The following is a 72,089-nucleotide window of genomic DNA, read 5'->3' on the forward strand; positions in this document are numbered from 1 at the left end:
TAATATGTTGCAGACTATTGGATTTTCGTCTTTGAGGTGATCATGTATTCTAATAATTGTGACGTTATGAACTGTAAAGTCTTCATATAGTATTTTGTTCCGTTCGCTAGATAAACGGGGACACAGCAATAGTGGGCTATGTGTAGCCTATCTCCAGACTCGGCCACATATACACTGTACTAATATCAAATGCAGGATCAAGAAGGAATGCAGGATTGTTTTTAAACAAATATTCATCTATTTTCTTTTCACAAGCGTTCATTTATAAACAAATTATGACCTGTAAATAAAGTTATATGTGAATCATAACTAAACAATTCGTTTTTCGTCATTGGTGCTGCCTGATGCACAGGATTCATTTGTGTTCCTGGAGCTGCTACTACTACAGCTGGCGGTTTGCACTTCTTCCTGTGAAGTAAATGCAAGTAGAATCATACATTTATAGCGTTTGAGGCATGTTTCCTTTCTTGTGATTAAGTGGTATGTTCAGAATACTTACGAAATTGTGATGGATCAATAAGAGATCATCCACCTTGTCTGATTCCAAGCACGATCTTTTGCTGGACAGCAGGTGACCGGCCTGGCTAACATTTCTCTCGCTGGCAGCACTAGTGGCAGGAATGCAGAGCACTCTTCTGGCTACTACCGACAGCCTTGGAAATAACTCCGCATGCGTTTTCCACCATTACAATTTTTTTTTTCAGTCAATCAATCAATCAGTCAATCAGTACTGATCTGCATTTAGGGCAGTCGTCCAGGTGGCAGATTCCCTATTTGTTGTTTTCCTAGCCTTTTCCTAAATGATTTCAAAGAAATTGGAAATTTATTGAACATCCCTCTTGGTAAGTTATTCCAATCCCTAACTCCCCTTCCTATAAATGAATATTTGCCCCAGTTTGTCCTCTTGAATTCCAACTTTATCTTCATATTGTGATCTTTCCTATTTTTATAAACGCCATTCAAACTCATTCGTCTACTAATGCCATTCCACGCCATCTCTCCGCTGACAGCCCGGAACATACCACTTAGTCGAGCAGCTCTTCTTCTTTCTCTCAATTCTTCCCAACCCAAACATTGCAACATTTTTGTAACGCTACTCTTTTGTCGGAAATCGCCCAGAACAAATCGAGCTGCTTTTCTTTGGATTTTTTCCAGTTCTTGAATCAGGTAATCCTGGTGAGGGTCCCATACACTGGAACCATACTCTAGTTGGGGTCTTACCAGAGACTTATATGCCCTCTCCTTTACATCCTTACTACAACCCCTAAACACCCTCATAACCATGTGCAGAGATCTGTACCCTTTATTTACAATCCCATTTATGTGATTACCCCAATGAAGATCTTTCCTTATATTAACACCTAGATACTTACAATGATCCCCAAAAGGAACTTTCACCCCATCAACGCAGTAATTAAAACTGAGAGGACTTTTCCTACTTGTAAAACTCACAACCTGACTTTTAACCCCGTTTATCAACATACCATTGCCTGCTGTCCATCTCACAACATTTTCGAGGTCACGTTGCAGTAGCTCACAATCTTGTAACTTATTTATCACTCTATAGAGAATAACATCATCCGCAAAAAGCCTTACCTCCGATTCCACTCCTTTACTCATATCATTTATATATATAAGAAAACATAAAGGTCCGATAATACTGCCTTGAGGAATTCCCCTCTTAATTATTACAGGGTCAGATAAAGCTTCACCTACTCTAATTCTCTGAGATCTATTTTCTAGAAATATAGCAACCCATTCAGTCACTCTTTTGTCTAGTCCAATTGCACTCATTTTTGCCAGTAGTCTCCCATGATCCACCCTATCAAATGCTTTAGACAGGTCAATCGCGATACAGTCCATTTGACCTCCTGAATCCAAGATATCTGCTATATCTTGCTGGAATCCTACAAGTTGAGCTTCAGTGGAATAACCTTTCCTAAAACCGAATTGCCTTCTATCGAACCAATTATTAATTTCACAAACATGTCTAATATAATCAGAAAGAATGCCTTCCCAAAGCTTACATACAATGCATGTCAAACTTACTGGCCTGTAATTTTCAGCTTTATGTCTATCACCCTTTCCTTTATACACAGGGGCAACTATAGCAACTCTCCATTCATCTGGTATAGCTCCTCCGACCAAACAACAATCAAATAAGTACTTCAGATATGGTACTATATCCCAACCCATTGTCTTTAGTATATCCCCAGAAATCTGATCAATTCCAGTCGCTTTTCTAGTTTTTAACTTTTGTATCTTATTGTAAATGTCATTGTTATCATATGTAAATTTTATTTCTTCTTTGGCCTTAGTCTCCTCCTCTATCTCGACATTATCCTTGTAACCAACAATCTTTACATACTGCTGACTGAATACTTCTGCCTTTTGAAGATCCTCACATACACACTCCCCTTGTTCATTAATTATTCCTGGAATGTCCTTCTTGGAACCTGTTTCTGCCTTAAAATACCTATACATACCCTTCCATTTTTCACTAAAATTCGTATGACTGCCAATTATGCTTGCCATCATATTATCCTTAGCTGCCTTCTTTGCTTGATTCAATTTTCTAGTAAGTTCCTTCAATTTCTCCTTACTTCCACAGCCATTTCTAACTCTATTTCTTTCCAGTCTGCACCTCCTTCTTAGTCTCTTTACTTCTCTATTATAATAAGGTGGGTCTTTACGATTCCTTACCACCCTTAATGGTACAAACCTGTTTTCGCATTCCTCAACAATTTCTTTAAACCCATCCCAGAGTCTGTTTACATTTATATTTACCGTTTTCCACCGATCATATCTACTTTTTAGAAACTGCCTCATGCCTGCTTTATCAGCCATGTGGTACTGCCTAACAGTCCTACTTTTAAGACCTTCCTTTCTATCACATTTATTTTTAACTACCACAAAAACAGCTTCATGATCATTAATACCATCTATTACTTCAGTTTCCCTATAGAGCTCATCTGGTTTTATCAGCACGACGTCCAGGATATTTTTCCCTCTGGTTGGTTCCATCACTTTCTGAATCAGCTGTCCTTCCCATATTAACTTATTTGCCATTTGTTGGTCATGCTTTCTGTCGTGCGCATTTTCTTCCCAATTGACATCTGGCAAATTCAGATCTCCCGCTACAATCACATTTCTTTCCATGTCGTTTCCCACATAGCTGACTATCCTATCAAATAATTCTGAATCCGCGTCAGTGCTACCCTTTCCCGATCTGTACACTCCAAATATATCAAGTTGCCTATTATCTTTAGAAATGAGCCTTACACCTAGAATTTCATGTGTCACATCTTTAACTTTTTCGTAGCTTACAAATTCTTCTTTCATCAGAATGAACACTCCGCCTCCCACCCTTCCTATCCTATCTCTACGATACACACTCCAGTGCCGTGGGAAAATTTCTGCATCCATTATATCATTTCTCAGCCATGATTCAACACCTATTACAATATCTGGTGAATATATATCTATTAAATTACTTAATTCTATTCCTTTCCTTACAATACTTCTACAGTTCAACACTAACAATTTTATGTCATCCCTACTTGATTTCCAGTTCCCTGTTCCCTTATCACCGCTCCCTAGGCCATCCCGTTTCCCTGAATGTACCTCCCTATTACCCTTCCAAACAAATTTCCTAACTTATACGTACCACTGCGGTTTAAATGAAGGCCATCTGAGCGCAGATCCCTATCTCCTACCCACCCATTTGGATCTAGAAATTTCACTAGTTGCTAGTTGCTTTACGTCGCACCGACACAGATAGGTCTTATGGCGACGATGGGATAGGAAAGGGCTAGGAGTGGGAAGGAAGTGGCCCTGGCCTTAATTAAGGTACAGTCCCAGCATTTGCCTGGTGTGAAAGTACAAAATGTGTCCTTCGCCACAGCTACAGTTGGATTTGGAGAGCAAAAAGTACCAGTCGAGATCATTAGTAGTATTTGTGTGTCCATCTTCGTCGTCCTCATCCCAACTCCAGTCCACCTTGGACTTTTTCATGGGAAGAACTTGGTCACTGTTTGCTTGAATGGGCTCTAAAAATGAACAAAACATCCGCAATGCATTCCTGTCATCTTTAAATATGTATAAAACTTAGGATTACTGGTTATTAAAAAGCTATATTTCCAGTGAATTCCTATATATATCGCAAAAATTACATTAAAACGCATTGTGGAATTGTTAGGCTGCGAAACCCTTCCCTAATATTGTACATTTTAGACGGCATAATTGTTAATCTAACGAAAGGTGGAAGATTAGACAAACAAACATTCGTTTTGTTGTCATTAATGTTTTCCCGGCCCGTACTTAAAGACATGATACTGTAGCCTATAGGCTTTTGGGCTTATGCCTTATTTTCTTGACACGGCATAAGCCCAAAGTGATTCGACCTTACCATTTACAGGCAGTTCCGAGCACAATCGTCGAACTTCAGCATACGCGACCTGTTTTTCTTCTGCTGTGACTTTCTTCAAGTGACGTCGTGATGGCCATAGAACGGTGGTAACGTAATGGACAGCCTCCAATTTGCACTTCTCTCTGATGAAGTATGCTGCTCTCGTTTTTATTTTCGTCGTGCACTGAAAAGGATAAACGATATATACATAATTAAATTCCGATAATTCAGCAGGTTTATATACGATCGTAACTTATAAAAGTATTTCTTACTTCGTTGTCACTCTCTTCTGATTCACAATGATGTAACAGACGCGTGTACCAAGGCAGCACACGTTCCAGCCTTGTTACACTTTCCAAATACAAACTCGCTTCTTTAAAGGGGGTTAGAAAAGCGATAACTTCTCGTACGCACTCTTCATGGAAAGTTTCTAAGAGTTTCGATTGCCCGCGGGACTCTAGTAGATCTCGAATATCGTCAATTTGACTTATGATGGAATTGAGCATTAAGAGTATACTGTTCCACCGCGTTACAGCTTCTTGCTTCACAGAGTGCTGCAGACGCCCCGAGTGACCTTCAAATAGCCTACTATATCTCTTGCTGATAGCAGACACGACAGGATTTCAGGAGCTTCGTTTTCTAAAAACGCCTCTTAAAATGTGTGACGAAGCGCAGTCATCAGGCAGTGATCAAAGCAAGGCAAACGCTCGTAAGATTCAAGTGCTTTCTTCATATTAGCTCCTTGGTCGGTGACAAAGTAAATTTTGTAAGATCATTCTTGTTAATTGCTAACTCAAGCAACCGCTCTTCGATTTCGTTCCGAATGTTCTTTCCTGTCTTAGGAATGTCCGGAAACTCAGTTGTTGGCAAAACAAGCGTTTCTAGTTGCCACTCATTGTTAACATAATGTGATGTGACAGTCAAAAAATTTCTCTTCTTGTAGTTATCAGACCACAGATCAGCGTCTAAAGTGCACATTTTGTTCTTTATGGCACATATTAGCTTGGGCATCATTGTCGCCCGTATTTTGTCGGCCTTTTCTTTAACATGCCGTGATACAGTGGTAGGGTGCGAAAGAACATCTTCTATATTGACTTTGCCATAATTGGCGCCAACATTGATGAGCTCCTGCGAATAAATCTTGAAGCCAATCTTACTACAAGTGTTTAACGGTAGCAAATCTATTCCACTCATATCGACCAACTTATCAACACCAACTTTCTTTATGCTGCTTGTTACTGCACGTGTTCGGTGGAATTCTGATCCTCTGTTACTTTTGCAGCGCCAAATCATACCTGTTTTGCTTGGCTGGTAAGAAAGTACAGTATCATTATGTGGCACACTGCACGAACCCAAAAGAAGCCTGCGTGACAGGATCCACTACAAGTGCAAACGATTTCCAAGCTTCACTCTTCGCCTCCTCTTCCGACATATCTTTCTTCTTCAGGACTAACGAGCCGCTCCTAATTCTCTCCAGAATACTTCTCTTCGTTTCTTGAATGCAGCGTTTATGACCTATACTTGGTTGATCCATAACGCTGTCTGCACTGCTCAAAGCCCAATCACCAACTGATTTTACACACGATGTCTAATGCATTCCGCACTGTAGAGCGCGCGGCGGTTTTACCGTCACCGACCGGGATTACGATTACGCTCGAGCGCCCGGCAGTGCTCGACAGTTCCACTGATCACCGAGAGGTGAAGGACGGCCGGTCACACGGCCCATTAGACGGCCACAGCCTTATCGCAGCGTGGGCTTTTCCCAGCCGTCGAGCAGCGGCACGAAGTGGGCAATGCTCGAGCGGTTGTTTCCTTCCAAATGCAGAGCTCTACTCCTGAGTTCGTGCCTTCATTCCTCTCGAGTTTCAACTTACTGGCAACTTAAAATTTAACTTCATGTCCAATTCTCTCTCTCTTAATTAACAGCATCTAAATATACACACACATTTATTTTCCTTTTAATACATCCCAAATGATTTTACACGATCACAACTTAAAATTTTTTTACACATAATTTTTAACAGCACTTAAATACAGATTCAAAATCCCTCCCCTATTCCATTCTTTAATCACCCACCCAATAACTTTTTGCTCATCACACTGTTTTAAAACTCCTGCTGACTTACACTCAGAAGCTTCACTCTCACATTTTCTCTTTCTTTGCATTGGCCTACCAAGTGCAGGTCGTTGTTCACTTTTCCACATAATATACACAATGAATAATGTTTATTTTTGATCCACCCCTTATTTTTATACAAGCCTAAGAACTACCACAAAAACTCCGCTCACCATTCTATTAATCCTTGAAGCTTAAATTACCTTGTTAAATAAAGTAAGGGATGCTCTCCCTCTGCATTCCTCCAACTGTCGTTGCCTTTCTATGTCCTTAACCCACATTATAAACGATCTCTGACTTCTACTGCCCCTGCTACTCCAGACCTCCTGCCATATGTAACACATACCCACCCATTCCACATACATTTTAATCTTCGACAGCCAACTCCCAGCTTACATACTTTTCAGTTGTTGCTGGTAAGCCGCTTGCAGCACTATACCCCCTCCCCTCTCTTTAAACGCATCTAATAGTTAATTACCGTCCTTACACATTCCACTTCTATGTACTCCCCACACACGACTATCGCTCCGGCATTTGCTGTACATTGTGGGAGTCGCATTACCGTCTTACTAAATTTACAAATAATTTGATTTAACATATCTCTTTTACCCTCTTAGACCCCATAATTCAGTCCCACACAGAACTCTACTTAACGCTATTGCCTTTAACACCAACCTTTGAATTCTATAATTTATACCCGGGAACTCTGTAGAATTATTACCCCTGAGAGAGTCGCCGCCCCCTTTCATTTCACGGTCTTATTTCGATCCTCCCATCCACCTCTTCTATTTATAAGCACTCCTAGATATTCCAACTCTTCTACTTCTTCAATCCTCTCTCCCTGGACAACCCATTTCCTTTCCTTCCTTCTCCCCCCTCTTCTTACGCACTACCATCACTTTCGATTTATTACCGTTAATTTTTAGGGACCACTTCCTAGCATATTCCGAAAAGGCATCCAAATTTCTCTGCAGACCCCACTGTTAAGGTCAATAAAATCACATCATCAGCAGAAATAAATCCTGGGATCTCTAAATCGTTTACTACCGGTGCCGCCCAGTTATTTTATCTGTGACCTTGCAGTATGTCGTTTATGAATACTAAAATAAAATCGGCGTTAACTTGCGGCCCTGTTTTAATCCCATCTTACAGTCTATCAGACTGCTTACTAAAATTTCTTCCAGTTTAATACCACAATAGACATTCTCGTATATCGCCTCAATCGCTCGGATAATCTTTTCTGACACCCCTACCGTTCCTAATTTTTCTATTAACACTCTTCGACTCGCTGTATCGAACGCTTTTTCAAAATCTATGGCCGCTAGATATACTTTACCTCCTTCCCTATTGATATATTTTTCTAGGACCATCTTCGCTGTCATTACATTATCTGTCGTTCTTCTGCCCTTTCTAAAACCACCCTGAAAAATTGACAGTATCACCTGCTCTTCAGTCTATTCGTTAGTACCCCTGTGTAAATCTTACTCAGGGAGTCTAGTAAGGTTATACCTCTAGAATTACTCGGGAGATTCTTGTCACCTTTCCTCTTATAAATCGGGCATAAAATCCCTATTTCCACTCTTTTGGAAACCTACCGCCATCAAAGATCCTGTTGAATAATTTTACTATGCCCTCTATCTTCTGTCTGTGTTTACCTATTTCTTTTCAAAGCAAGTTGTTGATACCATTGCTTCAACCCGCCGACCTGCCCTTAAGTTTACCTATCACACCTAGTACTTCCTCTTTAGAAATTTCTTTTACAAGCTCATGTATTTGTACCTCTATAACTCCCCACAAGAGCTTTTCCCCCCTGTATAATTCCATTTATCCGTTCCTCCTAATAATTCTCGGAAGTAGTCCACCCATTGGTCGTAATCAATACTCGGTTTATCAAACCTCTTACCCTCTTATTAATTATATTTATTCTGTCCCATACTCTCTCGGGATGATTCATACTGCATTCCCTATTTATTGATTCTGTTTGTTCCATCATCCAAAATTTCTTACTCTCAGCAATTTTAAGTTTGTATTCTTTCCTTAGCTCACAGAAAACTTCTCTTTCTGCCCTCCGTCCGTTTTTCCATATTCTTTTATCGACTTCATGAGTATTTTCCTTAATTCCATGCACTCCTTGTTGTACCATCCTTCTTCTCTCCCGTCTTCTTTCTCGTACCTCTGTCAATCTGTGCTAGCTTTTTAATTGGGTATTCAATTAATTCCAACGATCTGTCAATATTGTCTCCCCTCAGCGCTTCTCCCATCCATACCTAATTCATTGCTGTTCATTTTCAATACAGGCATTTAATTCCTGTTTTACATTATTTGACCATTTATATTTAATGTAACTTCAACCCTCCTGAACACTCCCCCTTTTCTCTCTATCTTTTACCTCTCCCTCGCTTCTTTCTATCATTATCCAGACTGGTGCATTATGGGATTCAACCCAATCTCCTATTTCAATCCTCCTAATTCTCTTTAAAATATTTATTTATTTTATTTATTTGTCTTTAATAGTGGCGAAGTTAGGACTTATGGTCCTCTCTTACACTTAACCACGTCATTGTACAGAAAAACAGTGGAGAATATTAAATATTTGAAAAGAAACTAATTTGTATCATAAATTCAAAATACATGAAACATCATAATTATACCAATATGCACATATAAATGGTCAAACTACTAAATGAAATTTAATAATAAATAAGTTTAAATTAATTTAAAAAATAACTAAATTGCACACACATACATACAACTGCATTCACTCATGAAGATTCACACCGTGGGCTTATGCATCTAAGAGGTACCTTCTGTAGCAAGAACTGAAAGACTAGTGAGTTACTACTTCGGATGTTATTTGGAACAGAGTTCCATAATCTACTTCCCGTCGCAATAAATGAGCGATTATAGGCAGCTGACCTGCTAAAGGCAATGGCAGGTGTAGTAACAGAGCGTGTATTATGCTGGTGAAAAGAGAAAAGGTATGTAAAGTTTGATGACAGGTATTGGGAGTTCTCTCAATCAGTGATCTAAACACCAACAGGGCTACATGAAGATTTCAGAGTTCTTCAAATTTCAGGAGGAAAAATTGCTTGTAATAAGGTGTGACATGTGTTTCGTAGCGTAACGACGTGTGACGTGTTCGTTCCTATTAAGTTTTTCATTTATAACAACACCTAGATTATTTACCGAACTTTCATACGGAATTTTGGTACCAGATAGAGTGAGTGAAGGGATGTCTGAAGTCTTTGTCATGTTTATTAATTTCAGTTGTCCAACTTTGATAGCTTTTGTCTGGGAGGGATATAATAATATAGAGTTCTCACAAGCATATAATGACATATTTTGTAAGTCAGCATTCATTCTATCAGTTGCTAGATTAATATCTCCCAAATTTGTGTGATAATATGTTTGGAGGTCATCCGCATATATATGATAATTACAATATTTCAGTCGAGATGCTATGCCGTATATGCATAAAGTATAAAGCAATGGTCCAAGTACAGAACCTTGGGGTACTCCTGCGTGTTTCATTGCTCATTGCTCTAAGTTAACAGTGTCAAATGCACTGCTAAAATCAAGAAGAGTAAGTAATGTGACCATCTGTTCACTTATTTCATGTCTAATGTCATTTGCAACCTTCAATAGGGCAGTGGTCGTGCTGTGTCCCGTTTTAAAGCCTGACTGTAATGGGTCAAACAAGGAATTTTGTTCAGATACCCCGTTAGTTGCCGATTGATTATCCGTTCGAAGGGTTTGGGGAGAGATGAAAGTATACACACAGGTTGATAGTCTGATAGGGAAACAGCTGGAGACTTTTTGGTACCGGTTTTATGATTGAATCTTTCCACATCCTTGGATATGTTCCAGAACTGAGGCAGAAATTATATATGTGGGTAATTACTGGGCAAATAATATCTAGAATGCGTTTAATGATGGTGATGGGGAGATCATCAACTCCGATGGCATTTGACTTGACCGAAAGCAGTTCACGCTTCACCTCAGTTTCATTAACAGTAAGGAATTTGAACATTCGTCTATTTGGTGACGGTTTAGTCAGTAGTGTATTAATTGTATGAGTTATAATCTGTGGTTGGTGCTTAATTTTAACGTCGGAGAAGTGTTTATTTAAGTCGTCAAGTGATATATCTGGGTTACAATGGTCAGTTTCAAGTTTTCCTATTCCCAGGGAGCGAAGCTCTCGCCATGTGCTCCGTGCAGTCATATTATTATTGGCTAGCCGTTGGTAGTGAGAGATTTTCTTATTGCGGATCAACACTTTAATTTTTTTGCGTAGAGACATCAGGAGTGCTGGTTCGTCTATATAGCCGATGTAATGAATCTCGATGGGACATCATGCGTTTAACATCATCAGTTAGCCATGGTGAGGGAGGTCCAGATACTTTAACTCTACGTTTTGGAGCATGCTTATTGAACAGACCAAGCAAGAGGGAATTGAATTTTTTAGTTTCATATCAATATCATCTATGTTAATTATGTCCTCCCAAGGAGAATTAGAAGTGTCCAGTCTAAAGTCATGCATATTTATATGTTTAATGTCCCTATAAGTGATATATTTCGTTTTATATTTTGGTACTTTAAGAGAATATGACTGGCATATCAAGTCATGCTTAGAAATGCATGGGACAGGAATTTGACCATGAAGCAAAATTTTATGAGGGTATGAGATGAGGAGGTGGTTCCGATAGTGTGGTTAATCGGTCGTAGTGGTAATACTGTCATGTTACACGACTTGAATATGTTTAGCAGTTGCTTCGTTTCACTTGTCTGCTGTAATACGTCAGTATTGAAGTCTCCGAATAATAATACGTGTTCATGAGTTGGTAATAGTCGATGTAATATGTCTTCAAAGTCAGTCATATGCCCTACTCTGGGGGCTTGTAGACAACACCAATTAATACCTTTACTGGGGAAATAATTGCCTCCGCGAACATGAACTCAGGTCTCGGCTCAGCAGAGAGGCCAGATGTGTAAACTAATTTACAACGGATATCGTCTCTACAGTATAAAGCTACTCCTCCTCCTCTACATTCATCTCTGTTGTGACTGTACAGATTATATCCGTTTATATCTATCATGCCACTAGGAATGGGTTTCCTGAACCATGTTTCACTCACTCCAGTAATATGCACGTTGCTGTCTTGAAGTAGAGCTCTAAGCTCGTCAATATGGGCTGGGACAGACTGTGAATTTGTATGAATGCAGTTCAAAGAATGGGGTTTAGTCACAAGTCTGGCGTGTTACAAAGCGATGGGAGGAAAGGGCGCAAGTGCTGGGAGGGTGGGGAAAGGGAAGGAGCAGGCCCGCTGTCTACCTGAAGGTCATTGCTACACTTAGGGGAGGCATAACAGTACTCTGTAATAAAGGAATTACCCAGGAGAGAAAACATATATCTTGCCTTCGTGCTTCTATAGGTGCATTGCCAACTTATACTTGCACTCAAACACACACATCATAAAAATTAACTGAAATAAGGCACACGCAATAATATAAACCTATCCTAAGATTACTACGGTATAATCAGTTCATCTCTGTATCAAGCCTTTGTAGAACAGAATCTAGTTCAGCAGGTGGATTTACAAAATACTTTTCCCCGCCACTGTCAATTAAAACGATACATCCATCTTGTGACCGAGCTCGCCTGTCCACATAATCCCTGGTTTGGTGAAGCATCTCCTTCCTTGTCAGAGTAAGAGACTCTGTTATTAAGAGCAGAGTACCCATTAAAGCCCGTTTAGCACGCCACACTGCTTCTCGCTCATGGTACCTAACAAATTTTACTATTATGGGTCTCTTCCCATTAGCCACTGCGTCTGACACTGTCCTCTTACGACCTCCAAGTCTGTGGCACCTGTCAATGCTGGCCATTGTCAGTTCAATGTTCAGTTTCTCCTTCACAGTGTTTAGTACCTTTACAGCTGTATCCTCATTAGGACACTCACTAACACCGTGAAGAAGAAGACAATTCCTCCTCGAGTATTGCTCCTGAGCATCCAGTATATCGTCTTGCTTGTTAGCTCTCAGCTAAAGTATCGAGAGTTCTTGCTTGATGGATTCAAGTTCAGCACTTATAGATGTCTGAAATTCACGGAAGTCCGAGTGCGGAGCGTCCAGTTGTTCCGTGCGGTTGGTGTCGCTGCCTGCAGCCATGGTCGCTTGTTCCAGTCGTTTCTGAAACTCATTCATTTGTTCTTTGAATGAAGATACCTGGGATTGCACTGCCTTTAGAGTATTGATATTAATTCAAGACGGTGACGTTACACTTACTCAACAATTACTATCACTTGCAATAACTAATTGATAGTTTAATTGTGGACACGGCTGGTGTTAAGCGGAGCGACGTCACAAGTAAACTACACTAAGCGCCATGTTGTGAAAAACATCTTCCGAGCTTATTACTAAATCAATGACGCTTCCCTCTTGAGCTATGATGTATGTCAACTTTCTTTCCCTATCCCTTTCCCACCAGCCATTCAGAATACAAAATTTGCCTGCGGCACATAATTCCAAGAGTTTTGAACCATAACTATTTCTCTCCCTGTCTTCACTATGTCTTCCTTCCCTCATTATCATCTCATTCTATTTGCTGAAAGTTGGACACAGCTCACCTATCCTAGCATTCCAGTCACCAAATAGCAACATACCACCTTCATCAAATTTCCCACCTACAATACTTGTTTCCAATAATAAATCCTCACAACATTTTTCATTAGCGTATGGGGAGCTCTTGGGGTGACAGTAAAAAAAAGCCAAACATACATTCTTTTCTCTCCCTTTCTCCCTCCCCATATTGAACCTGACCCAGACCACCTCTTCCATCTTATTCTCGATGTCCTCTCTTAGCTCACTAATCTCTTCCTTTATTAAAACCACTATCCCTCGGCATTCTACCCTGGTTGCGCTCTTTTCTCTTGGATTTGTACTTGACCACAAACCCTCTCCACGCTATCTCTTTCCCTATTTCTAGCCACGTCTCTAAGAGTGCCACAATGTCAAAGCTTTCCACTACTTTTATAACCTCCTCATTGCCTAACTTAACAATCCTTCAATATTTACAAATTATATCTTCCAATCTAGTTATACCTTACCCTTCCTTGCATCTCCATGTCCTCCCTCATTTTTACTTCTCGTTATTATGGCCCTCTCTCCTTCTACTTCCATTCCCTCTTTTTTGGACATTTTGGGACGCTCTTTGCCCTCCTTGTCCTCAGCATCTTTAGTTTTCTTTCTCCACAGATCCCTTAAACTCAGACTTCTCCCTTTGTTCAAGGCTTCTATTCCTTTTATTTGATCCCTTTGTTATGCACATGTCCACTGAAGGCTGGACTTGCCGATTCTTGGATTTCTCCCTCCACCAACACCTAATGAATCCTTGTTTCTGTTTCTGAAGTACACTGGACATTGACCCCTGCCACGCGCTCGTCTCTTACCTCGCCGCGTCTCTCCGTTCGCTCTGCGACCTGCCTGTCATCTTGCTTTGTCATCATGGTTTCTTCTTGTTTGGGTTTCTCATCCATTTGTTGCAATTTCGTCACCGGCCACGATCTCACCCATCTGCCGTGGGATACCACCAGCTGTTGGCCCCTGATGTGCGTTCTCAGTCCTTACTGCCTGCCTTTCATTAAATGCGTCCTTAAAATTTTCAAGCACTTACTGCCTTCGCTTTCCATGTCTCTTTTAACCCATATTTTCTCACCTTGTAAATTCCCCACGTTTCTTACAACAATATAAGCCATCAAGGCAGATAACAGCTTCACTTTAAATGACCTGTGCCCTCTCACATTGCCTACCCTTCTGCATCATCGATGTCCACTTCACTGAAGTTAATCTTCATTTTGCTCTGAATTACTTCCACCACCTAATATATTATGTCCACTCTGTTTTCTTTCACTCCTTCATCCACACCATATATAAATATACATTTCCGCATATGTTCGTGATTGTTGAGTGCTTCTTCCTTCTTCAGTTTAACCACCTCTTCTTCCAAACTTTTACCTTCTCTCTCAATATCACAATTTCATCCTCATTGCTTCCCGACTTGGCCATTGACTCTCCCATTTTTTCTTGAATCTATCTCCTCATATCGTCAAACTCGCTAGATTGGTCATGGATCATCTCCTTGATCTGGTCGAATGGGCAGGCTTCTTTCACTGCCCTCTTTACCACCTCCTTAATAACTTCGATGTTATCCAAACTAATATTGCCACTTGTATTTTGGCCGGGGTTCAATTCCACACTCGCAATAACTAGGAGCACATTTATCACAGCTGCCACCGAAACCACCTCTTCCATCTTTCCCAGGTCCTCCTTACACTCCATTGATTTAATTGTTTACTTTTTCAGTCTTCACCACCATCTTACAATCACGGCTCGATATTGCTCTACTACAATCATTACTCGGCACTCGCCACTCAGCACGTCCGCTTCCACTGCTTGCTTAGGCTAGACTGAATGACGAGAAATCTGGAAGACTTCGGAACGTCTTCAGCGGACATATACCAAACAGGCGAGAACAAGGCAACGTTCACTATTATGTATATCGATGTTCTGAATATGTAAGATACCAGGAGGAGAAGAATGAGAAGGAATGATGGGAAAGAGATTGTATTGGTGGAAATGAAGGACACCTTTGCCTCGGTCAGAAGAGAGCTCAAACTGAACAAGGTCGTGCAGAGATGATGAAACAAGCGAGTGGAAGGCAAAGGTGAGTTCGAATTAAGGCTCCGTTTTGGACAAGCACATGTCAGTAAATTATGAGCCCCTGGGTAAACCCATTTCCCAGTCGACTCAATACATTTAACTTACTTCTATCAATTTTAACATACAATTGAAGAAAGGAGTAAGATTTTCAACCTCAAAAGAATGATTTATGACCGCGCCTAGTGAGAAAGGAGGGGATTTAGGATAGTTACTGTATAACAAAAAGTGACTCAAATACTCCAAAATAAATTTTATTTATCTGCTTAATATTATAATATTAGCATATTGTTTTGAAATAACAGAACATTACATAAATATAAAATATTTAACGCCATACAACATAACATTAATAATTCATCTCAAAGTAATAAGTATATGAAAACACATCTTTATGATGCATAATGATACATAATTATACATACATAATTATTGAGGTATTTTTTATAATCACAATGGAACTACTGTGAAAAACATAATGGTTTCATTTTCATGAAATTGAATTAATGAATTAAGAGCACCTGTAATATTATCTTCAAGGTAGGGTACTGATTTAACAGAATAACTAATGAGTAAATTATACCTGCAAGTTTATCTTTAATACAGAGTTCTAACATAAAATAACGTAAACAATCAAACAACTAACGATGAATATAAAATAAATGCTTTTCTTGTTAGAAATGATACAAAGCAGAGAAATAATCATTACATGAGGGGGATGTTATGTTCATTGTCATTATACTAGGCCAGAAAAAAAAAACTGTGTAACTTGTTGAAGAATCTTTTAGCACACATTCCGGTCCGTTATCACCTGTGAACAATGATATTATTCTTAATATAACATAGCTGCTAAATATTGTAAAATAATGTAATATCATGTCCTCATCCGGAGGTGGTGCAGTTCTTTTCAAGCACTCCGACAATTTACGGAAGCTGCATCCCGAATACGGCTCCTGGTTTGAATCATCAACGTACTAGCCTTCGGTTCAGAGAGCCCTGAGTTCGATTCATGGCCGGTCCAGAGATTTTAACTGCGTATGGTTAATTCCTATAGCTCAGAAATTGGGTGTCTGTGTTCTTATTAATATGATTCTTTTCATATAAACACCACACTACCAACCACCACAGAATCGTGCAATATTGAATACATCCCTCTACACAGGGCTAGTGATAGGAAGGGCTTCCGACCGTAAAACTGCGTCATATCCATATCAAGTACCGTCCCCAATAAATGGGAATAATAATAATACTACTAATAATAATAAAATCGACGATCTCCTGTTTTGTTAGTTGAATCACTAGAACAATAATAATTTGAATATCGGTAAACATGGCCAAAGTCGGGATTGCGACTTTTTCCTAGAAGCTTAAAGATTTCGTACTTCCTGGTAATGAACAGACTGGGTATGTGTAGAAACGTCTCAATAGAGTTCACATATCGAACATTGGGAAGAAAAAAAAAAGGAAAAAAGAAAGCTATACCTTTGAGATAATTGCAATGTAGGATTTTAAAAGGCCTAGTAAATTCAGTTTTAATACATTTTTATGCACTATATACATTTTTATATATTTTAATATTTGTTTACATTCCTATATTGCAATTGTCTCGGAAGTATCATTTTTTGCACTTGTGGCCCTCTTCTTCCCAAGGTTCTATATAACAAAATGACTACGTGGCCACCTTGTTTAAACTGAATGAAACGCTTTCTGCGAACTGTGAGTGTGAATCGGCAATGTGGACATTACTAATGTTACCCATGCATTTCGCTACACGTTCAAATGAGTAGTGAGTTTTTTGAGAAACGTACAACGAACTAAAGTTTATTGCATGGAATTGATCGCTCAACGTAATAAATAGGTTCATACAGTTTTTCAAATTAAACGGCCAAAGCACTGTACATTCAGTTATGTATACACATTGCCTCTTTCCTTCAGGTTTATCGTTTGTATTACTTTAAGTGTCAATATACGTGTTTTGTTATGGAGTGAGTTGATATTCCGAATCGGTCACATAGCTGTGAGCTTGTGTTCGAGAGATGATGGGTTCGATTCACACTGACAGCATGTTTGAAGATGGTTTTCCGTTGTTTACCATTTTAACACCAGGAAAAAGCTGAGGACTGAACAGTAGTTAAAGACCACGGTCCCTTTCTTCCCATTCCTATCCCATCGTTGCCGTAAGACCTGTCTAAGTCGTTGCGACGTAAAGTAATAACACAAAGAAGAGTGTTTTGTTTCTAAGCACTTGGACTCAGTGCATCTTATTAAGTTGCCGACTGAGTGAAAACTGCTTCCATTTGCTTACTTATTTTGTTATATTTCTGAGCCAATTTTTACCTCCATCCTTCACCTCCCTGCTCGATCTCCTTGGGAGTTATGAAAATTTTCGATTTTTCTCGTGATCTTGATATTTTCTGATGCCAAGTTTTAAGTTTCTATGGTTACTATGATGTCTATTCGCCTTTTACACCTACTTTTATACATAGCTACGTTCTTACTTCCAATTATTAGTCGAGATTTCATGGAATAGTTTGTATTGTGAATCATTTATCATACCAGGTATTTCTGCCATACGATAAATAATTCCAAGATATGCAGTAGAATCGGTCAACATATATATGAGTACAGTGGAGGACCTGGGTTTGAGTTTCAAGGGCGAGAGTATTTTCAGTTTATTCTTTCATGTCTTTCCACAAATGGATTCACAAGTCGAGCTGATATAGTTGAAATTGATCGGGTAAAAGGTACGGGTATGGTGACTGGTCCCACCGTAAGATTCGAGGAAAATTAATGGCAACCTCGATTAGTGTGTGAGGTAGGGAAAAAGGCCATGCATTAAGGATTTCTGAATGAAGTATGATATTAAAAACGTGGTAAATCACTGGGCTTATTATCTGCCCTAGAGGGACAATTCTAAAGGAGACGCTGAACTTCTTAAGAATAAAAAGTTCTCGGACACCATGAAGCAGACCATAGCGGACTCTGTGCTAAAAAATTCGTTGGCGATTTTTAGACACCATTATTACGCTCTGACCTGAAATACCATGTATTGGATTTTCTTTTTCCATTAAAATCTGAAAGAGAAAATCTGCCTGATTGCTGACAATTTTAATTTTGTGTTTTAACTCAAACTCCGCTTACACCAATACAAGACATAAATGAAATATTGTTCAAGTGAACTGTTTAGGAGGCTGATTAGGTCAGTTCCCAAGTAGGGGCAGTTATAGAAAGACCTTGAGAGGAAGATCACAGTAATATAATATCATCACGAAGTCTAATTTTACTTACACAATTCGTAACAAGTCTGAGCAAATTAGTTGCTATAAAGACCAGTGAAACCTTTCACTTGTTACGGCTTGTTATCTGCCGCGTACTCCGAGACAACTGTACTCATTTACAGCTGATAGCTTCAGAAAGAATATTGTCTAACTTGTTGGAGAACAATTTAGCACGCATTCCAGTCCATTATAACCTGTGAATTATGATGTTATTCCTGGTATAACGTAGCTGCTAAATATTGTTAAGTAAACTCGTGTCCTCATCCCGAGGTGGTGCAATTCTTTTCAAGCACACCCCCAATGTATGGGAGCTGCAAGTACCCTTTTAACCACACACCAGCCCTTCTGTCGTCGAAATTTTAATTATTTTTTAATTTATTGGGTTCGGTCCTGCTTGTATGGATTTAGCGAAGTTTTACGTCCGGAAGCCCTTCCTGTTATCAAATCAATGTGCAAGGATATTTTCCTTCGTAGAAAGATGATTCTGAATATTATCCGATTCTGTACTTTTATACCATACCATAAACATTCCTCCACACTCACAATAGAAAGCTTCAAAAATGGACCAGATTATTCAACATTTCTTCTTTAATAATCATTATTTTGATGTAGTTATAATATTTATAACGAATGGACAGGTAACTCATATTCTACCAAAATCAGCAAAAATGTCATCATAATTCGTTACAATAATTATTATAACTTTCTGTACACTGTTTTACTGTCATGGAAGTGAATTTATTGTTCAGAATTACTATATGTAAAGCAATGTTTTGTATGAACACGGGTTTTGTGAAAGTAGTAACACTGAACCAGGAACTACATTATGTAATACAAACTACTTTGGCTTTCAATGGAGTCTGTTTCCAATGAAAATCTGAGAAATATTGTCTACTTTTTGTTAATCCTAATATGGCCTACGTAGTGTGACGAAACCAAACGGAAATGAACTGTGTGTTTGACTAAGTCAATTGTGGTGAAATAAATATTCTGTACTCAGAACTTCTGAGTAAACTTTAATTGAAATTGATAAATTATTTATTCCTTACTTGAAAGTTGAAAAGGACGTTAGAGGAAAGCTAAGTAACTGCCCGCACTAACAGATTGAGAAGGTTTAGCCGATTCTGTTAACATATATTTATTTTGATTATTTCTGTGAAATGTTGCGAATGGAATGAATGAATATAACTGACTTGTCATATCTGCAATTGAATATTCGATTTTGTGATAAAATGATACGAAATATTTACGCTTACAAGATGATAATGATATAACAGAATGGACTTGTATACATCTAAAATAAACATGCACCTCAATAATAAAGGATTTAAAATTTCTATTTTTGAAGATTGTGTAAATTGATATTTATGATTTATTCGAAGCACACTTATTTTTGGTGATAGAGTTCCCACCAAGGACGTCCGTTAGTTGATTCGTAAACAATCCTTTGTGGAAATGTTGAGAACGAAGTGAATGAATATAACTGACTTGTCATATCTGTAATTGCATATTCGATTATGTGATAAAATGATATGAAAAGTTTACGCTTACAAGATGATAATGATGTAACAGAATGGACTTGTATACATATAAAATAAACATGCAACTCATTAATTAAGGATTTAAAATTTATATTTTTGAAGATTGTGTAAAATGATGTTTATGATTTATTGGAAGATAGCATAATTATTTTTTGTAATAGAGTTCCCACCAGGGACGTCTGTTAGTTGATTCGTAAACAATCCTTTGTGGTTCTTTGCGAACCGGATCTTCACATACTGTGCCTCTCAAAGCGTCATCTACTCGAGCGACATATATTCTGAAATTGATGTCATTGAAGTCAAGTTCGGCTTCTAAAAACACTGGCATTCTGTCTGACATTACCCACAAGTTACGATTGACGTCAACTTTGACATCGCTAGGGAAAACCAACCCGACGTCATCCTTGTCAATAAGTCCCTGGAATTGCGGAAGATAAGGATACTTGGAGTTCCAACACCCTATAGCATTCTGATCAATCAGATTGTAATACATGATGCCATCATCATCCATGAAGGATGCTGTTACATGAGTGTTGGGGCCTCGCTCGGGAAGGACGGTGAACTCGTGGTAACTGTCCAGGGCCAATTCTCGATTGCGAAGGATCTTTGTGGACACCGCAAACTCTCGATTACTTGAAAGAGGGTGGAAGAATAGAGTCCGGTATCCATCAGACTGAATGGGAGATAACGAAAGACCAAATATTCCCTCAGATCCCCATTGGAAGTTCAGACCTGCAATGTTATAATCTCCTTTTAGAGGGTCGGGAAAGAAGTAAGGGTGCTCTACCCTCCAAGATGTGTTCAGCTCCCAGCTGTAGACAATGAGACCATAGCCAAGCTCATCGGATGCGTAAGCGAATGTGTCCTCGCAGGAATTGCCGATGTCCACGTTGATGTTGGCGATGAAGGTATTACTATTGGTGTCCTCAGGTCGAAGCTGGTAGCGGCGGATCAGCTTGTCCGTGGTAAGATCGAAGACCAGGATGGAGTAGGGACAAACTTGCTCGGTGGTATTTCCTATACCGACTGTGCCAGTATTGAGTACCCAAAGGCGGTTGCAAGCGTCGGCCTTCATACGATACGTTGTGGTGATTCCTTGACAGTTCTCCTCGCGGTTCGTGTTCCAGTCTGGGTAGGGCGTCAGTCTGGGAGACTCGCTGTGACTCGCTGTCAGCGAGATGTAGTTCAGTGATGACGGAATTCCTGAAACACCAAAATTAACAAGAAGAGTTAGTTCATATCAATGATAGATACGTACAGATAGGTGATAGTATCAATGCCTTGGTCTCACGGTGTGGGAGGAAGCTGAAATGATCAGTGTTCATTGTTAATTTATTTTCGACGAGTGGTCATTTTTAGTATCACTTGACTCCGAAAACCGTAAAAGTAGTTAGTGGGACGTAAAGCAAATAGCAGTGTTATTATTAGCATAATTTATAAAGGGCTGAAAACATGCACGCATTGTTCACTTCAAAAATTCTTAACAAAGGGGAGATTCAAGCTATGGGTAAATGACACCACAAAGCTGACTGAAATTGTTGGTTTGATTGACAGTTCATTTCAGGATTATATACATGGAGCTATGAAACCCCATTTACGCACATAATACGCCGTTAGGGCATACAATACAATATAAACTGTACCACACCCCATGGCACTACAGTCCTTATGGGCTTTGGATTACCAAGTGACCGCTGCTCAGCCCGAAGACCTACAACTTACGAGTTGAGGTTCAGCACAACGGACGCCCCCCCCCAGCTCTTAGGCCTATTCTTTTATTTCTAGACCAGGGACGCTATCTCACCGTCAGATAGCTTCTCAAGTGTTCTGACGCAAGCTGAGTGGGCCTATAACCAGCCCTCAGATCCAGGTAAAAGATCTGGCCTGTCCAGGAATCGAGCCCGGGACCTTGGGGTCCCGTAGAAAAACAGTGCAATGCAGTTCAGTATTACATAATGATACATTTCAGAGTGGAATATGCAGGCCACGAAGGACCTTGGAGGTTTCTACTGTTCATAACCTCAATATTAAGAGGGATGGAGTGTTTAGCCGTATATCCGGCCGTCTCTGCCCCTAACAATTAACCCGGTGCTTATATTTGTTGTAGGCTGAGTGAACCTTAGGACCATATGCAGCGGGAATCTCACTTCTTAAATATCTAGACTTCCTGACGGAGAATCGAACCGACGACCTTCCAGGTGAACTCTGACTGTAATTACATAGGTGCTAATTATAAGGAAAGATCTTCATTATTCACACTAGTGGGGTTCTAAATAAAGGTCGCTTGATATGGTTGTGAAGGTATATATGAGTTGAAGTGAGAGCGTAAAGGAGAGGACATTTTAAGTTACTGGCAAGGCCCTAACCAGGATTACCTTTTTCAAGAACTGGACAATATCCGAAATAAAACAGCATGGTTTATTCTGGGAGATATTCAACAAAGGAGTAATGTTACGAAAATGTTGCAAATTTTGGGGTGGGAAGACTTGGAAAAAATGAGTCGGGCTGCTGAACTAAGCGGTACGTTCCGAGATGTCAGTGGAGAGATGACATGGAATAATATTCATTGAGGAATAAGCTTAAGTGGAGTTTTTCAAAGTAGAAGATATCACACTATGAAGATAAAAATGGAATTCAAGAAGACAAATTGGGGAAAATATTCGTTTATAGAAAGAATAATTAGGGATTGGTATAATTTACCAATAGAAATGTTTGGTAGATTTCCAAGCGATTTGAAATCATTTAAGAACAAACTTGGTCAATAATTAATATGGAATATTCCATACGGGTTGCAGCTCTAATGCAGATCGGTGATCATTATTGTCAAGAAAAAGGGTCAAACTGATATTGTACTATATGACCAGAATGACAGAATACACGTGGCAAACACGAGTATGAAATGACTTGCATTATAAATCTGAAGCCGAGGGAAGGTTAGGGAGATAAAGTTGGATAGTTCAATTCACTATCATTGTGATTTCCGCTGACTATGCTCCAGGCAAATGTCGGAATAGTTAGCTACTTCAAATCCCGAGACACGAAGTGCTTACTTATTAGACCAAGTTACTGTTACACATTTGCTGCAGAAATTAAACGTTCAACGTACCTAAAAGTTAAGATTCCCTACTGTCTGCCTATTTGCACCTTTCTAACTCCAGAAACTCTAAACATTCGTTATCATGACTATGGTATTCTGTGTACCTTCGTTTCAGATTATGGATGACAACGCTTCGTTTCCATCATAAACTTTATTCGAAATTAGGGACGTTAGCTCTTATGACTCCTGCACAAGTTGGCACTAAGTACCTCAACTTCAAGCCAGTCATACTTCCTAGTTTGTCATCATTACCTGTGTCTAGTACCATACCTCCTAGTGCTCGGAAGGAGGTCAGGTAGAAAAAATGAAATAATCAAGCCTATTACAAGAAACTGGAATGAATACCTGAATCGAATGGTCCTATTTGCTTGCCACATATGTCTTCTCTTATTTTTTCTGGAATATTATTCCAATTATACTAAATTTTAGGAGTTGACTAATATAGTTTTAATTAAGCAAATTTGATTTAGCCCAAGCAGGAAAAATATTTACGGAAAAGGTGTTTTTAACAACAATTTCGTCCATTTTCAAAATTCCATGTACAAACTTCTTTCGTTTACTGTTTTGAAACTAAACTGTGTGGTTTGCATTATTTCTGTTTTCAGTACAATTATTATATTTCAACGACATCTATATATATAAAGTAGCTTGTCCTGACTGACTGACTGACTGACTGACTGATTCATCATCGCCGAGCCAAAACTACTGGACATAAAGAAATGAAATTTTGGGCATAGATTCATATTAAGATGTAGGTGCTCGCTAAGAGAGGATTTTTGGATATTCCGTCGCTAAGGGGGTGAAAAGGGGGGTGAAATTTTAAAATGATTGTGTCTATATCTCAAAACTTTAAAAGTTTACAGATGTGAAAATTGGTATTTAGAATCTTCTTTAAAAATAAGGAAACACGTATTTTTTTGTTTTCAGACAATCCCAATAGGAGGGGTGAAAAAGGGTGAAAAAGGGGTTGAATGCCTTTAATATGGATACGCTACTTATATCTCAGAAACTGAAGATATTACAGACCTCAAAATTGGTACTTTTGATCGCTGTGAAAAATAAAGAAACACATATTTTTTTGTTTTTGGAAAATCCAATTAATGCGAGGGTGAAAGGGGGGTGAATTTTTAAAATGAGTGCATCTATATCTCAAAAGTTTTAAAGTTTAGAGATGTAAAAATTAGTATTTAGAATCTTCATTAAAAATAAAGGAACACGTATTTTTTTGTTTTCGGAAAATTCCAATAGGAGGGGTGAAAAGGGGTGAAAAATGTGTTGAATGCCTTTAAAGAGAATACATATATCTCTGAAACTGAAGATATTACAGACCTTAAAATTGGTACTCTTGATCGCTTTCAAAAATTAAGAAACACATATTTTTTGTTTTTGGAAAATCCAATTAATGCGAGGGTGAAAACGGGGGTGAATTTTTAGAATGAGTGCATCTATATCTCAAAAGTTTTAAAGTTTAGAGATGTAAAAATTGGTATTTAGAATCTTCATTAAAAATAAAGGAACACGTATTTTTTGTTTTCGGAAAATCCCAAGAGGAGGGGTGAAAAGGGGTGAAAAATGGGTTGAATGCCTTTAAAGAGAATACATATATCTCAGAAACTGAAGATATTACAGACCTGAAAATTGGTACCTTTGATCTCTTTTAAAAATAAAGAAACACGCATTTTTTTGTTTTTGGAAAATCCAAATAATGGGGGTGAAAAGGGGGGTGAATTTTTAAAATTAGTGTATCTATATCTCAAAACGTTTAAAGTTTATAGATGTAAAATATGGTGTTTAGAATCTCCTTTAAAAATAAAGAAACACGTTTTTTTTGTTTTCGGAAAATCCCGATAGGAAGGGTGGAAAAGTGTGAAAAAGAGGTTGAATGCCTTTAACGAGGCTACTTCAGAACCTGAAGATATTACAGACCTCAAAATTGGTATTGGGGATCCACTTTAAAAATAATTAAACACGTATATTTTCGTTTTTGAAAAATCCGGATAATGGGGGGTGAAAAGGGGGGTGAATTTTTAAAATGAATGTGTCTATATCTTAAAACTTTAAAAGTTTACAGATGTAAAAATTGGTATTTAGAATCTCCTTTAAAAGTAAAGGAATAAGTATTTTTTCGTTTTCTGTAAATCCCAATAGGAGGGGTGTAAAAGGGTGAATAGTGGGTTGAATGCCTTTAATGAGGATACATATATCTCAGAAACTGAATATATTACAGAACTAAAAATTTGTATATGGGATCTCCTTTAAAAATAAAGAAACGCGTATTCTCGGAAAATCCAATGAAAGGGGGTGGGGGGAAAGAATTCTAAAATTAATTGACTTAATTGTATGAGAATATATACATCTAATAAAAACTAAAGTTGTTACGGACGTGAAAATTGGTATTTTGATCTCCTTTAAAAACAAAAAATACGCGTTTTATGGGGGAAACCATCTTGGGGGGCGGGAGTGGAAAGGAGTTGAATTCCTTTCATGAGGACACATAAATAAAAAACTGAAGAAGTTAGAGTCGTGATAATTGCTATTTAGAAGATCCTTTACTATTAAAGAAACAAGTATTTTTTGCCGGAAAATTCACTTAAGGGGGGGGGGGGAGAAGTGTGAAAGGAAGTAAAAAAAGCGAATTATTTTTATGGGGATACTTATATCTCAAAACTCAAGGTAATAGACGTGAACATTGGGGTTTGGAATCTCCTTTAAACATAAAGAAACACTCCTTCTTTTAACTTTTTTTTTTGGGGGGGGGGGGTAAATAAACTTAACGGCGGTGGGGTGTAAAAGGAGGTGAGACCAATTGATTTTGCTGTTCATAATGTACTTATAAGGAGCCTCCGTTGCTCAGGCGGCAGCGCGCCGGCCTCTCACAGCTGGGTTCCGTGGTTCAAATCCCGGTCACTCCATGTGACATTCGTGCTGGACAAAACGGAGGCGGGACAGGTTTTTCTCGGGATACTTCGCTTTTTCCTGTCATCATTCATTCCAGCAACACTGTCCAATATTTCATTTCATTTGTCATTCATCGATCATTGCCCCAGAGGAGTGCTTCGGCAGCCGGCACAATTCCTACTGTCGCCGCTAGATGGGGCTTTATTCATTCCATTCCTGACCCTGTCGAATGACTGGAAACAGGCTGTATATTTTCGATGTACTTATTCTGATCATAAACCGATCTTTTTAATCTTCCCTGGGTTCGTTTTCAACAGCCAACTTTTCCTTCGGAGAACGTTCGTATATTACAGTAGATTCTCCTGGCATATGAATAAAAATTTGAACACATTTGAAATAAACGATAGGAATGAGATTGACCGTCCAATTGTTCACTTCTATAATAAGGTCAATAATGCACGGAAGTACGTCATTCGTATCGCCAGAAATCCCGCACACTTGCCTACGCGCGACATTGGTGCTGGTCACATTCTCAACAATAACAATGGCAGCAGATGTAATTTACCGCCAAGTAGCGGTCTTGCATCTTGCTGTGGGGTCCAGAACATCTATAATAATAATAATAATAATAATAATAATAATAATAATAATAATAATAATAATAATAATAATAATAATAATGTTCTGGATCGTCGTCAAATGTGCGGACCGCGGTGGAAACGGGTCCTGGACGGGTAATGACTAAGAATGCAGTCGGGCCGCGGGTTCAGTACCGCCAAGGCACCCAAGACGACACCACGCCGGATCTCCTGAAGGATTTGTTCCATATTAAAAATGCTTATAAGAAAAGATGGCAAAGATTTAGGGACCCAACTGACAGGGTGGAATACCTGGACCTAGCCTGGGAAGTACGAAATCGATTGCTGGAAATAAAGATTGAAAAATGGGAGGAAACTTGCCATAATCTATTAGAAAACGAGTCAGATCGCGAATTTTGGCGGATTCTCGCAGAAAACGATTCAGATCGCGAATTTCGGCTGATTATATATCTAAAACAACATTCAATTATAAATTTCAGTATAATACCGTAGCGAAGCACGGGTATCTTGCTAGTACTGTATAAAGAAAACGGTTTATGAGAAGAATATGAGGACAATAACCTTATCACCACCGGAATTGTTCGAAAATTTACGCATTTTTTATGAACAAACAGATTTTTATGGCACTGAAAGAGTCTCTATAGCACTTTAAATGTGATAAATAGGTATAATTTTCGATTAAAATATTCATATTTCCGTAAATATTAGGTAACAACACGACTTACACAAATCAAAACAAACACATACTATCACTCCAACTGCCACCATTGTAGGTAGTTTCGATACGTCGGTTAAGGTCTGAGGTATTGTAGTTTGTCTTGGTCTCTACCACTGATTCACAAAGGTAGGTTAAATGCATAAGCGATTCATCTCAAACGTCAAAAATATTTCCTAACAACCATAATTTGAAACTCTCACTTAACAGTAGGGACAGATAACCGTGGCGACTTTGTCCGCAAATACTAGACCAGTACGTGTTTAAACATGTTTTAAAATAGTTTAATTAGTTTGGTTTATTTTTTATTTTATTAGTTATTTTAATAGTAATAGTTTTTTTTGCTAGTATATATATATATATATATATATGAAATCCCTTCGTTTACAACACAAATTTTATACAAAATAAGGGACGTTAGATCTTATGACTCCTACACAAGTTGGCACTAACATCGCACTAACACATCGAAGGGTTTTGGCTACGCAAGAATCGGAAAGGGCTAAGATTGGGAAGGTGGCGTCCTTAGCTTTAATTAAGGTACAGCCCCAGCATTTGCCTGGCGTGAAAATGGAAAATCTTCAGGGCTGCCGACGGTGTGATTCAAACCCACCATCTCCCGAATGCAAGCTCACAGTTACGCGTCCCTAACAGCACGGCCACTAGCTCGGTTCTTATATTTTAACAACATTTTTATTTATGTAAGGTATTGCAAATAAATAAATAAATAAATAAATAAATAAATAAATAAATAAATAAATAAATAAATAAATAAATAAATAAATAAATAAATAAATAAATAAATAAATAAATAAATAAATAAAGGATTTGTCCACTCTTTTACACACAATATTTCTGAAAGTTGATACAACATAAATTATGAATGCTCTATGAGAGCACACTTGTGCAAAACTGGAAGGCAATTAGGTCACGCTGGGTTACTTTCAAATTCAAAGAAAACTTATTTTCGAATAATAAAGCCTTGTAGTGATATGCATTCCTGATTCCGAAATAGGATTACTAAGTTAGGTGTCTCATATGACCTTCTGACTTTCAAGGCTTTTTCTGTCCCTAAATATTCTACTTGAATCGTGTCTTAGTAATATTATAACACTGAGAACTTCCAAACCACGAGTGTGATTTAAATATTTACGAGACTTTCAAAAATGGCCACACGTGAAATGAATGACATCGCGTCAATTGAAGTACCTACTTGAACTAAAATCTTATTTTCAATTTTGGACCGCTTTTGGGCCAATATTTTAGTAGAATGCCGCCTTGAAAGCTGTAAATTCCAGGGAGTTGCGCACTTACAGATTTAGATAAAATATTCCTAGTAGTCTTGTCAATCAGATTTCTCCTGACTGAACGATGGTCATCACTGGATTCTGGTCCGAGTACAGAGCCCTTTCACGTGCCCCAGGCTATGAGGGTTTTTTTCAAACATTTTGTTCTTAAAATAAGAGTTGTTAATATTTCAACAATAAAGGAACCATGTAACATAATATGGAGGCATGATTTCAAAATATGTTTTATTATTGCTTCGCCATAAAACATAAGAATGTGAATCAGTACTGTGCTCAGATGATTTCTATCTGTTTATTGCCTTATTGTCTGGAACAAGGCCTCAATCTGCCTCGTGCGCTTGCGTGTGGTAGCGCATCAGTTTAGCACCGACCATAAACTGGTAGATGGAGCCATATGTTGTCTGCTCGTATTCGGCCCTTTTCATTAGCTATTTAATGAGTATTAATTCGTGCTTCTTTAAAACATCGAAGCCCATGATATTGTGCGTGCAATGAATATGCAACCCATCCATAAATATACAACAAATACTCCAGCAATATTTCCAAAAAGAAAAGAATAAATATGCATATTAAATAACTAGAATGCAGGGTGGACTCTGTTAAGTATAGGATGTATGCATGTATAGCAAAATACCTGTATTTAGCGTCTTACTAACCGGTTTATCAAAATAAATTTACTGAACATACTGGAATAAAAGGAACGTTTACATTGTAAACATGTTAGATATATGGATGTAATTCATTTTTGGAAGAAGATCGATTTGCAGAAATGTGATCTTATTTCCAAAAAGGGATCCTCATGGGGATCACTGTAAGTACCTAGGTGTTAATATAAAGAAAGATCTTCATTGGGGTAATCACCTAAACGGTATTGTAAATAAAGTGTACAGATCTCTGCAGATGGTTATGAGGGTATTTAGGGGTTGTAGTAAGGATGTAAAGGAGAGGGCATTTAAGTCTCTGGTAAGACCTCACCTAGAGTATAGTTCCAGTGTATGGGACTCTTACCAGGGTTACTCGATTCGAGAACTGGAAAAAATCCAAAGAAAAGCAGCTCGATTTGTTCTGGGTGATTTCCGACAAAAGAGTAGCGTTTCGAAAATGTTGCAAAGTTCGGGCAGGGAAGACTTGGGAGAAGGGAGAAGAACTGCTGGCCTAAGTGGTATGTTCCGAGATGTCAATGGAGAGATGGCGTGATATAACATTAGTAGACGAATAGGTATGAGAGGTGTTTTTAAAAGTAGGAATGATCACAATATGAAGATAAAGTTGGGATTCAAGAGGACAAATTGTGGCAAATATTCGTTTATAGGAAGAGGAGTTAGGGATTGGAATCATTTACCAAAGGACATGTTCAATAAATTTCCAAATTCTTTGCAGTTAAAGAAAATAGGGAATCTGCCACCTGCGCGAGTACCCTAAATGCAGATCAGTGGTGACTGATTGAAAGTACCAAATCCGAAAGTAACATTTTACGGGAGAGAGGAAAACTTTCAGAGTGTAAAATTTCAACTGAAAGGTCATTTTAGCACATGTATTATGTTTCTATAGAATAGAAGCATTATTATATAAATTATTTCAATTAAAATGTTTGCAATTTGAGAAATTTTAATGGAAAAAGTATGGAATTGGTATTTTCTGGCTCTGAAACTTCCATTTGAAAGGCATAGATCTCATTGGAGTCATCAGAAAACTGGCTGTATTTAAATATAAAATGATGGAATTTTCTACACACAAAAGAAGGATAATTATCTTTGAACAACTTCTGAGAATATGTCCAATAAAAAAAATGTTCCTACTCCGAAACTCTCTCTTACTGCATTTCTTATATAATACTACAACGATTTTATATAAGAGGCTGATGATACAACTAACATCTGATTGCAGCTCTATTATGCTATGGCAGATTTATTTGGTTTGTAGTGCTGACGAATTGTAGTACCTATCAGCATATGCCGATGATTTTATCTTAATAGCTCCATCCGTGGATCAGTGGTAGTGTGTCAGGCTTTGGATCCTAAAATCACGGGTTCAAACTCGACAGGCATAAATAAATAAATAAATAAATAATCTAATTTAGGACTGTCGAATATTTTAAGAGCGAGAAACATTCCGGCCGATGCTCCATGCCGTACAATGTACATATCACTGGAGACATGAATCATGTTTACCCGGCAAAATTAATTCAACCTCAGCCAAAGATATACCAAGAGAGATCTGGTTTACTTCACCATCTGGTAGATTTGGTAGATCTGGTTGATCTGGGGTTTACTGTAAGTACCTACATGTTAACTAGAGGAGAGATTGGGATAGTGTAATCACATTAATGAGTTTGTAAAGGTTATAGGTCTCGTCATCCGGTAAGACCCCAATTAGGGTATGGCTTGAGTGTATGGAACCCCCCCAACAGAATGACTTGATTCGAGAACTGAAAACGATCTAAAAAGAAAGAAACACGATTTGTTCTGGGTGATTTACGTTAAAAGAGTAGTGTTTTGAAAATGTTGCAAATATTAGGATGGGAAGACTTCGAAATAGGAGACGAGGGACTTGACTACGCCGTATGTTTCGAGCTATCAGCGGAGTGGTGGCGTGGAATGACATTAGTAGACGAATAAGCTTGGATGGATTTTTAAAGACGATGACATATCATAATATGTAGATAAAAACGGCATTCAAGAGGACTAATTGGGGCAAATACTCGCTTATAGGAAGGGGAATGAGAGATTTGGAAAAAAAATTATCATGAGAGATGTTAAATAGGTTACCAACGTTTTTGAAATCACTTAAGAAATGTTTAGCTAAACAACTGATAAGGATTCGGCCACGTTGGTGACAGTCTTAAATGCAAATTAGTGATGACTAATGTCTTCAGGTCACTAAGTGGCACTTCAACGACTATATGTCACATGGCTTGGCGTGTTCAACAAACCTGTCAAATAAATTGGTTAAACATTTTTGGAAAACTATTTTTGGCATTATTTTGACTCTTGCAACGTTTGTGCTAACGCTGCCGCATTCAAATTTAGAAGGAGTAGTACATTTTTCTATCATGTGTGATACCAAACAATGAAATGGTGTAAAACGACATCAGATCAGAAAAATGGCTTATCAAATTACTGATCATCGTCTTGTTCTCATGACCAACACATTTTAAGTAATCTTTAAGAATAACAGCCGCTAAACACATGTGTGCAAAAATATATCCCTGGTGAGTTAAGTATCTATTCATACTTTTTTACAGTAACAGTAACAGTTTTTTCTTCTTCTCCTTCTGAATAAGTTTACCCTCCAGGGTTGGTTTCTCCCTCGGACTCCCTCGGAGGGAAGGATTCCACCTCTAACGCCTCAAGGGCAGTATCCTGGTGCGTGAGACTTTGAGGCGGGGCGGGGGGAATACATCTGGGGAGGATGACCAGTACCTCGCCCAGGCAGCCTCACCTGCTATGCTGAACAGGGGCCTTGTGGGGGAATGGGAACATTGGAAGGAGGAGGCATTTGCCTGGAGGAGAAGTGGAAAACCACGGAAACCACTTCAAGGATGGCTGAGGTGGGAATCGAACCCACCTCTACTCAGTTGACCTCCCGAGGTTGAGCGGACACCGTGCCAGTCTCCGTACCACTTTTCAAATTTCGTTGTAAAGCCGGGAATCGAACCCGGGTCTTCGGGTGTGGCAGCTAATCACGGTAACCACTATACCACAGAGGCGGACAACAGAAGTTTACGTGAAATTATGATAATAATAATAATAATAATAATAATAATAATAATAATATTTCATTTAATTAGGAACATTTTAGAGTATTCGAGAGACATTTCGAGTGACTGGTAGGAATACCGTAAAAAAATGAATCTGTATCACTACGCAACTCAAGTAACTTTGTAATTCAGTCACTCACTTCAATTATAGGCCTACTAACACTGTATTATCTAGGCAACCATACTCGTTTAGAGGTTAGTTTAGTTGGTGGTTGTCTTTAGTGTCTTATTTGAACTCTTGACGAATGCCCGGTTGAAGTTTGGTATAACATTCTTCAAACACCTCGTTCAAGTACAAATGTGGATTAAATTGAGTAGCACATTTTCCTGTACGTGCTTCTTATTACTAACGCTTGTCTTGCGTGGCGACATATATTAACTGAGCTCGACTTGACTCATCCTAATGTGTGTTCACACTCTGTCATTAGTTTTTGTATTTGCTCAACCTTAAGATGAAGTATTTCTTTTCTTGCTATTGGCTTTACGTCGCACCGACACAGTTATGCCTTATAGCGACGATGGGACAGGAAAGGACTAGGAAAGGAAGGAAGCGGCAGTGGCCTTAAGTAAGATACAGCCCCAGCATTTGCCTGTTGTGAAAATGGAAAACTACGGAAAACCATCTTCAGGGCTGCCGACAGCGGGGCTCGAACCCACTATCTCCCGAATACTGGATACTGGCTGCACTTAAGCGACTGCAGCTATCGAACTCGGTAAAGTATTTCTTAGTATTACCAATTTATACTTCTTTCTTCCAATTCTATAACATTACATACCGTTATGTTGCAAGTACAGCACTTGCATATGCGTTCATGTGGGTGAGAAGGTTCTTGAGGACTCTTCCCAAATGTCACTTTAGCATTTATATGGGCATGTCTTAGTGTTAAAGGCAAGTTCTGTAATCATGCGGTGTGAATCGGTTTAGATCTCAGTTGGTTAGTTATTCGTTGTCCGGCTACATGGCTTAATGGTTAGCGTGCTGGCCTTTGGTCATAGGGGTTTCGGGTTCGATTCCAGATAGGGTCAGGAATTTTAACCTAATTGGCTGGCAAGGGAACTGGGTGTATGTGTCGTATTCATCATCATTTCATCCTCATCACGACACTCTGGTTGCCTACGGGCGTCACACTAATAGACCTGCATCTGGCGAGCCGAACTTGTCACCGGACACTCCCGGCACTAAAAAACAAACCCATACGTCATTTTATTTTAGTTATTCGATTCATGGAGATTGAGGGGTCGAACCCTACCATTAAGGATGAACACTTACGCGTGAAAGACTCAAGTCAGTAGATTTAATGACATACTAATGAATGGACTGGCTGCGGTGGCTAGTTAGTTGGGCGTTCGTCTTCTATCTTTAAGTTTGCAGTATCAAATCTCGTCGTAAGCCATTGACGTGGTTGATTAGGTCCTTTATAGATTTACTATCAGCTGTCATTGGAAGCCTAGGTGTCACTAAAGAGACGTGCTAGGGAAATGAGGAATGAATTCCCCGTTTCTCACCTCACCAAGCCAGGTGATGCTGTTGCATATCAGTTTGCAAGGCCCACAGACATGAATAGGCTACACCAGCCGACACTATGAGCAACAAATTCGCACCATTGATCGCAGGGACTGACTGTAGAAGGAATGGTATTACTTGTATCACTCATACCTCAGTCACTTTCATATGGTCAAAGCCAAGGATGAGACTGATACATAAATATGAAAGCAACACACGTGATTTGTCCCGTACCAGGCTACAAAGAGCACTCTGCACTCTGCATCCGACTAGAGACGGATGTGGGCAAAGGTTGGCATTTAAGGGTGTATAAATGGCACAGTCACACTTCAGTAAATCATCTACCCAGCTAAATAATATTTTTCTAAAAATTAAAAATCAGTCCATCTCATAAAACCGGTAGCAGTCAAACGGTCAACAATGGCAGTATTCTTCTTTTCCGTCCTCTAGATCGAATGTTTAGCGTAGCGACCTTCGCTTCAGAGGGTCCTGTGGCAGATTATCGGACTGGATACAGATTTTACCTGCGCTGGATTAGTTCCTCCACATCGGGGATTGGGTGCCTGTGTTTGTGTTATTACATACACACAAACACACACACATACACACACATTCCCGACCACCGCAGACATATGTAATTGTTGAGTGTATCCCTTCACATAGGTTCGGTGTCAGGAAGGGTATCCAGTCGTAAAACTAGATCACGTCCATATGTGCTACATAGATCGCACTCGCAACCCCACCTGGTTATGGGAAAAGCAGCAGAGAATGAAGATTATTATTATTATTATTATTATTATTATTATTATTATTATTATTATTATTATTATTATTATTATTATTATTATTATTATTATTATTATTATTCTGCGAGTGGCCTAAGATAACACTAGCACATACAGGTGTTCCGAGGAAACCAAAATTAAAAAAAGGACTAATAAAATACATTTTTGTTGAATGTCCATTCAGTTGCTATGGCTGTTAAAAAACCCCAGGGTGACAGAAATTTGTCCTACAGGAATTCTTTGACGTGCCAGTAACCAATTATATGGAGTTGCCACCGTCCCCGCTTTCTTTGGAACATATTATTTAATGTGATTAGTATTAGCTGGTAAAGCCCCCGTAGCTCAGGCGGCAGTGCGCCGGCCTCACACTGCTGGATTCCGAGGTTCAAATCCCGGTCAATCCATGTGAGATTTGTGCTGGACAAAGTGGAGGCAGGAGAGGTTTTCCTTCGGGTACCTCCTCCGGTTTTCTCTTTCACCTTTCACTCCAGCAACACTCTTCAGTATCATTTCATTTCATCTGTCAGGCATTAATCATTGCTCCAGTGAGTGCGACAGATTTCGGCAGCTGGGACAGTTTTTATCCTCACTGTTAGATTGGGGCTTCATTCATTCTATTCCTGGCCCACGGGGCGAGTTCGTCTTGCGGTTAGGGACGCCCAGCTGAGAGCTTGCATCCGGGAGATAGTGGGTTCGAACCCCACTGTCGGCAGCCCTGAAGATGGTTTTCCGTGGTTTCCTATTTTCATACGAGAGAAATGCTGGGGCTGTACCTTAATTAAGGCCACGGCCGCTTCCTTCCCACTCCTAGGCCGTTCCTATCCTATTGTCGCCATAAAACCTATCTGTGTCGGTGCGACGTAAAGCCAATTGTACGAAAAAAAAAAAAAAAACCCGGGCGAGTTGGCAGTGCGCTTAGGAGCGCGCAGCTGTGAGCTCGCACTCGGCCGCTTCTTTCCAATTCCTAGGCCTTTCCTATCCCATCGTCGCCATAAGACCTAACTGTGTCGGTGCGACGTAAAGCAACTAGCAAAGAAAAAAACCCCACAAATGTCCTGGCCCGGTTGAAACTGGAAACAGGCTGTGGATTTTAATATTTCATTATTACCTTGGTGAGTGGGCACTCCGATGTGCATACGAAACTGCGTGTTAGTGTGGTGGAAGATAGTGTTAGGGAAATGACCCTTCAGGATTAAATTCCCACGACCCAGCCAGTAATCAAAGAATCTTGAGGCCTGAAGGTGAAGACTGTGACCAGTTGTCAATGGATCTGGTCTCTTAGGAATAAAAGAACGACGATTAACCGACTTCGTCACTGAGATCTGCCCAGAACGAGAGTATCATGAAATGCTAGTCTTCCCTGTGGCTCTGCATTTTCTACACACGTCTCATAATTTGTGAGTTTTTTCCCGAATGTATACATTTACATTATAAGGATGTAACAAAATGACATGATAATATTTTAGCGTTGGATTCCTTCAACGCAGAGAAGAAATAATTGTGCATATAAACATGGTTCAGATAATGAGTAGTTTCTGAGACAGCACAGTTTGTTTCAGTTTCTTGTAATGATGCACTCTGTTATTTCTTTACATGAATGTTCAAGACGTCCACCCCTTGCCTCGCTGCACTCCATTCTTTCTCGTTTCACTGCGTTACGAACCCGCCAAAAACCTTCGGGCGTATTACGTATAGTTTGATAGGCCTCTACAATTCTCTCACGCAATGATTGTGTATGCATTAAGTGATTCTGTTTTACATTGTTCAGTTTAACCGCGATTAGATACATGTACTAGTTAGTGTCAGATATTCATATTGCAACAAGTAACTTTGCGGCCCATGGTACTCCAGATTCTGATATTTCAGAAATTACGAATTTCCAGATTCAGACTTTCAGCGCCTGCGTCACGATGAATATACAGGGTGTCCAAGAAGGAGTGATCACTATTCAAGGAGATGACATGAACGATCATATGCCCTATTTCGAATGGTTTTCGAGATATAACTCATTTAATGTACATTATTGTTCTCGAGCTAGTGGGGCGCATGCATGTGTTTCACCCACCCAACCTCTTTTACATTTTATTCTAGCCCAAGCTACCTCGTTGGTCGGGATGTCTTTCTGCCATTAACCTAGCCCATTAAACGCGCAGTTGTCCATGGCGTGTTGTGAGTGAAGAAGTGCGAGGGATCGAGAATGTATCAGAGAGAAGCAACTGTGCTTGTACACGCGCTGGCTAAAGTGCCACACATCTACACTAATGTAGATATGGTAGTGCTCCTGTTGCCGAGAAATACCGTCGGCGCTTATCGACACGTCAAATTCCTGATCTAGAGTGTTTATCAGAGTTTTCAGCACAGTTACTCTTCCAAGTTCCCATTTTTCTTCTGAACGTACCGTTCAATAACCTGTGCAGGAACAGCAACACATTGTTGAAATGGTGCAACGTAGTCCTACTGCGCCCTGTATAGCGAACATTACATGCGGAAAACTTGTACCCATTTCAAACCATTTGAGCTCACAAGGCCAGTGCTCTAACTCAATCCGGCATGTTTCTAAGAATAGTGATGATGATTTTCTACTGACTTTCTAACAAACCACTTTCTCTTCCTCATTGTACCACTTGGCTGTCACGTCCTCAAAGGTCCACAACTGACCTTCTGAGAGAATGTAAACATGAAAATGGCTGGTACATTTTCTTTGAGACGCTGAGAGCTAGGAACCCAATTATACAAAGGCGCATAAATCTGGACAATTTCCTCTTTACACAAGGAAACCTCTCTGAAATTTAGCCGTGTTCTTTTGTTGCACGCTATATAGAAGATGTTTCTAGGAACCGTGAAATTGATTTCCTTTTGAATTATTGACAAATCACTCTCTCTTTCCCATTGTGAGAAAAAACGTGATTATCGAAATAACACGATAACTTTCAGTGTTCCTTTAATCTACGTCTCAGTGATCAGCAAGTACTACCATGTACAACAAGCAATTATCCTTGCTGGAACTCTCGGTAAAAGAAATATGACTCACAATGTTATGTTGGAAAATAGTCGACTACTACGCCGATAGGACTGGTCTTCAGGTCTTCTTGTTACCATAGCCACTAGCGCATTGGCTCTCAAACCTTTCACCTCGCAGTTCCGTCTAACGAGAGAAAACATTCTTTATGAAAGTAAAAGTCATAATTTCAGATGTTTACAATCCACCTTATATTTTTGTTGATACTATTTTCAGTACAAGTCACTGCCTAGCCGAGGTGGTAAAGAGGTGATCGATTCACCGGAAAGTACGTCGGTTCGATTTCCTGCCAGGAAATTGAAAATTTTAAAAAATGATTCCTACTTTTGGAGAGGCATTCGGCTCTGATGTTCAACCAATCTACACCAAAAATTAGTGCCAGGTTAATTCTCGAAGGCTAACGCGTCCAGGCTAAGACCGAGGTTCATGCTAAAGTTATAGATAGTGGTAGCCTTTGGCTTTATCTTTCATCCTACGTTGCTTGTACAGCTTTCCTTTTGGCTTACTTTCCATAACTTTCAAAATCAATATCAAAGCATCACAATACTAGATCAAGAATAAATAGTTTTACGAGTTTTAGTTTACTAATATTAATGCAACACTATTAATTGAAATTTATAGCTAAGTTTCCTCTGTAAAGGAAATTGGTGATATTTTAAATATTTAATCTTGAACGATACTTTGTCTTAATTGCTGTTAAAGCAGAAAAGCTGTCTCGCATAAGTAAGTTGCCTCGAAAGGAATCAGTATCTTCGTCCTTTGGCTCAAAGTTGGAAAATCCGAATCGAAGTTTTGGAATCGTACTTACGCAGAAATTATCCTGGACAGAAAGAAACAACTATCAAAGAAGTTCTTAGACAAAAGTAAAGAGCTTCGGACGAAAAAGCTCCTGAACTTTGGAGAGGTCATGCGAGAGGAATGGTATGAACATCTCCAACTTCCTTTTGAGGGAAATAAGAAAGAAAGATCTTTGGGAAGACACAGGAATTGCTGGCTCAAGAACCTGCACAGTAATTTAGGACGAACATTTCCGAAACCTTCAGAGCCGCTGTTAAGCATGATTGTAATCACCTGGGTTGCCAATCTTTTTTTTTTTTTGCTAGGGGCTTTACGTCGCACCGACACAGATAGGTCTTATGGCGACGATGGGATAGGAAAGGCCTAGGAGTTGGAAGGAAGCGGCCGTGGCCTTAATTAAGGTACAGCCCCAGCATTTGCCTGGTGTGAAAATGGGAAACCACGGAAAACCATCTTCAGGGCTGCCGATAGTGGGATTCGAACCTACTATCTCCCGGATGCAAACTCACAGCCGCGCGCCTCTACGCGCACGGCCAACTCGCCCGGTGGTTGCCAATCTTCGGAGGGTGGTGTGGTGGTAAATATATTGTTTTAAGGGGGATAGACAAGCATTCCCTCTTAGATCTAATCAGTAACAACAACCGAAAAATGAAGAGGCCCGAACCTTCGAAGCATCAGCAAAGGGAAGGGAAAGGCCACGAACCTGGCTCAGTCCGGTGGTATTTGAAGGTGCTCAAATACGTCAGCCTCGTGTCAGTAGATTTACTGGCACGTAAAAGAACTCCCGCGGGACTAAATTCCGGCACCTCGGCGTCTCCGAAAACCGTAAAAGAGTAGTTAGTGGGACGTAAAACAAATAACATTATTATTATTATTAAAAACTTCTGTACTTAACATTTCTTCGATATGTACTGAACACGACCTACTGTAATACTAACACGTTGAAAGTCTATTTCGAGTGCAATGTGGTCATAAAAATCAATTATTCATTGAAATATTCGCTTTCGACTCATTTTCTAGCACATCACCGGGCACATCGTCGCTGTTCCAGTAAAACTTCGTATCTCCCAAGGTTCTTCCTATCCATTATTTCCCTTAAGACTGATCACTCCTCCCAGCCACATGTGGATGTGTAGTCTATCAGAACAGCGTTCGTAATGATCAGTTTTCTATGGTTATCCGTAAAGGAAATTGAACCTTACCGTACTTAGGAATGTGTGTTTACATGACGTATCCATGCACTCCCACACTACAATGTATTTAAAGTTCATTTTCCTTTAGACGCTAGCAAAGAAAAATGAACCAACGGAAATATTGTACTGATGGACTGCCTATGCATATGTGGCAGGGAGGCATGACCAGTCTTGAGGAGAATAATGGACAGGAGGAGCAAGGTTTCCAAAGAAAAGCAGCTCGATTTGTTCTGGGTGATTTCCGACAAAAGAGTAGCGTTACAAAAATGTTGCAAAGTTTGGGCTGGGAAGATTTGGGAGAAAGGAGACGAGCTGCTCGATTAAATGGTATGTTTCGAGCTGTCAGAGGAGGGGAGGACATCAGTAGACGAATACGTTTGAGTGGTGTCTTTAAGGGGAGACCCTACTGAGTTTTTCAGTCAAAAATGGTCCAGAAACCGAAAATGAGATTTTTCCATCAGATGATATTTCATTCCTTGCCGCGCATTGTGATATAATTTTTTGCTTGTACGGCCATTTTTAAATGCTCTGCGGGGGCGTTAAAATGACACGTGCACTTCAGTTTGAATGGACACGCCCACTTCCCTGCAGATAAAGTGGCATAGCTCAAAGATTCCTTTGTGTTTCAACTTGATTCTTGAGCATGATGTTTAGGAATGGCCTAGTGCTGCCATCTGTTATCTTATTTTTGATGGTTTGTTGAAGAGGTGTATTAGGGAAAAAACTCAAAATCCAAATGAGAGTTAACAATCTGTTATTTGGCATAAATGCCCTAAACAGACCTTTGTTTCCAAAGTAAGGGTGGACATGGCTGTTGTAAATGCTGTGGGGGAGTTCAATATGGGTTCCGTAGCCTGTCAAAAGGTCAAAATGGCAGTTGATGGCAGACAATTGAGTGAAACCACTTACAAAGTGGGTCATGAACGTGACAGAGACAGGAAGCAGAAAAGTGCCATGAATAGTAAAGAAGACAAAAAAACTGTTAGCAAGAAGCAGAAGCAGTCAAAATCAGTTGCTGAAGAGAGAAAAAGGGCTAAGGAAGGAGAAACATAGGTGCTGGGAAGTTCTGATGAAGGTATTATTACTTGACAGATGTTTATTTATAAAACTATCTTTTTCTCAGAACTAACAATTTCAGATGTTTAAAACATTCCTTGCACAACAGTTTTTGCACGATTACCTTCAAACTGTGTCCACACACTCTACATTATAAGGTTCATGAAACTTAGTATCCGTTTTAAAATGTAATTATAATTTTCAGAGATATTGGGTGTGAAATCCAAAATATTCATAGGTTTTAACATGGTTATGAGGTGTAGCAAGAAAAATGGAAATAATTGGATAACCAATGGATTGTTTTTGAAATGAATACGAATTATTATTAAAATATGTGTTGTGACTATTGTAAGAAAGTTTCAAGAAAATATTTTCAAAAATATTGTGCATGGGACATTTTGAAAATGATGTACTTTTTTCAAAAAAATTGTTATAAATTGAAAAATATCCATTCAAATTCATTCAAATGTTATAATTAGCTTAAACTTACTTATCTCAATGTACTAACAAAATTTGGTGAAAATCAGATAAGAATTGTAGAAAAATTAAAACTCAGTAGGGTCTCCCCTTAAAAGTAGGAAAGCTCACAATATGAAGATAAAGTTGGAATTCAAGAGGACAAATTCGGGCAAATATTCGTTTATCGGAAGGGGAGTTAGGGATTGGAATAACTTACCAAGGGAAATGTTCAATAATTTTCCAATTTCTTTGCGCTCATTTAATAAAAGGCTAGGAGAACAACAGATAGGGAATCTGCCACCTGGGCGACTGCCCTAAATGCAGATCAGTAGTGATTGATTGATTGATTTATTGATTGATTTGATTGTAACAGTGACGATATACAAACAAAACAAAGACACCTCCGTACAGGCCATGAAGGAATTAACCTGGTACTCATTTTTGGTGTAGGCTGAGTGAACCTCAGGGCCATATGCACCTCCGGAAGTGGAAATCTCGTTTCTTAAATTTTACGACTTCCTGACGGGGATTCGAACTCACCTCCTTCCGGGTGAACCGAGCACGCCTTTACCGCCTCGGCCAGGCAGCCCCTAGTGACGATATAATTTGTGAATAATGTTTAATGTTTCCGGCCTATCGAATCGTTGTATACCGACCGTTTAGCCATCTTGACCTCGTCAGATTGCAACTTGTGTCCACCGAATACGAACATAAGGTAAAAGTAGGCTGCCAATCAACGCAAAGAAATTGCTACATCCGGATAAGGGGTTGGCATGAGTGCAGCAGAGGCGTCGTAACATTTCGCTACCGACATAAACCTCGGTTTCTATACTATATCAGCAAGTTTCCATACACTAGAATAACAGCACAGTCCAACGCAGACAAATAACTAATCTCACCCTCTGTTCAGCAGACAGTGGAAGCCTGAACTCAAACATTTATGGTACTCGTAAATAACCACCTGTATCTAAGATCGAATCCGTAATTTTCGAGCAGTGCCAAGTCGTGATATTACTGGATGTAACTGTTCTACAAATCGGGTATTTTTCTTCGCCTTAAGTGATGTTCAGCGTGTAACTGTTACTGTTGTCAATAAGAGCTGCAAACACCTATAGCGTGCTGCCTATCACTCTTGTCATTACATAACTATTCTGTCTAACGAGGTGCATTGAGTGAAAGGCATTTCTGCCGGTTCTCGACACTATAATTATTGTAATAACGATGAAGCCATTCCACTTGCTATAGCATTATACGTTACTCCTTAAAGAACTACTTTCACTGGAAAGAGAATCCATCCCAAGCCAAATTACGATTGTAGTCAGTACAATTGAGTACATGAAAGAATTTTTTACGTTGAGCCTGATTTTAAGACTTTGGCATTTTGAATTTTCTCCGGAAGTGCTCTCCTGTCGGTGGGGATGGTAGAGTAAAATTCTTCTGGTTCGGGGACTCGGTATTTATGTCCGTCCCAACATTCTCCTCATCATATTCAGACAACATACCACACTACCAACCCCCACAGAAACTCGCAATTGTGATTACATCCCTCCATATAGGGTTGGCGTGAGGAAGGGCATCCGACCGTAAAATAAAGCCAACCGGGCGAGTTGGCCGTGCGCGTAGAGGCGCACGGCTGTGAGCTTGCATCCGGGAGATAGTAGGTTCGAATCCCACTATCGGCAGCCCTGAAGATGGTTTTCCGTGGTTTCCCATTTTCACACCAGGCAAATGCTGGGGCTGTACCTTAATTAAGGCCACGGCCGCTTCCTTCCAACTCCTAGGCCTTTCCTATCCCATCGTCGCCATAAGACCTATCTGTGTCGGTGCGACGTAAAGCCCCTAGCAAAAAAAAAATAAAAAAAAATAAAGCCAAATCCACATGTGTGACGCAGTTCGCATCCACGACCCCACAGGTGCGGGAAAAGCGGTAGGAAAAGAAGAAGAAGGTTTATGTACTGAACGTGACCTAAATGTGACATAAGACGTTGACAATGTATTTCGAATACAATGCGGTCATGAAAATTTAAATGTTCTTTGAATTGGCCTATATTACAACGATGGAAATTTCTTGAAGGCTTAATTTGTTGTGGCTGAGGTGTGTTTGGATGTCTACCGTGAGTAGTGGTCATCAAGAAAAACACTAGGAGCTTTCTACCGGACGAGATCACATGACATTACATAGATCTATACTAATGGAGAATATGCAGATATGCTGCATGTTTACGCCTTCTGCAATGGTAGTGCTCCTACTGCTGTTGTGGAATACCGTCAACGCTTTCCGAGGATATGCGATCGATATTCTTCGCGTTGTATTCTTTTCTTTTGCTTGTGGCTTTACGTCGCACCGACACAGATAGGTCTTATGGCAACGATCGTTGTATTCTTAATCTTTCCTATTCATTTATGTCCTCAAATACGTTTCTTCTGAGGTGTCTCAGCAATCAATGTGACTGATTCTTCTTTTACTTCTTACCTAATGAGTTCGTTTACATTGTTTAAAATGATCAACCGTCCGATTATTTTGAAAATTGATCACGACTTGGCCCACTAAAGCGCCAGATTCGTTGTTATTTAGTTCTTAAGTATCTTCTTTAAAATTTCACTTAGTTCGAGTGATATGAATACTTCTGTAACGATTGATTAGTGTTCATTAGTAAATTAAGATTCACCGATGTGGATTCAGCTTGCATTGGGCCGATGGCCTAGATGTTATTCCCCTTTAAACAATAACAACAATCATCATCACCATCATCCTTTATCTTGCATTACTTCAGTCCATGAAACTGTAGAAAAGAAAACAGACTTCTTATACAGATCTTCACATTCTGCCTTTCAGATCGCCATCTTTAATTTATGAAACAGATGATATGAATTCGTAAATCATACTAAATTATAATTCGAAGCTTAATACAAAGAGAAACAGCTAGATAGTTTTAAAAGACACCTTGCTCTTGGCGGAGTTTTATTTCTGTAAGCACGGAGTGTTACGGCCGGATGTCATTCTTGACGCCAATCCTAAGTGTAGTGTAGGGATGTACCCACTCACTACTGCGTGTTTTTTGTGGTGGTTTGTAGTGTGGTGTGTTGGATGTTGATGGATATGTATTAAGAAGATCAAAATGCCCAGGAATAAATCATATCCAGTTAAAATCCCCGACCAAGCCAGAAATCAGTCAATTAATCGGAACGTTATACAGGAAAATATTATTATATAATATTGAATGGTTCGTATTACAAATATCAAGAGCATTTTCTCTTGTAAATTTGAAGTTAAAAACTGATGTGAAGTGAGTGTGTTTGTGTTTGTATTCTGCAATATGGAAGACTGAAAAGTATAGAGTTTGTCTGTTTGCAAGAAGTTTACGAGACTAAAACCGGGAAGATGCGAAGTATGAACTTCGTGCTTTTCTGACAACTTCAAGAGGTATGCAGCAGGGTATAAGCAGAAAAAAAAGTTGGCCGTGCTCTTAGGGTCGCGCAGCTATGAGCTTGCATTCGGGATATAGTGGATTCGAATCCCCCACCCCCCTGTCGGCAGCCGTGAAGATGATTTTCCGTGGTTTCGCATTTTCACACCAGGAAAATGTTGGAGATGTACCTTGATTAATGCCACCGCAACTTCGTTTCCTCTTCTAGACCTTTCATATCCCATCGTCGCCATAAAACCTATCTGTGTCGGTGCGACTTAAAGGAAAATTGAAAGAAAAATCTCCCTTTCTTTTGCCGGTACCTATCTTCATTCTTCCAACGGTAGGACTTCTTCTTTCCTTTTCTTCTGATTAATGTTAAGAAACGATGGTTGCCCAGTTATTCTTCCTCTTAAAATGATAATCACTACCACCTGCCTAGAGTCATTAATAGCTATCTTTTGACAACTACAAGAATGAATTGCTTTCAAAACTTTCATCCGCTTCAGAGGCTCGAGTTTGCAGAGAAGCTGTGTTCAGAAGTCTATATTATTATTCACACGTAGAGTGTAGCACATTCGTGACAGAACCAGGGGTGGAGATCACAACGAATCAGTGGAAATACTCCACGCTAACGCTTAGGCGTAATTTTCTGCTTATGTCGACATACCGTTGTAAAAATCTCCGTCTGGTACTATTTTAAACTGTCCATCACTGTGATGTAACGCTTAGCGTTATTAGCTGGCGTCCTTGGGGGTTCGATTCCCAATATTTCCAGAAATTTAAGAATGACAGGAAAGCTGGTACATGCAGCTTACCTCCATTGCGAGTGTGCCTGAAACGAAGTGCACTATTTCGGGACGAGGACACGAATTTATTTTACTTACACTTATAAAATTATGTTATGTACACTGAAAGAAAAGCCCTTGCGTTAAACGATCTAAATCCGTTCCTTGCATGTTGCTCAATCCTACACAGACAGTCTGATTGACTATTGTTGCCGACAGTTATCTCCTCAGCTGACGAGCCATGTAGTACGTATGCGATAATTTGGAAGCTCCTCACCGCCTCCACTCGGAGACCTTCACTTTCACCTCTCGTGTAACCTCCTTCCTTCTTCGTTTCAACTGTAGGAGGCTAGATATTGGGTGTGGTTTTAGATCAGAGATACTGCCAGAGAAATCTACTAGTGGAAAGGACATATGATGATGGAAACTGCGTATGTGATTCGATATCTTCTTCTTCCTTTTTGTTTCCTGGAAGTTCCTTTTCTCCACGTGGAAAAAAATCCAGAGGGGTTTGTTGACACGTACAAAGCTCGCGGACGATTTTAAATATTTAGCCGTCATAAAATTGCAATATAATGTGTTCTTTTCAATTTTAAAGTCAATTGTTCTCTTTGATTTAATGGCCAACAGATCACAGTGGCTGGTCTACAGTAGGGCTGACCAAACCACACTTTGTTTATTTCTGGAGAATTTAAAACTAATCAAAAGCAAGTGTGTCTGAAAATATTTTCTGGTTCCTTCTACATGAAGACAAATACTCTTCTTTGAGATCCGCGGCTGTTCCTTTGACTGCATTCTTTCTTCTACCTACCTTCTCTCAAATGACTTTTTTTAAATCTTTTGCTAGTGATCTAACGTCGCACTAACACATCGAAGGGTTTAGGCGACGCAAAGACTTAATTAAGGTACAGTCCCAGCATTTGACTGGTGTGAAAATTGGAAACCATGGGAAACCATCTTCAGGGCGGCCGACGCTAGGATTCGAGCCGACCATCCCCCAAATGCAAGCTTACATTTACGCTATCCTAACCGCACGGCCAACTCACTCAGTGAAGTGAAAGTAATCAATTCAAAATATAGAACGCGTTTGAAGGATGGACATTCAAAGCCCTGTCTTCATTCATGCTTAACTAACTTCTAATATATTTCTCTCAGCTTTCGGAAATGCAGTTGCATGTTTCAGCTTCAAAGTTTGGTGACAAAATACTTTTGATAATTAAAAAACCCGAAACCAAGTGACAGCCCTTATTCTAGACCGGAGCCGCTATCTCACCATCAGATAGCTCCTCAATTGTCATCATGTAGGCTGCGTGCACCTCGAACCAGCCCTGAGGTCCAGAGAGGCCCTGGCCTGGCCGGAAATCGAACCCGGGGCCTCCGGATGACAGGCATGCAAGAGGGGTCGGCACACGTTTTCATAATTAAACATATTTTATTGAAGTAGAATTTTGCCAATTCAGTGCTATATTGGCAACCATATTACAGGATGAAATACTCGCAATTATAAATAAATAAATAAATAAATAAATAAATAAATAAATAAATAAATAAATAAATAAATAAATAAATAAATAAATAAATAAATAAATAAATAAAATAATACACGAACAATTGCTCACTAGAATTCATAAATAAAATCAATTTTGTTCTTCTTCTTCCAAGCCTTGTACCCAATTTATTAGAATTGTCACTTGATGTGGATTTGTCCCTGTTTTACATTACAATCGGATGTCCTATTCCATATAATAGAAGAGACTTTCAGAATTCCAAAAAGTCCAAAATCTCGGAAGCCCAGCGTCAAAAATCTTATCGGAATCGTCTCAATGTCAAGGTGGCCGAGCATCGTGAGGTGATTTCCGTACTACTGGAGCCTCCAGCGAGCTCATCCACTGCTCCAGTGATGGAGTATGATTCGGAACTCATGGTCTTAAAGATGGGTGCATTTGTTTTAGAATTTGCTTTACGTCGCACCGACACAGATAGATCTTATGGCGATGAATGAGTGCATTCTTTAGAACTGTTCATTTCGTTATCCGTTTAACTCCAGGGTTAGTTTTCGCGCGGACTCAGCAAGGGATCCCACCTCCACCGCCTCAAGGGCAGTGTCACGGACCGTGAGACATTTGGTCGGGGATAAAAGTGGAGTGGAGGACCAGTACCTCGCCCAGGCGGCCTCACCTGCAATGCTAAATAGGAGTGTTATGGGGGGATGGAATGTTTGGAAAGGATACGCCGAGGCCTTGAGCTAGGAACGATCCCGGTATTTGCCTGGAGGCAAGATGGGAAACCACTTTGAGGATGGATGAGAGGGGAATGGAACCCCTCTCTACTCAGTTACCTCTTGAGGCTGAGTATACACCGTTCCAGTCCTCGTACCACTTTTCAAATTTTGTGGCAGAACAGGGAATCGAACGCGGACCTCCGGGGGTGGCAGCTAATCACACTAACCACTATAAAATTCATACGTTCTTTAATATTTGAAGATACACCAACGACAAAGTACCGGTATAGGAACAACTTGCATTCGATGCTAAAGTAAAGTGGGGACTTATTGAAAAATGTTCAAATTTATATTTTTAGGACTTAAACAGAAATAAATGTAAATGATTATACACTTATATTTTCAGTGTGATTTAATAGAACCTTGTGATGTTTTCTTTTTCAGGTAGTTTATGAAATATAGGTCTATTTATTCAAACTTAGTTTCGATAGGCTGAAGAACCTAACAGTTATAAATCGACAAATTCAACGATTATAAAGATTAACACACCGTATAACAAGTGTTTCCTAATCGGGAACAAGTTAATAGCCAACATCAAACCGGAATACAACACGAAAGTTCGTGTAGGTAGCCCACGGAAATGGCTAATCCCGCTTCCTCAATTTCAACTTTCGAAATCTTATGAGAGAAAGGCACGTTCAAACTAGATGGTGGTCGAAAGGTCGCAGACTTTTACTGTGCATGCGGTCAGGGTGTGACCCATAGGTCTTCGAAATACTGAATAATGAATTTTGAGTAATTGAGTTCTTACACCAACTGCTTTACTCTCGAGATGGACAACGTATTTCTTGGTGTTGATAGAAGGTGGAACATTAAGTACCGAATGACCTGGAATTAAGTATACCACAGTGATGGTCCGTAACGTAAGGTCGCGTAACTGTTGTGCTGGAAAAGTGTCAAGTCGATTTTTTTAGTGATGCAAATTAGCTATAGGTATTTATGTGACTAACTTTGTAGTGGAACCATGCACGGCAAGTCGCTGTGAGGTGAGGTTTTTATGTTTTGATACTACTGTCCTTTACATGACGTAGATCTGGAAGACGAGGCCCACAGACAATGAAGGTGCAATAATAGTGCTTGGTAAGAAAATTTGGCGCCACCAAAATGTCTCCACTATGTTGTGAAATACATTTTTATTATTGTTTTTCGACATTTCCGCACAGCCCAAGACGGCTCTTGGAGAGGTGGAAGTTAAAGGCTTCCACTGTCCGTAACCTCGGCACTTGGTGAAGTTGAGTGGTTATCTCTAATCCCGGCCGCTTTTGCCCCCAGGAATTAATCTGACACTAATTTTCCTTACTAATTCTTCTTCTTCTTTATCTCTTTACCCTCCAGGGTCGGCTTTTCCCTCGGACACAGCGAGGGATCCCACCTCTACCGCCTCAAGGGCAGTGTCCTGGATCTTCAGACTCTAGGTCGGGGGATACAACTGGGGAGGATGACCAGTACCTCGCCCGGCTGCCTCACCTGCTATGCTGAACAGGGGCCTTGCGGGAGGGGATATGAGAATATTAGGAGGGATAAACAAAGAAGAGGGAAGGAAACGGCCGTGGCCTTAAGTTGGGTATCATTCCGCCATTTGCCTGGAGGAGAAGTGCGAAACCACGGAAAACCACTTTGAGGACGGCTGAGGTTGGAATCGAACCCACCTCTACTCATTTGACCTCCCGAGGCTCAGTGGACCCCGTTCCAGCCCTCGTACCACTTTTCAAATTTCGTGGCAGAGCCGTGAATCGACCCCGGGTTTCTATGGGTGGAAGCTAATCACACTAACCACTACACCACAGAGGCGGACCTTACTAATTCTTAATTCTACAATTTCAGACCCTTTTTGACTCGGTACTTAACTTCGACAGTACATGTCACACGGTACACATTTTACGTCAAAACTTACCGTCGTGACATCGACACAGCCCCCTTCGAATTGTTTTTTTCTGTATCATACACGATGGCTTGGCCCACTTTTTACGGGATGTGTTGTCCGGCTCCATAGATAAATGGCAAACATGCTGAACTTTGGTCCAAGGGGTTCCGGCTTCGATTCTAGACCGGGCCTGGTATTTTAATGTTCATTGTTTAATTCCTCTGGCTTGAGGGCTGGGTGTTTGTGCCATGTTCAGCACCAGAAATTATCTCAGGTAAGGTCCTATCTCACTGACGCGCAGGTCTTTATAGGGCGTCAACTCGAAAGACCTGCACCAGGCCTCTGCAGAGACCATACGCCATTATTATTACGGAATGTGTTCATCTACCACGTGTTTCTGTGATGGTTGACAGTACTACAGAGAACCAGTATGGTCTTAAAAAGCTCACACTAGCCTATTCCAGAAATAGTTTGTCATGTTTTCTATGTGAATCTATCGGTCACTATAGATTACTCTCCAATCCTAGTGTCAATTAATTACAATTGAGAGAAGACGTACATAAATTATAATGTAATGCTTAGTCAAACACACACATAACATTACAAAGATTACTGTAGTCCCTAGATGAAGCAACATTAAGTTTCCAAAGGATTTACCACCTGACCGATTCCTTATTCCTAACCAGAATGAGTTCAGAGGTGGGCAAACATGCTCCGCTCCCCCATCTCAGAGTGGTGGTGATTATTGTTTTAATAGGAAGTACAAGTAGGCAACCATCCTCTATATAACATTAATCAGAGAGAAAAAATGGAAGGGGTCCGGCAATTCGAAAAATGAAGATATCGGGCAAAGAAAGACATGAAAATAAAAGACTCCCTAGGCCTCGATACCTAATACCTTCGGAGTTGGAAAAGAAGAATAATTGACAACGGGTGTTCGAATAGGATAGATGAAAGTGAAGAGCCTGGTACAAGTAAGTGGAAGCCAAGATTCTGCTAAGAGTCCCATAGTCGCCAACCCACTCTCCAAAGTTCAGAGCCTCTGTGGCCCCTATTAGTCGCCTCTTACAACAGGTAGGGGACACCGTGGGTGTTATTCTACCGCCCTCACACACAGGGGGTCCACCATTTCGGAGTGGAAAAAGAAAACCCTCAATAGGATTTGACAGACATTGATTCGTGATTGCTTTTGTAATCACTGATTTGGATGTGTCCCTGGCTGGAGCACTCCGCTCGTTCTCCACCTCGCTATCAATGAGGAAATATGAGGAAAACAAATGTGTTTCTTTCAATCTGCTTTACTGTACGTCGCACCGACACAGATAGGTGACGACTGGATAGGAAAGGGCTAGCAGTGAGAAGGAAGGGACCATGGTCTTAATCAAACTACAACACCAGCGTTTGCTTGGTGTGAAAATGGGAAACCATCTTCAGGGCTGTCGACAGTGGGGTTCGAACCTACTATCTCCCGAATTCAAGCTGATAGCTATGTGACCCAAACCGCACAGCCACTTGATAGGTAAACAAGTGTGTGTATGTGTGCATTAGATTTACTAGCGAAATGAATATTCAGCTAAAATTTACCAGCCCGATTTCATGAATTGTGTTGAATGTTGCATACTAGAAGCGTAAACTGGCGCCGAATTGTCCACCAAATAAACACCAGAGTGAAATAAACTTGTGCCTTATACATAAAGTAAGGAACATATCACACGTAAAAGAAGTGTATTAGTAAGAAATTAGGGCTATTGTAAGCGATTTTGATGTTTATGCAACTTATTAACACCTTGCAGAGAAAGCGCCCGGAAACCTGAATTCACCAATTATGTCAGATGCATATTAATCACATCCGAACTTGGGCGGATAGAAAGCAACCTTGTAAACCAGTTTAGCTGACAGCAAGTGGTAGGCTACATGTTATACAACACAAGTGATTCTTCAGTTAAAGGACCACTTTCAGTTATTTCGCCATGATGAGATAATGGCAAGCTGTTAAGCGTACGCATATCTCTCCAACATCCAGTATGTCCGGAAATGGAGTAGCCTATACTGAACACTACCGTAAAAGGCAGTTAGTGGGACATAAAAATAACATTATTATTATTATTATTATTATTATTATTATTATTATTATTATTATTATTATTATTATTATTATTATTATTCCTATAAAGTGATATAGTTTTATACAATTTTGTGTAAAATAGCTTCTAAAAATATTAATTTTAGGGTGATTCTTTCTGAAACACTCTTACAGAGCGTAAAATCTTCAGTTCACTATAAACTTAGTCTCATAAACACAACTAAAAAAAACGGCTGCGCCGTTTGGGTCACGTTTTCCCAGTCATCTTTCATTCCAGCGACACTCTCCAGTATCATTTCATTTCATATGTCAGTCCTTGATCATTGCCGCAGAGGAGTGCGACAGACTTAGGTAGCCGGCACAGTTCCTATCCTCGCCGCGAGAAGGGGGCTTCATTCATTCCATTCCTGACCCGATCGAATGACTGGAAACTGGCTGCAGATTTTCATTTTCAGCAAGGTCTAAGGTATTAAATATACAATATTACTGAATCGTAAAAGGTTTCGATGTTTTTGATTGATTGATTGATTGATTGATTGACTGATTAATTGATGTTTGCCCTCAAGGAAAGCTACCTAGCTACGATTGTCGAGGCGGCTCTGCGTGGGTCCGTGCTTCTTTAAAAAAAATTATATTCCAAGACATATTTTTTTACAGTACTGTATTATGGCAAACCCGTTAAGGGTCATGTTTCTAAAAGTAGATTGTATTATTATTATTATTATTATTATTATTATTATTATTATAAGAACTAGGGAGGAAGTAGCTAAGGCGTTTTAGAAAAGCACTGTTCTTGCATTAATTTGGAACTGGAAGTGGGAAACCACGGAAAACTGCTTCCAGCCAGGGCGGCCAATGGTAGGATACGAACCTTCGCGCCTTCCCGGATCTAGAGCCACCACGCTTTAACGTGCTGAACTAAACTAGTTAGTGTTTTTCTTCGCTTATTACCCAATGTAAAACACCCGAGGAAAGAATTTTGTAACAATCAACTTTGAAATACATCTGAGATGGGAATGATTTCGTAATCTTGTTTAGAAGTGGTTTCGCTTTGTGTGAACCGCCACTCCAGGCGATGGCTTCAGATCTCTTCTCCCCACAAGAAATTCTGACATTCTTAATTAACTGAGGAATAAGGTAAGTGCACTTTGATGCATTTTTATTACCTCACAGCGGTGTCACTGCTACATCATGCAGTTGTAGTGAATCTCAAATAACCCTCATTACTCTAAGAAAGATTCTCAGTGGACAGTTCCTAATTTAATATCTCCTGCTTGTCTTTCGCGCTGTCAGAGTATGCCCCAGAGGTCTGAACCACTTACTTTAGGGCTGACTGTTAATTAACAGTTGGCCCAGCCGCGATTAACGGGATGTTTCTTAATGGCTGTCAGTCATGCCTGTAACAAGTCCACGTAATTGGTTCTGGTTCCAAAATAATTTTCGCGACACAATACTGAGCAATGTATTTTATATTCTGAATAAGGATTGGAGTAGATCGCCACGTCAACGACTAATACAGTTCATGTTCTTAAGACAATTATTTTCATTACTGGAGCTACATGGTGTCTCAGAAGTGACTCAACCATTAAACATCATGCATCGACTGGAAACTTGGGAATTCGTATAAACGAAAAAAGTTTTCCGTACGCCAAAATTAAGAACCTGAATTCAGAGGTAGGGCATTTTTAATGAATCATATGATATAACCAATCGAGTGAGTTGGCTACGCGGTAGGATCGTGGAGCTGGAAACTTGCAATCTGGAGATAGCGGATTTGAAACAGACCATCCGCCTGTCACCCGACGGCCCCGGGTTCGATTCCCGGCCGGGTCAGGGGTTTTTAATTGTAAATGATTAATATCCCTGGCCTGGGGACTGGGTGTTTGTGTCGTCCTTAATGTTCCTTTCCTCGCATTCAACACTACACTTCCGCAATTCCAATTACACGCAGGTTCATATTATATGTGCAAGTAGTGGCAAAAGATCCCCAGGGGTCGACGCCACAAACAAATATCATTAAAAAATGTTCATGGCAGCTAACTTACCAATCCTAGACCTTTTTTTTGGTGATATCTTTCCAATTTTGACTCAGTTAATTTCTAACATAGGTATATAAAATTTATATTCTATTAAAATAATTTATTAAAATTTCCATCTAGTCAATACTTGTCAATTACTATTACCTATAGAAATAGCTTCAACATCAGTACATGTTTCGACCCATCATTAGGCCATCTTCAGCTGTTACACAAACAAAGTAATTTAGCTAAATACTTATTAAAAGTGAGTTGTCAAAACAAAATTACAGGATAAAATCACGCAAGGAAGAAAACATGTTAAAAACTGCACTTTAACTGACGATAAAATGTTCACTTGATAAGCTTAGCCTTGTTGATGTTGAGAAGAATGTTCGAGTAAGGTTCTTCTCCAATTGGATGGCTCATATAAGGGTTTGTCAGTGGTAAAAAAAATAGGTTCTTCAGTCTACCGAAACTAATTTTGAATAAATAAATTTACAAACTATCTGAAAGAGAAAACGTTTGGTAAGAGGATTATTCCTGAAAAAGAAACAAAATTTAAATAGAATGACATCATCCACTAGCATTCTATGCTAGAGTGGAGAGAAGTGAGGAATTCATTAAGATAAGTTTCAAATGTCTAATATTTTTAGGAATTAAACAGAAATAACGCAAATGTTCATACATTTCTAAACATTTTTCACTGTGGTTTAATAGAATTTGATGGTGTTTTTTCAAGAACGATCATATCATTCTATGTCCGACTCGTTGGCTGAATGGTCAGCGTACTGGCCTTCGGTTCAGAGGGTCCCGGGTTCGATTCCCGGCCTGGTCGGGGATTTTAACTTTAATTGGTTAATTACAATGGGCCGGGGGCTGGGTGTTTGTGCTGTCCTCAACATCCCTGCAACTCACACACCACACAGAACACTATCCTCCACCACAATAACACGCAGTTACCTACAAATGGCAGATGCCGCCCACCCTCATCGGAGGGTCTGCCTTACAAGGGCTGCACTCGGCTAGAAATAGCTACACGAAATTATTATATATCATTCTATTTGGATCGTTTCTTTCTTCAGGTATAATTCTGTTGCCATATGCTTTCTTTTTCAGGTAGTTTATACATTTTATTCAAAATTAGTTTCGTTGGACTTAAAAAAAAGCACAATCCAAGACCTGTACTATTCCAACGTGGCCAAGAAACTAGCTCTGTTGTGTGACGCTAAAACTGTTAGCAAAGAAGGAAATTTAATAACCTCTACACATTCACTCCCATCAGTGACTGTAAATATAATCTGAGCCATTCCACTTCTTGGTGTAAATTTACATTTTATTCATTTACTTATATTCTGCCGTATTTAAGTGCACTTCATTTTAAGAAATTACTGAAATCACTGATTAGAGGATAGTAGACTCTGCCGCCCTGAAGAAGAATGTGAAGAATGTGAAGACAACTTATAAATCGGCTTTACTCACCTTGTCTCCAACGCGGCACAGAGATGAACAGCTTGTCGCCCCAGATTTCTATACCCACTGGCAGATTGTTTTCAGGGATGAATTCTCCTGTGCGCATCGCCCTCAGTCGAGATCCCTCGTCCGGGTAAGCGAAGTCCATGGCTCGCCAATTGAATCGCTCCAAGAGCTTTTGAGCACTTTCGACTGAAACATAAACAACATTCATTATAAACATGCATTAGAGTGATTCAGTGAACAAACTAACAACCTCTTTAATTTCATAAATTTACACACACGTATAATGTATAGCATGAAGTTGGTACAGTCCGCCTCTGTGATGTAGTGGTTAGCGTGATTAGCTGCCACCCCCGGAGGCCCGGGTTCGATTCCCGGCTCTGCCACGAAATTTGAAAAGTGGTACGAGGGCTGGAACGGGGTCCACTCAGCCTCGGGAGGTCAACTGAGTAGAGGTGGGTTCGATTCCCACCTCAGCCATCCTGGAAGTGGTTTTCCGTGGTTTCCCACTTCTCCTCCAGGCGAATGCCGGGATGGTACCTAACTTAAGGCCACGGCCGCTTCCTTCCCTCTTCCTTGCATATCCCTTCCAATCTTCCCATCCCTCCACAGGGCCCCTGTTCAGCATAGCAGGTGAGGCCGCCTGGGCGAGGTACTGGTCATACTCCCCAGTTGTATCCCCCGACCAAGAGTCTGAAGCTCCAGGACACTGCCCTTGAGGCGGTAGAGGTGGGATCCCTTGCTGAGTCCGAGGGAAAAACCGAACCTGGAGGGTAAACAGAAGATGATGATGATGATGATGATGAAGTTGGTTTTAAACATAGTCTAAGATTTGTTTCATCGATATGCGAAGGAATTTTTCTCGGCTTAGAAAGAATCAAGGCCAAATGCTTGACATCAAGAACTGATGACACGCCTTCGCCGCCAAATGTTATACTTGTATTACGATTCTACAGTTGTGAAAAAATTAGGGGACAGGATTGTTCAACATCCCCCGATCGTAACGCCGTAGCAGATGATGGGTGTGGTAAGCTGAGTGTGTTGTTGTGTTATTGTGCCGTAATATGATGCAATTCACAGCAATTCATGTCGTTATATACGACTGTTTTAGGGGTTATTGGGCCTTCTAGAGCCAGGAATATATATTACTTTATCACCTCTTGCGACTACTCTGTTTTCTCACAACTGATATTGTGACTGTATGTTTGTTATGGTCCGCCTCTGTGGTGTAGTCGTTAGCGTGATTAGCTGCCACCCCCGGAGGCCCGGGTTCGATTCCCGGCTCTGCCACGAAATTTGAAAAGTGGTACGAGGGCTGGAACGGGGTCCACTCAGCCTCAGGAGGTCAACTGAGTAGAGGTGGGTTCGATTCCCACCTCAGCCATCCTGGAAGTGGTTTTCCGTGGTTTCCCACTTCTCCTCCAGGCGAATGCCGGGATGGTACCTAACGTAAGGCCACGGCCGCTTCCTTCCCTCTTCCTTGCCTATCCCTTCCAATCTTCCCATCCCTCCACAAGGCCCCTGTTCAGCATAGCAGGTGAGGCCGCCTGGGCGAGGTACTGGTCATACTCCCCAGTTGTATCCCCGACCAAGAGTCTGAAGCTCCAGGACACTACCCTTGAGGCGGTAGAGGTGGGATCCCTCGCTAAGTCCGAGGGAAAAACCGAACCTGGAGGGTAAACAGATGATGATGATGATGATGATGTTTGTTATGAAGTGTTGTCTCTTAGCTGTGTGAGGGAAAGTGGCGATGCACCTGCTAAGGTTACGGTGGGAAATTGGAAAGAAGTATCGAACAATAAACATACCTTTCATATTGAAATACATACGTTATATAGTTGTAATAGTTGTAAATAGCTGTATTGTTGTTAACAGGGGAGTGAGACGATACAGTCATTAATATACAGGGTGGTCGGAAAGATCGTGAACCGGATATATGAGCGTTAGAGGTTTGGTTATACTGATAAACAATTTGAAAGAAATAACTCGGTATCTCACACCGCTGTCACTTTATCAACCACCAAGCCGAAGGAATGAACTAAACACGTCTAAAATCCTTGACCAGGCCTTGACCACTTATACATTTGAAGTGATTTCCGCCTGCATGGAATTTCGTGAATAGATGGATGTTGTATATGTAAAGGAAGGAAGGAAGGAAGGAAGGAAGGAAGGAAGGAAGGATATTTTCTTGATTTTCAAACCGAGAATTGAACCTATATCCTTTGATTAGGCATCCCAGCTTGATCAACACTGCAGTGCTAAGGAGAAAAGGCAGTAATCGCAGAAGTAGTCCGGCCCCGCGGTGTAGTGGGCAATGAGTCGGTATGTCACCCGGCGGCCTCGGGTTCGATTCCCGGCCGGGTCAGGGGTTTTTAATTGTAAATGATTAATATCTCGGGACTGGGTGTATGTGTCATCCTTAACGTTCCTTTCCTCACATTCAACATTTTACAGTCCCGCCTTTTACTTAATACACGCAGGTTCCTCACATTTGGTGCAAGTAGGGGCAAAAGATCTTCAGAGGTCGACGCCCCGAACAAACAGCATTTAAAAACCCGCAGAAGTAAAAAAAAAAAATATGTAGTTTTTGGTATAGTTGGAGTCGCATAGATGTTAAAATCCAGTAACATGATTTTTTTTTCAAAATAAAAGGGAAAATCAGTTATTGCCTTTGCCAATAGACAATGGCAGAAAGCAATAAGTAGAGACTGCGCTGTGAGAAAGCATTATCTGCAGAAATCCTGCGTTATGAGGTTGCACATTGATTCATTGAAAATACTGGCTTAATTCTAAGAAAGTACTGTCTGCGCATAGCTGCCTGGTTCATTTTATTATTGGTAATCATTTTAGTAAGATGCTGTGCGAGAATTAAATTTTCCTGCTTGTTTATAGTTAATGTGTTATTTTACTGTCATCCCTAAAGTAGAAAGTAATGAGAAATTGATTAAACTTTGATCTCAATTTTCTCAGTTTTCAACTTCAGGTAGTTACTGTCTGTTTCCTTAGCACGGCAGAACGGACCTTTAAAGTTATTACTGAAGGAAACATTGTTATTCATTATTACAACATAATAAGTTAAAATCAAAACGTAAAAAAATTTAAGCCATTGGCGGAAGACTTCTAATACAGTTTCTTGCCATGATGACTAGTTGCAGTAAGGAATGTTTTGAACAATGAAACTGATACTATCGAAAGCCTTTCCCCTCCAAACTATCTTATGAAAGTTACATTTTTGAATCCAATTGAAGGATTGAAACGCTGGAATACAAAAAGTTTAGCATCCTTAGCCAGAAAGATATCGCCATTGATCTAGCTCCCACTGGGGATAAGTGATAATGGCGGCCTCCGGATTTCATGATCACAGGTTCAAACTCGGTAGAGGTAGTCGAAGTTTTGAAGGGGGGGAAAAGAAGTCCATCCGACACTCCTCCTCGTATGTGATTATGCAAAAGATCTCTGGAGACACATTTCATGTTTACCCGACAAAACGAATTAAACCTCAGCCATAAATCCTCCAACAGGAGGATGGTAGGGTGAAACGGAATGTAGAAATTGACACGTAGGCTGCTTAAATGTCTTCAAATCATAATGACTGCGCATGGAATCTAAGGCTACATAATTATATAATTGTTGTTATTATTATTAATTCGCTGGGGCCATCGAGGGCAACGTTAAGTCTTGTTATATTTGGCAATAAACTTTGTTTTCCTTTCAGTTCTTTCTGAGTGAAAATGCTTGCGTTCCTCTGTCCGAGGGACACCGTGTCTTCTTTTCGGTTGTTCGTCTCGGTTTAGCGCGTTCCTCACTATCTTCATTCGGAAAAGACCTCTGTCAAAGGCGTTTTCCGGTTTGATTTGTAGCAGCTGAGGGTCTTCTTTGGTGTTTCTAAACGAAGGCATAGTGGTTTTAGGTTTTGAATCATTTAGGTGAAAGATCTGTTTGGTCAGCCTGTTTCCGTCCTTTCGTTTGAGATGACCGTAAAATCGAGGCCGTCATTTGCGGATCGTGTCATAATTTTCTCTATTTTGTTTAGACTTCCCTACTGGATCTTATTTTCGTCGATGGCATCTTGTAGTTTGATCCCGTGATTCCCCTCATTATTCTGCGCTCGTTTTCTCCAGTTCTTCGAGGAGTCCTTTACCGGCATTTATTATTATTATTATTATTATTATTATTATTATTATTATTATTATTATTATTATTATTATTATTATTATTATTATTATTATTATTATTATTATGTGGCTGAGTTCTTATCAATATGGCTTTTCAGTTCAAATCCCGGTCAATGAAAGTGAGATTTTTGAAAGAAATATTAACGTCCCTGTGGTTCGTGTTCTAGCTTGCTATGATCACGGTATCTACAGTCATGCAAGACTACAAACTTATTTTGCTCTGGAATCGTCTGGGATGACATTTATGAAGATGTTACTTATAAAATGACAACATCACAACAATTTCCTTTCCCTGAGGCTGTCTAATAATTATTTACCTTTATTGCTGTCAGCTGAATGATTACATTCTCAGCTGTAATAACGGGACATGTATTTGTGATCGTAATAACCTGAGATTATTTGGGCCATTAGTTTCGGTATATTGAACCTTTTCTAACCTGTAATGGAGTAGCTATTAACAAAATTGATAACATTTCTCTATTGCTTAGCCATCAAACAAACGCAGCGTAAATAAATTATAAGTGGAGGTGTAATAGTAGGAGCAAACGGCGCTCTTTTCATGGAGGTCGACCACCCAAATTTTTTACCATCAACTGACAAGTGTAGTGTCACTTCTATAAGATAATTCTAATATCACACAATTAGTCCAAGTTAACGGCATTACAGCCCTCTGGGTACCTGGTCCCACACACCTCGCCGATTACGCGTTTTGTATAACGCGGTCAACGCAGCGAGTTCCACCGCAATTAATGATCTCCTTGATTGGGATGGCTGCATTCAATTAAACACCTGAAATTAAGTATAACTTGTTTTAGACCTACAAGACAATCTTACGTTCATGACATTGGAGCTAGGATCTTCCGATCAGCAGACCGCCACTTTAGCTACAAAAATTCGAACGTATTTATAATATAAAATGGTAATTTTATGTCAGTCTGTGTGGTGTAGTAGTTAGCGTGATTAGCTGCCACTATCAGAGGCCCGGCTTCGATTCTCGGCTCTGCCACGAAATTTGAAAAGTGGTACGAGGGCTGGAACGGGGTCCACTCAGCCCCGGGAGGTCAGCTGAGTAGAGAAGGGTTTGATTCCCACCTCAGATATCCTCGAAGTGGTTTTTCGTGATTTCCAACTGCTCCTCCAGGCAAATGCTGGGATGGTAGCTAACTTAAGGCCACGGCCGCTTCCTTCCCTATTCACTGTCTATCCCAATATTTACATCGCCCCACTAGGCCCCCGTTCAGCATAGCAGGTGACGGACTGGTCCTCCTTTCCAGTGGTATACCCCCGACCCAAAGTCTCACGCTCCAGAACACTGCCCTTGAGGCGATAATGTTGGATCCTTCGCTGAGTCCGAGGAAAAACCATCCCTGGAGGGTAAAAGGATTAAGGAAAACTAAAAACAATAAAAACCCATATACTTATGCAGTGATAATATAAACAGTAAGGCTGCTCGAACGTACTTGTCGCGATGAAGACAGTCCACCAGTTTGTGATGTACACTTGTCCAAATGTTTTGAAGTTTGATGTATATGAGTGTCCTTAATTTAAGATGTTAGGACTCTTCTTGCTTCTATGAACTTAAGAAATTAAATTTAAATAGTCCAAGTATTTCATTGTGAAATATTAAGAGACAAATTTACCAGTTGGTAGTGGTGCTGGTGATTATTATTTTAAGGGGAAGTAAAGGTACGCAACTGGCTTTGACATTATATGTCTGAGCATCCATTACTTAGTTTGAAATCAGACCTAGAAAAATAAAAATCCGGACACTTTTACACTGCGTCATTGATGTCTTGTGGCAATATGCAGTATAGAGAACAAACCCAGTACTCGAACTAACAGGGAGGATCACCGAAGATGGCAGCAAGATTAACGACGAAGAGAGATGCCATCTTTTAATGCTCAAATAGTTCTGGAAGAAGTCATTTTGGTTTCATTTACGTTTATAATAATTCTTATTTTAATATGTATCAGCGCCCTTAATTGGAATAGGGTCTAACATATGTAGCTGAAGTAATTGAAGTCTATGAAAATAAAAACTTAACCAGTGACAGAAATTCACCATATTGTTGTATTTATACATTCATTACATTCTAGTTTTGAAAGGATATGTAAGATATCTGAAATACAAATACAGTTCCCTTTTATTTAAATTAAAATTAAAAATTAGGTTTTGAGTAATTGCGTCAATGTGCATTGTTGACAGCACGGAGAACAGTTCATAATTCGACCCAGCAGAGGAGGACTAACGAAGATTTTGGAACAATGATGACAGGAACCAGAAGAGCAGCCCACTTAATTGTGTAATTGGTGACAGGAGGCATTTGCGTGTAGTACCTTGCATGTCGGCACGCCTTGGTACATTTCGAACAGCTCTCTTTTCCCGGCTAGGGAGCGTAGGCATGACGTTCAGCGTTCCTCACACTTTCCACAGATTCATTTTCTAGACTCAGTATAACCACATCTTTCATCCTATGTCCTGCCTTCAGTGCAGTCTAAGTCTGTTGATAGAGTCACTGGTGGGTGTCACCTTCGTTGTGTGTTATTTATATTCTAAACTGCCCTTTTTCAGGAAGGATTACTTTGAAAATACTCATACCAAACAGGCGGAAATTATAAATGGAGGATCTGTATAGCTACCCTCATGGGTGGGACGGTGGAATGACATTCATAGTATCCCCTGCCTGTCGAGAGAGGAGGCTTAAAGGGGCCCCAGTGGTTCTTAACTTAGGAACATGGGTTGGCGACCACGGGGCCCTTACCTGAATCCTGGAATTGCTTAAAGTTATTTGTGACAGGTTCCCACTTTCATCTATCTCCTCTGACCTCCCTTGGCCAATTCTTGTTCTTTTCCAACTCCGATGGTATTAGGTTTTCGAGGCCTGCGGAGTCTTTCATTTGTACGCCACTGTATTGTAGTGTATGTTCCTCGCATTTAATATTTCATCAAAATTTTAATTTTCACCAAAATATAATTAACCTCCCATGCGGTTACAAACCGCGTGATTACCCAAAACAAACATGATATCTATGGGTTCAATTGTTTCTGTGAAAAGTCTACCTGCCAGAAACTTATCGTTGTTGAAGGAACAAAAACCCGTATCTTATAATATTCTTACTTTCCGTACCGTACTGTAGGAATGTATGTTTATGTGACGTATTTAGGTGCTCCTACAGTATTATGTAGTTATCCTTTACACTTCAACATAGCAAAATGAACACAACGAACACTGTTTTGATGGACTGTATATCCATATGTGGTTGGGAGGCGTGACTAGTCTTGGATAATAATGATTAGGAAGAGAATAGCAACATACCAGGTTTTGTATCTTCACGGACGTTATACACTAGCATGAGCTTATTATTTCTTGAGCGACTGTACATTTTTACGGTTTTTTTAAATTGGATTCCAGAAATGTTCATGGGTAACTTCATTGCATCATATTCTTTAAGTGATAATCTTTATGACGGACACATTCTTATTTATCACCACCTAAATATGTAATATATCACAGATTGTTGTCTGTGTAATCAGTCCACGGACGATTTCACCTCTATGTCTCCATAGCACCTTCCCTTCGATATGTTCTCGCTTCATCATCCAGGTATTCTGCCTTATGGCAGGTATTGTCGTGGGATGAACCTCTTCCACTGTTGTCTGTCCTGCGCCAAGTTTTTCATGTCCGAATATTTATTTCCTTGGATATTGTCCAACATTTGATATATTTTCCTTCCTCTTCCTCGTTTGCCTTTCACCATTCCTTCTATTCCTTCTTTCAGTAAACAGTCCCTCCTCAAACAATTTCCGATCCAGTTAATTTTTCTCCTTCTAATGATTTGTAACATACTTCGTTCTTCTCCAACTCTTCGTAATACCTCCTCATTCCTTACCCGGTCTTCCCATTTCACTCGTTCTATTCTCCTCCATACCCACATCTCTAGTGCCTCCAATTTTCTCTCATCTTTCTTTCTCAATGTCCAAGTCTCTGCGCCATACAGCGCTATGCTTCAAATGTAACACTTAGCAAGTCTTTTCCTCAAATCTCGCTTGACACCACTGAAATTGCTCCCCATACCAGAACTCCTGGTGTAGGTACAATGTGTCGACGCCGCAGACAGGTGGAATGCAGGCGCTCATCTGGCCTCCTTATAACCAAAACACGGCCATCACTGGCACCAAAGCAGAATCGGCTTTCATCGGAAGACGTAACGGACATCCACTCCACTCCATACTCCAATGAGTTCTCCACTGAAGTCGCCGACGGCGGTGGTATGGGGTAAGTGGAATGCACGTCGCAGGGCGTCTGCCCGGAACTGTCCTTCAAGTAACCAATTTCGAACAGTTCGTTGCGTTACTATGGTGCCAACTGCTGCACGATTTGCTGCTGCAGACGCAGTCCGCTGCGCCACAGCCATACGCGATTACGGCGGTCCTACCTCTCGGTGGTGCCACGGGGATGCCCGGAGCTCGGTCTTCTTGCCAGCGTACCTTCTCGTGACCACTGCTGCCAGCACGCATGGACAGTAGAGACATTACTGCCAAGTCGTTTTGCAATAGCGAAATCCACCTTCAAGTAACCATATTATACGGCCTCGTTCAAGCGCAGTGAGCTATTGATTTCGGCCTCTTCGTCTTCGTAAAGGCATTCTTGACCCACTCACAGTCACTCTGTACAGTCTCACAGGTAACTAACACTCTCGCACAGTAAAACCCGTATTTAAAGCAAACCTGATGTGCAACGTCATGGGGAACTACTAGCACCACGCTAATGGGATTTGCGAGAAATTTGAATCAATGTCATCTTTCAGATGTATAAACACGCCTACAAACGTTCGTTAATCTAGCACAACCCCTTCTTGGTGTGTGGAAACTTTTTACGCCAGTATATACATTATATAATGATGTGATAGGTAAGTTCGTAAACTGCGGAATTGTAGGAAAGGTATGTGAATTCATAATAGGTGACGTACCTGCTAGCTAATGTAGACTATACTGTTTGCCATAGCACCAACAGTTGTGTACAAAAAGGTTGTAAAAATAAAGAAATTAATTAATAACATCTCAACTTCACAGATATGAGCGGAAGATATGATGACTGAAACTTACGAATTGTACTGGCAATGTGACCACGATATAAAGATGGGTGAAACTTATTATTGGAAACCGACCGGTTTTCATAATCTTTAATGTTAAAAACAAAACAGCAACCTTCATAGACATCACTATTTCCCCCTCATCACAATATTCATAAAACGTCTGCTCAGAAGATAAATAAATACCAGGAGCTTTCATCGGAAATAAGACAGGTGTGGACGTCAAATGATAAGAAATTGTGATCTGTTGTACTTCCAATATCTTTAATGATTCTAAACAAATGTATGAAATAGGTAGAATTTCTAAGGCTAGAGAATATTATTATTGCGAGAATACAAAAATCTGCTAAACTTGACGCATGCCAGATTGTGCGGCATTCTACAATTCATTTGTACCACCCCAGAAACACGTAATAGTGAAGACTAGTGAAAGGAAAGGAAATGGGCTCTTGCCAATTCTGTTCCACTGCATCCTGGAAGAAGTCATTAGAGAATGGAAGAATGTAATTTCGGATAAAGTGACTTTCAGGATTGGGAGAGGTAAGGAGAGTATAAGAATATATTGTTGGGCATTCTCTGATGTCACTAGGTGATACTCATTAACGATATCGTAAACGCGAAGAAAAGGGGTAAAGGGCTCCAAATGATAGCAAAGAAAACTGGGCTACAAGTCTTTTTTGACAACACTGAGTTCATGATCTGCATCAAAGAGGCCCCTCATCACCTGGTGTTGAGGGAGGAACAGGAAAAGAGGGTTAAGATCTTCAAATACTTGGAGGAAAGAATACAAGGGAACGAGCTGGAAGAAGATGTCATTAAAGGGCCGGCGAGAAAAATGGTAATGGCTTATCAGTTGACGAAGGACGCGTAAAACAAGAAGAGGCAAAATTAGGACACCATAGATGACCAAAACGAAAATAATAATACCAATACTAATAATACCACTACTACAGTAGTACTGCTACCACTACTACAGTAGTACTGCTACTAATAATAATCGTAATTTATCATTCCTTTAACTACTAAAGAGACACTACAGTGCCAGAATGGTACACTGTAGAGGATAACGTACACGTTGGTCCTGAAAACTTATCCCGCATGTACGTTGAAGAAAATAAGTTGGTATATTTTCTGAATCCAGTGATATTAAATAAAATATTAAATAATTAGTCAGACTGAATAATTATATGGTAAAGAATGGCAAATTTAAGCTCCGCGGTGGTCTATCGGTTAATGCAATAGTCTACAGATTGAAGGGTGCAATGTTCGATCCTCAGTAAAGGCAGGTTTTTCAACTTTGGCTTCTACCAATCAAGTTGTAATGAATAAATAATGTTATTTACTTTACGTCCCACTAACTACTTTTACAGTTTTCGGAGACGCCAAGGTGCCGAAATTTAGTCCCGCAGGAGTTCTTTTACGTGCCAGTAAATCTACTGACACGAGGCTGACGTATTTTGGCACCTTCAAATACCACCCGACTGAGCCAGGATCGAACCTGCCAAGTTGGGGTCAGCAGGCCAGCGTCTCAACCGTCTGAGCCACTCAGCCCGGCTCAAGTTGTAATTGTTAACTTAACTGGCTCTCTAGATTCATTCTGAAAGGATTTACTATTTACCAGCAGTCCCTTCGCCAGATACCATACTTCACTGCATACCTGGTGTATTATATGTAAGAAATTGTTCCCAGCTGTTGATCATGCAGTGCATTTTGGTTAATGTAATACGTAAGGATGAATTAATTGAATTTTACTCGTTGGAAATATATCGTTTTTAGTCTGCCTCCTTGGCTGAATAGTCAGTGTACCAGCGCTCTACTCGGAGGGTTCCGGGTTCATATTACGGCCGGGTCGGAGACTTAAATCACATGAGGTTAATTCTTCTGGCTCGGGGCCTAGGTATTTGTTTTTACATTTCGTCTTAATATACATCTATTCACCTACACTCAATGCACCACACTACCAACAACTAAAGAAACACGCGGTAGTAAGCAGATCCCTGCACATACGGGCGAAGATAGGAAGGGCAACCAGCCATAAAACTGGGCCAATTGTAACAGCTCATTCCAGCGACACCACCAGAGTGTGGGAAAGGAAGAAGAAGAAGACCAAACTGTAACTCTAAATCATGTTACGTATCACTTGCATCATTCTGTGGTAGACTTCTAGTAAACCTACAAAGAATTGCGGTATCCATTTAAAAGAAAGAAGATCCATGAAACGAGGGAGAATAAATATTTCCTTGTGGTAGGACCCCATAGTCAACCGTACTGGCAAGTCCCGAATCCCTGGTGAGGGCGAGGTAGCCTACAGTTCGATGTTGCAATCTTCATCGTAGAAAGCAATATTCTCATTAACTGCACTAGATAGCAGGTCACAAAGAGGTCTCAAAGAAAATGAAAGTGACCACTCCCATCAGGCCATAAGTTCTAAAATGTGTAACATGCCCAATGACGTGTTCCAACGGAAGTCGTTTCACAAACCTGTTTCACTAACGTTAATATGCTACATAGCAGTCAGCGGGTTTTGTTAAAGACATCTTAGGCTTGGCAGACCATTGAGATCTAGTGCCAGTTTCTAATTGGATGATTTAAGAACATTCCTCAATGTTTACTATGACAGATTTTACCTCGTAGGCAATATATCAATGTTGTTAACTTATTCTTCTTTCAATTGCATTGCGTGGTGATCACAATGCGAAACATATGTTCTGTGTAACGAATTAAGGTAAGCACGTATTTGAGACTAGCCTATCCAATATGTCTTTCTCACCAAGGCAGTAGCGGTTTGAATCCAGGCCAATAAATGTAGGATTATTGCGTCAAGCTCTTTGACTGCGTACTGGCCTCCGGTCCACAGGCTCGATTCCCCATCGCATCGCGAAGGACTTTCTTAAGAAAGTATATTTGCTCACTTCGAGCATGATATAGGAATTAGACGTTTTTGAAGACTGTCATCTGGAGCGTGGAACTGTGTGGAAGTGAAAAATGGACGGTAACTAGCTCAGAAAGAAAGGGAATACAAGCTTTTGAAGTGTGGTGTCACTGAAAAATGCTGAAGGTGATATGGGCAGATCGAATCATGCATGAAGAGATACTGAATATAATTGGTGATAGGAGAACGATTTGGCGAAATTTGACAAGAAGAAGAGATAGAATGATAGGACACATCTTTAGACACCCAGAACTTGTTCAGTTGGTTTTTGAGAGAAATGTAGGCGGTAAGAACGACAGTAGTAGACCAATGCATAGATATGACAGATTAGAGGAGGTGTAGGATGTAGCAGTTGCGTAGAACTGTAAAGCTTAGCACAAGATAGGGTGGCATGGACAGCTGCATCAAACCAGTCGATGGACTGATAACCCAAACAACAACATGGTTAATTTCTCTAGCTCAGGGACTGGGTATCTGTGATTGTTTTAATACCCTTCCCTTCATCTACATTCAACAGATTACACTACCAATCACCACAGAAACACGTAAGAGTGAAAACATCCCTCCACATATAATTGGTATCATGAAGGGCATCCGGTCGTAAAACTGGGCCAAATCTATCTATATATTTAGCCACATCCTTGTGGTTCGGATTCTATGTAAGCATGAGCTCCCATGGCTCTCATCATGATATAAACAGACATGTAGGCTTGCTTCTTTTAAGTCTCGTCAGCTCCATTTTAGGACTTGCAATATCCACAATTCTCAGTTTAGAGGTCCGAATCCAATTGCTTTTGAGCGTAACATTTTCTGAATCCTCTTTCACAACATAAAATATTTTTGGGTATGTGTGTGTTATAAATTCAGATGCACCTGTCTGAAATATTGTCTAGTGGATTGGTGATCTGATTTGCTGGATCTATTCCTGACAAGGTATTCTATTTTTAAATGGACGAGTGAGCGGGAGGAGAAATTTTCGACTCTGCGTAATAATTTCTGTGTTTAAGAAATTATTGTTTTGTATGTCTACACCAAAATGTTAATATACAGATTATTATTATTATTATTATTATTATTATTATTATTATTATTATTATTATTATTATTATTATTATTATTATTATTATTATTATTATTATTATTATTATGCGTTTCTTCTCAAATTTCGTGAGCAAAAACACAGCGTAATTGAATCAGTTCACATTCCTAACGCACAATATTCTTGTAAATAAGAAGACTCACATACTGTATATTAACGACACATCAAGAATACTTCCTTTTTTCACGGCAGAATTACTCCATATACATTGTCTGAAATTTCGTCATAGAATTTGCAAAAAATATACTAATTAATTGGATGGGTATACGTAGATTAAATTAAAATTGAGTGTTCTTTCCTTCATATTATTATTTATGACTTAATCGTAGTAATTGTTAATATGTACATCCTCACATACTTTTAATAGGGATGTGGAGTTCTCCGCTCTCACAAAGTACTATATACAGTAACTGTGCAACAATCATGGCGAGCGCTTGTGATTGGGGGGATGCATACGCACCAGGCGTTAGTAAATTAACTTGAAACAAAGTGGTACTCGTCGAACGTGGAAATTCAGTGCGTATCCACAGCGAACCTTTATGCTAGAATATGGTGAATGATTTTTATTCATGGTATTTATCTTTATGAATAATTTGAACCAATTAAAATGGGCTTGTAACTTAATATTTTTAATCTTTGTAACTGATGTAATAACTAGCGCATTTGAGACAAATTAATTTCTAAAACAAAAAAATATATGATGAAATAAATAATAATAATAATAATAATAATAATAATAATAATAATAATAATAATAATAATAACCACTTTTGTGGTTTTCAGAGACGCCGAGGTGCAGAAATTTTATCCCACAGGAGTTCTTGTATGTCTTAAGAAATCTGTTGATACGAGACCTGTTTACATGAGCACCTTCAAATCCACTGGACTGAGCCGGGATGGAAAACGGGTCAGAAACCAGTGCTCTTCACTCTGAACCACTTAGCACGGCCGATAAATAAATAAATAAATAAATAAATAAATAAATAAATAAATAAATAAATAAATAAATAAATAAATAAATAAATAAATAAATAAATAAGAGGCGCCTAGAAAACGAAGGTCTATCGAATCCCACAATCAGCTCTCGTGGATAACCTGGGCGTCACCAAACAAGGAAATACTAGGGAAATTAGGAGGGAGGTAGTTTCCATTTGCAGCACTCATTGAGCCAAGTGATCTCCACATATATTTTTGTGAACACTGCTGAAACGAATATACCCACAGATCCTACAAGCGATACAAATAATTCCATGGCCCGGCTGCAGATGTTATTAGGAATTAATCTTGTACTCATATCTCTTGTAGGCTGAGTGATCCCAAGTAAATGAAATAAAAATATTTTCTTGAAGTTCCTTCAATTGCTATAGATTTTAAGTGACGCCGGGGTGTTTGAATGTTGTCTTCTCTAATGCGCAAGAAGCGAGCGGCACATAGTTGACGCATTTAAACAAACTGGCATGTCACCGAATTCAGACAGTTAGGCATTGTTATAACCACCCTATACCACTTTCTGCACCTTCAAAGCCTGTGGTGGGAATAGTTTTACTTTTATAAACATTTTTGATTGAGAGAAGACTGACATGTTTAGATACACTTTTCTCAACTAGCCATTTGTACAGAAGTTCAAATTACTCAGTTCGTTTATCCATTTCACTGACTTAAACATCACTGGAAAGCTACACTATCTAAGGGTCAGTGATTCAAAATTCGCTGTTCTTGGAATCTACCTTACTTTAAAACCCTTGAGACCCTTTCCAAAACACAGATAAAAAATATTGCAGATGAATAGCAAATTATTATCAGGTATAATTGGTAAACACGCAGAACACTTAGGAACAGCACTCTTACATATACAGGATGTAAGATGGTCTAAAGACGGGTTGAGTGGATCTGAGAGTGGAGTATTACCGTTTTGGGACCTACCTACTGGGTTCGATCCTGACTCAGTGCGATGGTACTTAAAAGAGCTCAAGTAAACAGGCTCATGTACATAGATTTACGGCTCGAAGGAGAATTCCTACGTGACAATATTTGCAATATTTCGGTGCATGTAAAAATCTTAAAATAGTTAGTGGAATGTAAAATCTATAACATTATTATTATTATTATTATTATTATTATTATTATTATTATTATTATTATTATTATTATTATTATTATTATTAAGTTTCTTTTGTCGATTTTGATATTTTAGACCACGTAAAGTAACCCACTGCATTAATTTCCGTTTGTTTCCTGCTTTATTCTTGCTTTACAATAGTTCTTAATTATTTCGCAGTGTTTTTTCTTCCTTTCTTATCTTCAGATTTTATTCCGTTGCTTGAATTATTTTTCCTGGAAATCCTTGAAACGTTGTATCAGTCTGTTAAAAGTTGTTCTGTCCTGTGTTATATCTGCTGTTATTCCCACCTCTGCCGTATCTCCGTCTATGCTTTGCACCCACTATTATTATTATTATTCAACATGTTTAAAACAGGAAGATATTCTGAAAAATATGCAATATATCTAACGTCCCCTTGAGGGTGTGGTAACCTAGCGATCGTCATTAGTTTCTCAGTAATGTAACTGTGGTTCGATTCTCGACCAATGCATGTGGAATTGTTGAAATGAAAATATAATTTTCTGGTGGTTCGAATTCCTCGTAAACTGGAGGACACGTGGTTACGATCACAATATCAATAATCAAGTAAAACATATGTATAACAGATGTTGGAGTACCAGTGTTTTGTCTCGAAAAAGGATTATTTAAGGTAAAACTAATTACATAAGTAATTTGCATTTAAGTATTCATAAAGCGAGCGAATTTTTTAAGTGGTTTGTCTCACGCATATGTGATCTTGCATCCAGGAGATAGTGGATTCAAATCCCAATGTCGGCAGCCCTAAAGATGATTTTCCTTGGCATCCCCACTCTCACACCCGGCTGCGGTCGCTGCCTTTCTAGTCTTATCCCTTTCTTATCCCATCCTCATCATAAGACCTATGTATGTTGGTGCAATGTAAATAAATACCAAAAAAATTAACACCAGGTTAGTTCCAGAGGGTAAAAGTGGCCGGATATAGAACTGACCATGCTATACCGATTAGAGTCGAGGTTGCGGATAGTGGAAGCCTTTAACTTCTATTCTTCCAAGGATCTTCATTCCTTGTACAGAGATTTCTTTTTCTATTACTTTGTAATGAATACATAATGTATAATAATAATATCCTGAACGTCATGGAGGGAAGAGAGCAAGTGGACGGTATAGAAAGAAATATGTGGACGATGTGGAAAACGTGATAGGATTCAAAAGATACGAAAAATTGAAGTAATTTGCGACAAACAGAATAGATTGTGCTCAACCTCGTGCTGAAGTCTTTAGGATGTGATTATTATTATTGAACTGGCTAAAGCAGGAAATATTAAAAATGCTATTTTTTTACATCCTTTCAATTGTTGTACGTTTTAAGAGAAATAGCAGCGCCGGCGTTTTGCGTTGAGCACTGAGCATGAGTAATGTAACGTAAATCTATCCACAATAAGGTCATTAGCATTTAATCACAAATAAATACCAACTGATTTCATTGGGATTCGATCCGGCTACCTTTAGTAGCGGAGGCGAGTGCCTAACCACTATGCCACGCATCT

The 72,089-nt window shown here is 39.7% G+C and overlaps 1 protein-coding gene across 1 annotated transcript; it reads right to left on the reverse strand.

The window, feature by feature from the left end:
* Positions 1 to 12,062: 12,062 nt before the first annotated feature.
* LOC136862955 (protein yellow) lies at positions 12,063 to 55,373 on the reverse strand. Its single transcript, XM_067139253.2, has 3 exons — positions 55,169 to 55,373; positions 20,282 to 21,261; positions 12,063 to 12,566 (listed from the first exon to the last, which is right to left on the reverse strand). Exons 1-3 carry the CDS (start codon positions 55,371 to 55,373, stop codon positions 12,063 to 12,065), a joined length of 1,689 nt encoding a protein of 562 aa, XP_066995354.2.
* Between the last annotated feature and the right edge of the window lie 16,716 nt (positions 55,374 to 72,089).

Source organism: Anabrus simplex, chromosome 1, assembly GCF_040414725.1.
Source record: "Anabrus simplex isolate iqAnaSimp1 chromosome 1, ASM4041472v1, whole genome shotgun sequence".
NCBI classification, from domain to species: domain Eukaryota; kingdom Metazoa; phylum Arthropoda; class Insecta; order Orthoptera; family Tettigoniidae; genus Anabrus; species Anabrus simplex.

Bases quoted from the DNA above. Each gene is read 5' to 3' on its own strand.
- LOC136862955 (XM_067139253.2), bottom strand. From the start codon at position 55,373: ATGAATGTTGTTTATGTTTCAGTCGAAAGTGCTCAAAAGCTCTTGGAG. The intron at 21,262-55,168 runs GTGAGTAAAGCC...TTGGTGTTTCAG, and splicing joins TGTGCCGCGTTGGAGACAAG to GAATTCCGTCATCACTGAAC. The intron at 12,567-20,281 runs GTTCGCAAAGAA...TCGATACTTTAG, and splicing joins GCACAGTATGTGAAGATCCG to CTGAGAGCTAACAAGCAAGA.